The 60,948-nt window shown below is 38.6% G+C and overlaps 1 long non-coding RNA gene across 1 annotated transcript; it reads right to left on the bottom strand.

Moving 5' to 3' along the window:
* Positions 1-8,532: 8,532 nt before the first annotated feature.
* LOC147600613 (uncharacterized) lies at positions 8,533-38,966 on the bottom strand. The gene is made up of 3 exons (XR_015258646.1): positions 38,832-38,966; positions 37,566-37,714; positions 8,533-8,603 (listed from the first exon to the last, which is right to left on the bottom strand). It is a non-coding gene; the product is annotated as an uncharacterized LOC147600613 (long non-coding RNA).
* Positions 38,967-60,948: the final 21,982 nt, after the last annotated feature.

The raw sequence follows: 60,948 nt of genomic DNA, 5'->3' as shown, positions 1-60,948 counted from the left end.
CTTCTCCTTTTTCTTTTCCAAAATCCACAGCAATTGTCAACAGCCACAACAGTAACAAAGTAAAGATTAGAGGTGTTTGTTCTTTTACTTTCAAGACCGCAAACGGAAGGGGGGCTTCCACAATCATTCGCTTAAAACGGGGAGGAAAAAAAGAAAAACAGAAGAAAAGGAAAACACTCCAAATAACTTGGAATAATCGAGCTGACAGAAAATAAAAGCTCCTAAGAGGCCTCTAAGACCAAGTACTGTCCTACATATTTTAAAAGAGGTAATTTTGACTCTGGCCAACCTGCGGTTATGCATGGCAACTAGGCAGGTTTTTCTTTGTTGTTGAAAACAATGAGAAGGGTCCCCAGTATTGCCAGACAGAAATCCACTAGGATGGATTGTCCTGTTTAGAAGCATGGCAAATTACGAAAAACCAACCTGAAAAAGGACTAAAAGGTGTAAGTTTTTTTCCAAATTTCATATTAGACCTTTCAGTCTGATTTTTTTTTTACTATTGCCATTTTCTCTTTGAAGAGAAGTAAGCGCTGTGAACCACCAAAGGAAAATTCCTGTTTCAGACAAAATGGCCCACAGATGAGTCGTCTCCTCACCAAATCAAAGCAACATTTCCAGGGCATCTTTGCCTGGAATGGAGTCCGAGGCCATAGTTTCACAAATATTTTTAGGTGGCTTACTCTGACGCAGCTGTAAAATGAGCAATCCAGCATTCAGCCCACTTACCCCGCTTCTGTCCCTTCACTAACCCCTCGTGTGAGAACAGGGAACCCCACCACAGAAACCCAGCCAGTTAGCGCCAGTGAAAAGCAGTCTGGTTTGGTCTGGGTCAGTCTCCTCATTCAATGCACATCGTAACTGCACAAATGCTTCTGCTGGAACAAGGCAGGGAGTGAGATGAGCAACTGGGGACACAAAGAGAGCAGGATAGCTTCATTGGTACCGCTGCCAGCTTAAACGTAAAAACACGGGGTGGGGAGGTGAGGAGGAGGAACCTGCTGCATCCCTTCTCTGCAGTTGCAGCAGAAGCACTTTTTCTGTATTTGTGTCCTCATACCACACCTACAGCCCCCAGAACTGCAAAACTGAGCTTCTAGCACAGAGGGAGAAAAAGGATAGAAGCCTGAGTAGGTGATTGAACTGAGAATTAGAAAGCTCAAAGACCTCTCTGGTACCTTGCATGGTGAGAGGCAAATCACACGCTACCCCAGTGTCTCAGTGTCCTAGTAGTGAAATAAGCATTTACCAAATTCACTAGTCCTCATATAAAGCAAGGCAGATGGTGTGAAATTTAGCAGTACTTGGGTTTTGCCCATATGAATCCAGAGTGGGACCTGATTCTAAGGTCATATCTTTTCCGCAATGCTAAATGTTCAGCAACAACACCAAGCTGTAATACAGTCATCAGGAGCACCGTTTTTAATACAAGACTTGACAAACCCTGAAACATTTCCTGTGAAGAGCACATAACAAAACTCTTTGTTTTTACAAACTGCTTATTTTCTGTTTCCCCAAGAACAGTATACTTTCCAAAGATGTACCTACTTTTAGAAACGTGCTGGCCCTGGACTTGCCAAGAGAAGGAAAAAATATTTTTCTTAAATTGATTAAAGAGTTTTCTCAGGAAGAGAGTTGCATTTTGTTGCCTTTCTTCTCTAATTCACAAGAGCAGCATCAAAATGCAAGTCCGTAAGTACAGAAGAACGTCTTTATTTTGGCTGGAATGTGTATTTATTAATACACACTTGACAAGAGGATCTCAGAGATAAATTTGAAAACTTTAAAAGTAAACAGGCTGTTTATTGTGAGTGTCACAGGACTGATTTTTCTAGTTGGGCAAAATTCAAAACAGTGAACAAGCAGCTTTTGTTTACTTTAATACTTCCTATTTGTAATGTTAATAGTGTGTGTTATACATGAAACCTTAGTCATGTTCAGCGTTTGCTCTGGATTTTGTTTTTTTCACTTTTGCAAATGCAAAGTGAGTACCATCAAGTGTAAAGATGCAGCAGATGCATGTTAAAAATTATAAAACACTAGTATATCAGGAAAAGCATACAGATTCTTCAAGATCTATTATGTCATCTCTAATATACTTCATAGGTACCACTGTCTCCAGTTTCTGTCAAGCACAAGAAAGAGCTAACAACTTCTGAAACACACGCACAGTAGTCCAGAGTGAACCATGGACAGCCATCTCTCTTTGCTCTTTTCTTTGGGAAAAATTTTCCCTAAGTATCTGTGAAGCAATACAAGAAGTCCACCCCTGAGAACTCACTCCTTAAATAAGATTTTTTGAGTGATCTTTTACCCAGAAAGGAAGTTAAAAAACCCCTAAAACCCTTTCAAACTGTATATCATTACATTGGTCTGTGGTTACAGTACAGTCCCAACATGGATCCTCCCTGGTCAGGATGTTCTACGTCACATGGTGCCTTACTGTGCTCCACAATTTGCTGCATTGCCCCCCTATGCAGTGCAGGACCAAGACTGGCCCAGGGTACGCTACCGTTTCAGAAAAAGTTAGGCCAGTGTTTCACACTATCTTTAAGTCTGGACACAGTATCACAGGGGTTTGGTTGTTTTAATATATGTATTTCCTGTCTTTTTAGCAATTTTACAACTAGAGCATCAAGAATTATCATTTGTACTGCAGAGAGAAATCAGTTCCAGTCTGCAGAGACTGGGGCATGCTGGTACGCTAGTAAATTACCTGCAGTACTAGAGGATGCATATTTTGATGTGTAAACATTTTAAGAACGTAGAGTTTGATCCAGTGGACATCCACTGGTAGCAGCCTACACTGAAAGTCGCTGGACTCACCATGTTTCAGTATAGACCACTGTGATTATGCCAAAAACTATCTAAACAGGCTTGTGTCCTCATTAAAGTAGAAATTCTTCAGTAACTCTGGAACAGAAGATGACTGACAGAAAATTGTGTTAGTTTAGCCTTCATGTCCCACTGAGCAGATACTACATTCCAAATTTGCAGGATATAGTTGGATAGATTACAAGCTCTCCATTGCTCTCTTCCTCCATTTGAAGCCCGTAAGTCACAGAGTGTTTGGTGTGCATGCTGGCCAACAACATGAAAACAAGAGATAAACATAGTAAAGATATGAGAAATAAACAAATAAAGATATGAGAGATAAACAAAGAAAGAAAGAAAGAAAAAAAAACCAACCCAGGACTCACATTCTGAAGATACAGTTTTTTAGCTCTTAGAGCTTCTTTCCCTTAAGAAAATCACAGACTGAAACTAGCAGCTAATTAAATCATAAAACCTGAATTTAAATAAAAATGCCTCTTGGCTTTTGATTTTTGTGATCTCTGCCATTATGAATTTTTATCTGACATTTTCTCTCACAAACACTGGCCTGTACACTAACTTGTTCAACACTCCAGCAAACACTACATCTTCAGGAAGAGTTTATGGCCTCTCCAAAGAAGAGCATCAGCTTTTTGAGGAAAAGGACAATTCTTGAAAGGAAGTAAACTTGAGCCTTCTGTCAGAATCTTCAGACAGCGAGGAGCACATCATTATAATGCTGACAGAGCATCAGGTAAGACTATTGAAGGAAATATCACTAGTTGTCCTCTGGGCATTCTTTTTATATTCGATGGACCAGAACATTGTCACAGGATAATGGTTGTCTGCTGCCTTGCCCCTATTAAATTAAATTAAATATTTGATTGGAACTTTCCTACTTGCTCTCTGTAGAAATAAAAAATGATGCAAAAAAGCTGTAGGTGAATCATTTGCCTTTCTAGAAACTCCCAGTGTAACTGCTCATCAAGAAACCTAGAGAAGAAACCATTCTTTTTTAAAAAAATTGTTATTGTTGTTGTTTTGAATATTCCACCAAATATTCTTTTTTTTTTCAAAACTGAGAAGGATGTATGCATGATTTATTCCTTCATAATAGAGCAGGCAGTGACTTCAGTTTTGTATGTATGTAAAGATGCAAGTACTGTTTGATGCACAGCAGTTATTGCAAAGACATTTCTGCAGGAACTCCCAGATACTGAGGGCTCAGGGCAGAAAAGGCTTTTGGTGGTCACCTTCTGCACCTTCTGGTCAATGAACTGTGGCAGGGAATACAGAACTGTGGAAGTAATGTGAGGTGTTCAGAGATTCTATTTATTGCATATCAGTTTACCTGTTTAGCAGAAGGCTGGATGCCTTTTTCCTCAAGTGATCATTTTATCACTTAATTGCCTACAATGCATTGAGTCAAAGCCAATGCATGAGAAAACCTTCAGTTTAATTCAGCTGCAGTTCAGGCACTCAAAGGTCATTGTACCAAATAATTCCAAAACTTAAAGTTCTGTCAGGAAACAGGCATCGAGTACTACAGTAAAGAGTATTACAAACCTCTCTCCTCCTTGACCTTTAACTTATTCAACAACTCCCCTCCCTCTTCATCACATAGATTATCTCATCCTGTGGCAGACACTGTCCATGCTGCATTTCTGCTCCTGGATGTAAGATGAACCGTGTCCCCAGGAGTTTTGAGAAGTCATAGTGATATCAGACAGCTTCCTGTCTATGCTCTCCCTCTACTGATGTCCTTTTGACTTTAGACAGAAGATTCCATCAAGTGGGTTTATATCGCATTGAGTGCATTCTGCAAATGACAGACTCCACAAACTGAAAATCCTGCAGACAGAGAAAAATTCTTCTCTCTGTTCCTGAGGGAAAGTCAGGACTGAAAGTAATGTATGAAATTCTCAACATCAGTCAAAATTACGCATGGAAAGCAAATTGCAAAACTGAACTAGACCTTAGCTCACAGTGCACGTAAAGCAATTTACATGGTGGTGCAGAGGAGAGAATATTACTCCTGTGCTAACTTGAAGATTTTTTCGAAGGCTACAGATTTAACGGCAAATTCATCTGATGATGATGACTATTGTCAACAGTTACTCAGAATTAACCTCTTTACATCTAAACAAAGATGTAAAGAGCTTCACTTCATGCTTGCATAATTAACTGTATGCTTTCGACAAACATTAAGAACCATGGTCTCCAGCACATCTACATCTAGTTTCAGTTTATGGACTCCAAATTACCTTTGGGTCAGGAGTGTGGTCCCTTTATAGAAAATTGTAGGGAACTGTAGGATGAAAATAATGGAAAGCCTTTAAAGGGGTCGGGCATTCCAACAGGCAGATCTTTCCAATTTGAGTATGAAGTTAAGAACAAGACTCCCTAAAGAAAGGAAAAGACTTTCACAGTGATTCTCAGGAGTCTTGTCACTTTTATTGTCCCCAGTAACGTTGCTGATCATGTAAACCTAGAGCCTGAAGCAGAAATCTTTATTAGATGTTAACTATCACAATTATCAAACTGTGGTGTACAGAAAATACAGTTCAGGATGTTTATGAATCCTCCCATTCTGTGGTGAAAGAGCAAAGCTTGACATCACATGCAGTGCTCTCTAACGTAAGATAGGCTTCTGGAAAGAAATGGATAAGATCTTATGGTATAATCTCTGGTTAATGTTAATTTTTATCCCTTGATTTGATGTTTTAAAATCAATATTCCGTAGCAGTTAATGTCTAGATTTTTAATGCATCCAGGCTGAAAACACTTGCTAAGAACTGAAAGATTCTACAGTCTTTGTCTCAGACATCCCAGGAAAAAAAAAAATCCTGTATTCCAGTTATTGTCTAGCATTTGAGTTCAGTGTTGGCAAACTGGTCCCTGCATGTCTTTGAGGCATATGGAAATTGATGATGAAAGTGTCTAGTATAACTAGAAGTATAATTTGATGAAAACTGAAGCAGTGAACTGTAAGAAACTGCTAAATCAGTGTCATCAAACTCTGCTTGAAAAATAATGAAACAGAAATACCACTAGGGCACGAGAAATGCAGGGCGAGGACTGTGACACCAGAGAGCAAATACAAAAATTAAGGAAACATACAAGATATTATTTTAATTGTTATTTTTGAAACACATGCCCAAAATACAATACAACATTCCTGTCCAAATTCACTTAACGGAGACGGTGACATCATGTCTCCTCCAAATCGTTCAAGCCCAAACCTTGGCACAAGCTCTTCCAATAGAATACCACGTTTGGCCCTGGCACTCTCGCTTGTCTACCCGTAACCATGTGCAGAGTAAGAACAGCGCTGTGGCCAATGCAAATCCTAGTTATAGCTCAAGTCCCTTGGGGCAATAGAAAAAGACCAAAATAGAAAACATATTACAGTTTTAAAGCAATAATATTGCCAAGGAAAATAAAACAAACGTAACCTTAGAAGTAAGATGACATTTATTGCCTAAAAGTTAACAATTCCTGAAGCTGTAAAAGTACTCTATAAATAAGACCTGAAGATGGCAGTGGAAAGATCCTGATATTGCTTTATTCATACATTTTGAATGAAAACAAAACAAACTTACAGAGAAATCTGAGAGCAAGAGGACAAAGGAAGACGATATTGTATGTTTTAAGAATTTAATGATTCTATTCAGTTGTACCTGTGCTTTGAGATAGCAACATGTGTATGCATGCTCGAGAAAGGGATATAAGCTTGCATATTCGAAGACTTGCCAGAAAATTTGTACAAAATGATCACAGGGAGAAAAAGACAGCTGGAAAAATTGGAGCAGGGGCTCCAATTTTCATGCCAGTGTTACACCTAATGCAAAGGGAATGCAGATGATGGACTGTAAGCTATATGTTATTCCTCCTGCCACTTAGCAGTGTGCTTGTCGAGCTGAACAAGAACCGGGAAGTGAAAAAAAAAACCAAAACCAAACAACAAAACTAAACAAAAAGACCCAGAAATGATCAAAAGTGTGCTATTGTAAATGAAAATATTTATGTCAGGATATTTATTACAGTCACATCAACATTTTCATGTACAAAAAGCAATTATCAAGACCAAGCAGTGGGTATCAAGCACTTATTTCTTTAAAGTGTAGTCTGATTTGGAAATTTAAATTGTTTCTACTCACAATCTCACCACAGCATGCACACAGCAGAAATCATGAAATGGAAAATATCTATAAACAAACATCTCTTGAAGGTCCTATATCATGCTTTAAAAGAAGGATAATGAGAGGTTTCTGCACATGCATTTATCCAGATTAATTATCAATAAGCCTAATTAGAAAGCTGTGCTAACAAATAAGTAGAAGACTTTTTTTTTTTTCTATTAGGGAATACACAGATAGGAAGCTTAGTAGAAAAAGGGTAAGTGGAATCTTGAGAGGATTTTCTGGTAATACATTCACTTTTCTAAACTAATCTAGGCATGATTTCCATGCATTTTGATACCATCTTTTCCCATGAGGTGATCTGAAAACCTATGTGTTAAAAAGTCATTTACTCTGTCAGTAACTGTTAACCCAAACTATCCACTTGAGGAGCTGCCTTCTAACAGTGTTTCCCCCCTCCCCGAGACCTACTGACCACAATTCCGTCTTTTGTGATATTATTACTGCAAATTCAAAACCATGACCTTATTGTGAAAAATACCTCCTAAAAGAAAACTAGTTTATAAAATCAGCTTATAAATCTCAGTTAGAATTTAACCAGAGTACCTTTCTGGTACACAGGGTTCCTGTCGATTCCTGTTGTGCGTTCAGGTTTGCACACAGCATAGCCTTCAACAGTAGCTGAGAGAAGCAGGGTCACAGTGTCTGTTTGTAGCACCCTCATTGTCACAGTGAACCATCCATGGAGATGTCTCACCTCTGGAAAGGAGAAGTGAAAAGGGAAAAAATTAGAAATACAAAAGTGGCAATGCAAAAGACAAAGGAAAAAGTAGGGGTTCAGATACCAACTTTCTACAAGCCCAGTGGCATAGTCAGTATGGGGCTAAGCCTACAAAGCTCTATAGCTTCTAAAACAAATCCAGACACAAAACTTCACCAGATTAGCTGATGTCTCTACACAGATGCAAGATAAACTAAAAGTCTGACAGTGACTCCTTCCCAGGTAGAATGAGCTATTAACCTTAAGAAAGTCAAAATCTAGGCTAAACTTGGACAAATGTATATTTAAGCTTCTGCCCAAGCTTCAGACTAAAGGCAATACTTTATGTTGTTGGGTCAGAGAGCAGAAGCTACAGAATCACCTTCATCCCACTGAAATCCTTGGCTTCACTACTAGCTAAATTGATAAAATTGAAAGGAACAGATATTCTGTTCTGCCTTGAGATCAGACCCTTATAATTGAGATGAGACATTAGCTGTTGATATAAAAGCTTTTTAATTTAAGTCTACATTGTTTTTAGCCAGCTATTTCATATGCAAAAATTATCAAACTATACTATTTCATCCAGTGTTCTTTATTTCTTTCTATTCTTTCAAGTTTAGCCTGTCAGAAAGCACATATGGGAGTTCCGCAATCAATAACTTATTCCTTCATATCTGGAGGTCTCTATTAAAATGAGTAGCGTGAGCCAATGAACAGTAATCACCACTGTCAGCCCACACTTTAGCACTTTTGGTTCAGAAGCTGACTAACTATGCACACACTGTTACTTTCAACCATTCACTTACCTTCTGATGGATTTTCATCAGCGTGCTCTTTTCCCCGTATTTGTCAGATCAGAAAGCTGCAGTTACCTACGTTCAATACTGTCAAATTAACAAAGCAAAAATCAATGATTAAAGCCCACAAGCCACAAGATTGCCGTAGTCTGCAAGCTGCTTAATTTCCTTTTATTTTTCTAATACTTTGTTCTTGTTACATTGTTGTAAGAGTCCCTGTGCTGTTATTCCATATGTACATTAGAACGTGTGTACGTACAGCGTGTGCACTTACAGAAACCTTCTGTGGCATTGCTGCTGAACGAGCCCTTGGCTCCCAGAGATCAGTGTGACCTGAACGCTGCACCCACAGGGAGCTCCACTGACTTCTGATGTGTGTCTTTCGATAACAGGTGTTAGAGCCTCTGATGGAAGAGAACTCCAAGGTTTTGGACTCTGGATTCCACACATGTTGTAATCAAAAATTTCTTTCTTTGCGTGACTCATAGCAAAAAGAGTCAGGCTTTCAGGATTTTAGAAGTCTGGGTTTAAAAATGTAAACAACAGGAAAATATGCTCCTAAACTGTCCAAGAACTGATCCAACAGCCACTGTCTTAAAATACCTCTGGCCATACCGATACTAATTTATTACTATTGTTTTGTACTTCCCTAAGAGGAGTGACAGGATGAGAGTCATCCGATGACACAGTCTGACTTACCAAATGGCAATGTTTTGTAATAATAAACTGTAGTTACAGAATATGAGGAGTTGGAAGGGCTCAAAAGATAGTATCAACTAAATACACCCTCCATAGACTAAAACTTCTCTTTGAAACACAGGGCAGAAGCACAGGCTTCTGGAAGAGCCAAAGGCTCCATCCAGGCCTAGCACAAGCACACTTTTTCAGTTCTCCTGAGTAGGACTGGAACAGGGTTTTGAGAAAGATGAATTTGATTCATGTCTGATGCTTAAAAAGCATCCCTACCAGCATCAGCATCATCCCATCACAAACCAGAGCTTAATCTTAGATTTCTTTCCTCCTACCAAATCCCACAATTTTCAGAGACAATTTGGGATTCACAAGGAACACAGAATCAGTTTCCTTTCAGATACTAACTAAATATTTAAAAGTCGATCTTGCTCCTGCTGAAAGAGGTATGAGTTTTACCATCAGTTTAAACAGAAGAGAGATCAAGTTGCAGAGTTACAAACCTGCAGCTGTTAGGCTTCCTTTTTAGCTTGGAATTTTATGTACAAAAAGGTCACTTCAAAAGCAAACCCAAATGTAATGTATTTGCAATTTAAGACTCCCTAACACTGACAGACCAGAATCAAGGTGTCACGCTGTAACAGATGATGTTGAAATGGTGTAATCTATGCCACACAAATCTATACAGATTCTCTTTTAAACAGCAGCTGCTGCTAAATTCAAAGTTCTTATTTGTGGGTTAGAAACCGACTCCACCAGCACTCAGTGGTTTATGCTGCCCACTCCAGAAGCCATGCAGCTTCAGGGAACGTTTTTTTTTGGTTAAACGCCTCTTCACACACCAGTTTGAAAGTCTCATCCAACAGATACCAAGGGAATCCCAGCCAGAAGTTCATCGCTACACAGCCTCCTTTACAAGCCAGGACTTGCATTTTCTGTTTCGAGAACAAGACAATTGTGCAGTAGTGACCTAGACATATTTTCTTACAAAAGTCTCCATGTTCAATAACCCACTTGTCACTATTCTTAATTTTGTCTCTCATAGCATTATTTGGTACAGAAGGATGCTACATGCTGCATTTTACATATCTACACTAAAAATGAATACTGGAAAATCCTATACTGTATTTTACCAGTCAGAGGTCACCAGAAGCTGTATTTCAAGAAAACTGAAGGCATTAGATGTAGTTTGCCCAGTAGATTAATACTGAGCTGTGAACTTTCATCCTCTGCAGCAAGATTTCCATCCAACTGACATAGAACTGACATGCAGTAACACTTACAACCAGGGGGATCCAATTTAGACAGAGTTCAAATGGTTTCAAGCTACTCATAGGTCACAGAGGTAAAGTATGCATAAGAGAGCTGGCTTTAATCAGAAGGTTTGCAGTAATGTCACACCAGAAGTGATAGGCCACACTGAAAAGGAACTGGATGTTAGGCTTGAGAATTAAATGACCAAATATATTTAAATATTCTGAATATATTCTTCAAGACTTTGTCACAAGCCCAAAACGGTTTGGGGTTTTTTTTTCAAAACAATAGAAAAAGACACGGAATTTTGCATGAGCACAAAAAAACCCCTTCTTTCCCATGTGGCATCATATCTGTAATGTCTATCTTTGGAAGCTTTTGGGGAAGAAACATGATCCAAACCAAAACCAAAACAACTCCATTGTGGGTGATAGTTCAGAAATAATCTGAAAAAAGACTCAACACTTTCTTCATCATGGAGCATTAGAACATAGGAAAATTGAGAGGGACAGGGAGGATTACAGTGAGAGAGAGGATTTAGGAAAGGCCAATTTTAATGCAGTTATCAAATGCTGACCTACTTGTGGAACAGGCAGGTGAAATCTCCATTTAACATTTCATACTAAAGAACAATGTGAAAATGAGAGGACTCAGCGAAAGACATGTCATTGAAAGACAATGTGTTATTCTCTTGAGATTTTAAAGGCTATATCCCACCTAGAAACTCCTGAATCTGTCAGGTGTTCTTATTTCAAGTTTCCCTGAACACTTTAGCTGTATCCAAATCAGCCCTGTGCCCTCCTTTTCATGTAGACAGGCTGGGAGCTTTGTCTCTGTGCCGTCAGAGATGCCAGGAAGGAAACTGGGAAACAGCTCAGTAGTACAATGGAAAGCATCACACCTTTTGTACAGTCACTCCTACTGGTTTGTGCTCTGTTTACGAACCGCTTCTCAGCAGAAATTAAAAAGCAACTACTGCACAAAGCCCAGCAGACAAGGTATGTTGAGTTTCTGAAGATTTTAACTGAGTTTTGTTATGAGAAGGATTAAAAATCCTTACTGCTGTGCCTGTCTACGATATCCTCTCTGCAAAATTTCAAGTCAATGCCATAAAGAGAAGGGGGAGCTTGAGAAAGTCTGTCTCTAGAAATACAGTGCTGGATCTCATGTCATATCACAAGCAGCGTGTCTCAGCTCAGAGCAGCAAAGCAGAAGCAAGGAACCTGGCAGGGGAGATCCAGGGTTTTCTTACTGAATACTCACCCAGAAGCAGCATCACAACCAACAAAATTACACCTTCATAACCCATTAATCCTGCATTGATGATTTAAAATGTAAAAGCAGGAAAGAAAACCCGACAAATTCAAACGAGTCTTTTCTTAAACAGGATAAATTAGGGCTTGTTGAGCTCCTTATTGTTAGAAACCAGACTGTTTCCAGTACCTGGCTTGCTCATTTACCTCTATTTCAGGTAGCTCTTTACAGAACTCTGGAGTAGCTAAAATGTCCCCATCTAGGTTAGTAAAATAAATATTTATTTTTCCCCCACAAACAAGGAAGCTTTTAAAGACCAATCCATCACTGTTCTCTAAGTCCATATCCATTTTTCTCCCATGTACTGAATGAAGAAGTGGTTTATCACAGCCAGAAAATCATACATCGTATGACGTTGTGTCTTTCATTTGTTGCTCTCACTCACTGGCCAGACCAGTATCACAAAATTAGATGTGCTGTTCCTCAATTCCAATTACACTGCACAGCTCAATTTCTAACATGTTCTCAACTTTGTAGGAAAAATAGCTGTACTGCATGAGTAGTCCAAAGAAGCCGAAGATTTTTTCTTTTCTTTCAGCCTACTGGGTCATATAATTCTTAAATTATGAAAAAGTAATTTTTCTTACTTGTCATTGCCAACTTGTCTTAACAAAATAAGTTTCTTAAATAACAAGAACTAGCACATGTCCAATACTCTCCAAATCCTCCACATAACCCATTCAGCCCTTCCTATATTCACCCTGTATAACTCTGAAGCCTTTGATTACCTGTGCTTCCATTTCTACAGATAATTGCACAATTCTAAGCTGATGGACTTAAGAGCACAGGGACTGCACCTAAGCAGAAGTGTGGCATACTCCTGTAATTAAAACATTTTACAATTAAGCGAGATGCAGCTTTCTTTCTTCATTTTTTTTTTGCTGGAAAACCATACTACGCTGCTTTTTGCCTTTTAACACATCCTAATGACTCATGGCATTTAAAATTGAGTTAAATATTTTTCTTAACACAGATGTATATGTTTTATTTCATACTTTTGCCAAGATTCCTCATGTACTTTTCCAATTATTACAGTCTTCCTTTCATGTTTTTAATTTTTATTTTCCATAGTGCCATAAAATATAAGTTGCTGAATGATCTCTAAGCTCATGGCTGGAAGTATGTCTTTATTCCACCCCATAGCTACATAGAACCTTGGACAGACTTTAACACCCACCTTTCTGGGCTTCTTTTCAGCAGCTGGCCATTAAAGTCTAGCCCCAGGTCTCCTCCTTGCTTCCCTGAAGCACTCCATCATTAAAGCACCATCCAAGGTTCTCTTATCTTCTTCCACTAATCATGAGTTTTATTAGCTCTCTCCTTAGAAGTGCAAAAATCCCACAGCAGCTGGAGAATTTAGCAGATTAGCATGTCTTCCTACCAGAGAACAGTTGGTGCATCAGAGCTTTTCATCCTCCTTGAAGGACTGTATTTATTTTTACATAGTGAAATAGAGAAAAATAATACATTGCTAGGATGCCTCTCAGATCAATTGAATGTGAAATGGGAAACATGTTTAGCTGTACTCTTGAAATCCTCACTAGCAGAATGCCCTTACGCGGCAATGGATGGGACTTCCTTCAGTCTGCCGCTAAGTGACTCCATCCTATCCTACTTGCTAATGATCTGGCTTCAGTTATTCATCTCTATTACCAGTGCAACACATCTGGCATGAAGGCTTTCATGCTAAAGAAAATCCAGTTAGCGCAGAATGCTTCAGTACATCCCTTCGAGAACGCAAAATATCATGCTTTCACCATCATATCCTCTGCTCTCTACACTGGAAAGCCCGTGAATCCTGAAGCTTTGCAATGAACTACTCACTCCTCCAGCAAAAGAGATTCTTAAGCAAGAAGGCAGGGCTCATCTGAAAGGGAAGCAAGCACTTCCATGAAGGCTGATCTAAAACTGTGGAATGAACCGCCCTATGAAAAAAAGGGAGCGTCGCAAATCTTCCTCACCATCTGCTCCAACTGCAAGGCACATTTTAGGAACTCGCTTTAAATTTAACATTAAAAAGGAATCCACATGCATATTTAAAAAAAAACCAAAACAAATACAAACATAAAGAGAAAATTAAAACAAACTCTACCAAAACAAATAGCCTACAGAGCAGATTCCTCCATTGGGGATCTTCAAAAATAAAACACATTCCCACACCCCCAACTGCTACGGAAGAGGTGCTAGAACATGGACAGAAGATAAAGAGTTTCTAGCCCTTCCAAAGGGCTGCTTTGAGTGCCATTTATGGAGTCAAGCACTGAATAGCACAGAGCAGTAATTTTGTTGTAGAAATAAAGATGAGAGAATGGAAACAACTATACCTTAACATCAACATTTTACCCACACCAAGCATTGCTCAGATTTCTCCTCACACTGCTTTTCATTCATTGTCTTCCCAGGTTCTACTCAGAGCTTGCACTTCTCTCCAATGAATTACCCACATTATTTTGTATCAGCTGAAAAAAAACCCTCATACCAATTAAAAATAATGTTTTCCTCGCTGAATTAAAAAAATTATACAATACCCATTCCCATTAAACTGACATTGGATAGTGAAGCTACATAGGACTTGAGAAGTTTCATGTTTTTCAAGTGATTAGCATCAAAATCTCTCTCTAAAAATAAAATAGTGACAATTACAACAGTTAAGCTATCTCCTCTGTGTGGCTGCACACCACCTTTAAAAAAATCAGCTGGGGCTGCTTATTTTAGTTCCAAATATGATTTATCTGTTGATTCTTCAGCATTCATATTTCAACAGCCTCCAAACCATTAAGCTATCCCATGAGACGCATATCCAAAAACATCCTTAACCGTCTCCATTTCCAGAACAGAGTATGTGTATCTGAACATTCTAGTTAGCTGGCTCAGAGTGACCACAGGGTCAATCACCTGGGAAATTACAGGAACTGTAAGGGTTAATCTGTGGGCTACCTCAAAACTCATTCATGTTCTTTGCAATAACACACCAAACTTAATGACCATCAAATAATGGTTGCATGATCTGAGATTTGGAAAACCCAGACACATTCAATTGCTTTCTCTGATTAGGTCTGTACTTATTTGGCATTACCAGAGATATCTCAATCCCTAAATAATTAACCTACAACCAATACATATGAAATTGCCTCACTAAGCTCACTATCCAGGACTGTTTGCTGTTAAATTAGTAGAATAAATAATTTACACCAAAAAAGTGTGCACAAGATCGTGCCAATAAACCTGGGGGAACTTGTTCATTATTTGCAAGAAAATTGGATGAAACACAATTCCCCAAGTACAAGCCATTCTGTAGAGTAAGAGGTGTGTTAGTGTTATGGCAGCATGTAGGGAACAAATGAAGTCTCACGACTGTTCTCTTCAGAGTATGCTCTCTTCATTAGCCTTTTCTCCAGAGCTAAAAATACACGCAATATACTGTACATATGAGAACACAGCAATACATTTCTTACAGAAAAAAAAATCATAAAAGTATTGTAGATCATTACTGAATAACCAAGGAACTAAAATAATATTTAATACTGAAATGGCAGCTCTGTATCATTTGGAAAATCCACAAATCATTTTTTTCCAGTGGCAAAAGTTACTCTTGCTAACTCTAAATGCTCAAGAAAATTGCTCTGTAAATTTGTAATTCATAAGATTTTTATAATTTTAAGATAATAGCAAAATGAACTACTGATATAACTTATCTCTTGCAAAGTTCTGCACAGTTACTCACACAGCCCTTGCTGCAGCACACAACAAACCAGTCAGTGTCTTTGCGCTAATGTCACTGGGAGCTGAAACAGGCCCTGCCAGCAAAGAAAAACAATACTGACTCTTGTTAAAATGTCAGAAATAGTTTAAAAATAGTTATTCTAAAAGCACATTCAGAATTTCCAACTAAAAATTCACTTTTAGAAATAAATAAACAAAATTCACTGAGAACAATTTGGCACAGAAACTAGTGCTGAGACCAAAACAGGGTTTATGACTTTGGCGTGGGCCCATCTCCCATTAGGTCTTCTGAAAACCGCAAGGTCCTGTCCTCAAATTGTACCTCAAAGGTACAACTTTCCCTGCACAGCAAGGGACAAGGAAGAGATTCTCTCTGTCCACTGTGGCTTGAGCTTTTGTTGCAGAAGCACCGCTTCCCTGCTCTCCCTGGACTACACAACCCCAAGAGATGCCCAGGCAGGGAATGACCTGACCTAAAGAACCAGCTCCAAGCGCTGTCTGCTCTTCAAGCTATGCTTTTCCTACAAAGAGAGATGGTCACCAGTCTTATGTACTTATTACAGCCCAGGGACAGAGCTGCAGACACACCGCCACATCCTGGGAAGATGCAGCAGAGTCCCTGGCTGGATCCAGCCTCTTGGGTAAGTTTGAACGAAATCCTAGATCTCAGCCTGATTTGTGGCAGTTTGTTGGTTTTTATTATTTGTTAGCAAGTATCCTGGGACATGTTTCCTGACCTCGCCCACGCTGAAAAGACAACAATCTTTTTTATAAAAAAATAGACATTTCTCCTTAGATTATGAATCACGTAGTTGCATGACCTGGGCCCCAATGCTTCCTGCAATCTATCTTATTTAATACTGAAAAAAATCATAGATGTGAATGCCAGCTTACCTGTTCTTCTAGAAAACAATACTGAGGATACCAATTTCACTCATTTCGCTCATCTTTATCCCCAAAAAAACCAGCAACAGCAAAAAAAAGGTTAGCCTGTGGAGTAAAAGGTGTCCCAATGTCGCTGTTACATGCAAGGATCAGATAAGCACCTGGTTTGTTCTGTCTGTGAAGACAGCTTTATCCAAATAAAGCATAGAGCATTTTATCATTCTGTAATGGAAAAGACCTGTCACTCTTTGAATATCATCATATGGTCGGTGGCCGGCAGATAATGGACTGTTAAGTGTCAAGGTGACTGGCTTTGAATGTGCACAAAACTAAAAATTATAGACCTGTCATTCCATAGGCAGGCCACAATTAGCTGTCTATGCAACTTGAAATTTCCATTTTGCCAGCTGAATAATCAATTGGCTGCAGTTTCTCAATGTAGATGCATTTTTAGGTTCTTTGCACTCAGGATTTTATCTTTTTTATAAGGTTTTTCAAATAACTGTGCCTGCACTTAGGCAGATGGGGTTAGGAGAGAATTGCGCAGTTATCTCCTCCCCAAACACATACACAAATACGTTCACCAGTATTTTATAATCAACACTTTTTACATTGATTTCCTCTAGCCATGCTCTACCCTATAATGTTTCTGCCAGGAATGTGGTGCTAAGGAACACAAGCTACACAAAATTCACAGCTTCAGACTTCACAGCTGTTTGTTTCTGTTAACAACATTCTTTTTCTACATTTTGCTATCAGTTTTGCTCACCCTGATATGAGTTAATAATACAAAACAACTTAGAAAAAAATGTTTTCAATGGTTAACTTCAAAAAGGGAAAGTATTTTCTTTTTGGATTTTTTTTTTCTGCATCACTTACTAACAAAATTTTAAGGTGGTTGGGGCAGAGACGTTATTTTATGCTGCTAAAACAGCAGCGACAAATACAGTGATGTATCAACAATGGCTCTTACACTCCGCTTTGAAACTAAACAAGCAATGCAATCAAAAAGATTTAGAATCTCGTGACATATATTAATGTATGTACTGTAGCCCTTTTCGTCCCGGACAACTAGCAATCATTTGCTGTCTTACAGGCTGTCGGTATTTGAGAAAGAAATGGCTTAACATTGTGCTTGAATGTGAGAATAGGTTTACAAAATGGGAGCTCCAGGTTTATAAACAACACAATATCACGACAAATGCTGCCTCAATGTCTTTGATATGAAAAAGTCCTTTAAATATATGTTACTGCAAATGTCCTTTTTAAAAAAAAAAAATCTCAGCCTGATTTGTAGCACACAGTGGGCAGAATTCCTCCCATCTGATGTGGAAATGCTACACACAGATTCTGGCCAAAGCCACTTGGAATAACAGAAAGACATACGAGATTGTCACTGGACTCTGCATCAGGCTGCAATATGTAGCCTTCCGTTTTTATAGTACTTCATATATTGATAAAACCTTCACATGCAGTCCTGCGAGGTACACAGCGATGCTTTGGTAATCTGAAAAGGGCTGCTGATCACCAGAGTCTGTAATTATATGGCACATGGGCTTTAGTGCTGCCTGACTCAAGTGATAATGGCTGGAGGAGCTCCTGGGCTTCCCTCATAGACCCACGTTCATTTCCTTTCCCATAGCACAATTTACTCTTCCCTCATTTGTCCTATTTAAGTGCTCCCCTCATCCTTTTTTGATGATGACTTTTAACAGCAGTTATTTGAACAGTATAATTTACAGCGAGTCACAGAGGTAGTTGTATGTACAAAGCTGAGGACATGGCAAATTACAGCACGAGCGCAGGAAAAAGAGGCTGGAGGGAGCAGAGGGGAAAGTTCTTAAATTCACATTGCAGAACTACACTGCTAGCCTGAATTTCCTCTCTACTTCTTCTCCTCTCTCCCTCTAGAAATAGAAGGTTAGGCCATTAGAGAATTCAATTGGTTCCAGATGGACCCTTAACCCAGCTCTTCTAATAAAAACATTTTCCTGTTAAACAACCTGTGTCACATGGAATAGATGAAATTCATCTTTAGTATACCGCCACTGAAGCCTGGAAAGACAAACCTGAAGCACGAGTATCTGTATATCAAATATAAAAGGGTAACACAACAATGATTTAGCTCACAATTAGGCAGTGGTAATTAAAAAAGTAATACTGTAGCAGACATAAAATACAAGCTTCTAAGACAAATTATTAAAAAATATAGCTGTCTTTTTTTAAAAGGCCGCATTCCACTTGTATGTTTTCTATTAAATTCTTCAGAAAAAGCAAAATATAATACTTGACAGTATGACTCCTAAATAATCTCTTTCATGGGCTACTGCCATTGCTTAACAAATGTTGCTTTGCTTTACTTTACTTCTATTTTTAAATACATAAATGAAAAAGTCAGTTTTGCTTGTACAGAAATCATTGACAAAAATCTCCAAGTTTTTTCATCAGACCAAGGCCAATTCTTTTTGCACGTTAGAACAAAACCTTTACTGTTCTAGATTAACATTTAAGGTACTTGGAAAACAAGAATAGACTGTGATTTTGCATTTGGCAGCAGGCTGCTTAAGTGGCTCGCATCCTCCTTCCTCCCAGCCTTCGTTCCGCCCCACGTGCCAACCAGTGTTTTGGCTGGCACAGACGTTTGTGTTGCCATGTAGTCAGCATATATTTTATCTTTTACCAGCTGGATCCATTCCTTGATCAAGTTCACTGTGCCGCTGTGCAAACAGTTGTGGCAACAAACGCAAGAGCTGCGAAGTACCCGACAGGAGGGGGGATAGATGCCCGAGCTGCTTAAGCTGTGACTGCTGGTGAATAAATGCTCTCGGGACCACAGCCTAGGGAGCCTGTCTGTCTATCCCAGGTCCTTAGAGAGCTTCTATTTTCTTCCAGTTTCTTTCAAATATATTTATTCACACATCACCTTTGCAAGAAGTGCTGCAATTCCCAACTTACTGCTATGGAACTGAACTGCAGCAACGTTTTCAAAAATATCTTTCAGAGAGACTTAAATTCTGAGTGCCTACAATGCTTTCAAAATGAGCTTTTAATTGACCTAGATGCTTTTGAATTATTTTTGCTTTAAAAAGCAACAAAGAAATGGGTTCTAGGCTAGCATCCTAACCAGCAAGCTGGCCCAGCACTCATGCTTTGTGCGTTTCCTTCCATTTTCCCACCAGGGATGGCTGTGATATAATTTATTATGATCATGAAACTGATTATGCATTCTGAAGTCAGCAGATTTACCTTAAAATAACACAGTGCCTCAGTGAAAACCATTACATGTTCACAGTGGAATCTGTCTGGGCAAAAGAAAAAAAATAAAATGCTTCTTGCCTCAGATTCCACCCGCCCTCCCCCAACACACACACACACATACTCACTGTTTTATTCTGTTACTATTTGAAATGAGAAAAAAAAAATAGTGGTTTTGCCTATTCTAGAAACTAAAACTTTTACAGAGTCAGAGTTTGTGGATTTTCCCTCCCTGTTTCCAGAGGGACCTGCACTCAGGATGGTTCGTGGTCTATTTGATCTTTCAGTGCTTCGCTTTGAGAAAAGGGAAGAGCTTTTGCGCTGCAGTTAAGAGCATTTGTGCAGCGCCTCAGTCTATACAAGCACCCTGCACACTTCGCTATATGCAAGCAGAGCTTTGAAAGAAATAAAATCGCACCTCCACCTTTTTCTTTCTAATATCTCTTCATCTCAGAAGACTGTTGTGTTGCCAAACCATCTACAGAAGGGTGAAATAACTCCCGACTAAACTGGCCTTTGGTCAGGCCAGAGTCACACATACGTGGTTATCTGCTGCCTTGTAGAAACACAACGTATTTTCATCACACAATGCATTCATATGGAAGTTTCTTAGCCTTAAGTCAGTAGAGCCCTACGGCCCTGTAATTCCTGTTCAGAGCAAATGAAAACACCTTGGATCTTCAGTTATACAGAAACTTAGGAAAAGGGAAAATCAGGGTAACTGGCAAAATGAAGACAGGGCATTTGCACAGAGGGCTAGGTTATCTAACGCAGAACTGAGCACGCTCCCCCCACCCTTTTTTTTGCTTCTTTGAGTAATGCTGCTTCTGTAGCACTGTTTATGATCCTTTTTCCTGTTTGTACTGGTAGCCCTTTCTGATCAGAAGGGGCAATACCGTGATGCAAGGCATTCACCAGGCTAACTGCTGCTCTTCTCAGCAGAATGGCAAGGAAAAGAATCGCATCAGCATCCCCCCGCTGCTCTCTGAGGTGCTCTGAGATGCATTGCCTCTAGCAGCACGGGAATTTATGTACAGCTGTACTGATCGTGGGAGAAGTTACCATGACATCAAATCACCCCCTCCCTCCATTTCACTACATGGCATTTACATCTCCCTTTGAGGTGAAAACAGATGAAGCAACAAATACAGCATGAAATAAGCCTGGACCTACCCCTGCTCCACCTGGAGCTCGGCCATTGGCTTCGCTGGAGCAGGGACAAGCCCTTTACCTGCACCAAGATCAATACAACTTTGAACAAAAACAAAAGAGTATCTGTTGACTCTTGGCCGCTGCGCACACCTTACGGTTGAAGTTCGGCCAATTAAACTCTCAAAGCAGTAATGCTGTCAAGACATCCAGCTGCTAAATGAGGTGTGGGCAAAAGATTTTGCTCAATTTCTGAGAACGAGAAAATATTTGCTAAAAACTACCGCACTCTAAATTCTGCTGCTATTTCACCTCAAAAGCATTAGGTCTCCAAAAGCTGACTGCTAAAGGAACACAGTTTGCTTTCTTAAAGCGGAGGGTGCATTAAAACAACCATGAATAATATAGTGACTGCATGTGTCAAGTTGATATTAAAAACAGGGGCTGCGTGATGCATACGAAGTAGCGACGTTCTCCATCTACGTAACAAAACACCGGTGGGTTTCGCCCTGGGAAATTCACCCCAGGAGTGGTGAATTCACCCAGGAGGGGCGAATTTGTTTCGGGAGGGGAGCAATTGAAGACTTGCTCCCAAAAACGACTGTGTCAGGCTGACCAGCAACCAGCCTACGGAGACAGCCAGGGGTCTGGGTACCTGGGGCCTGTGTTGGCTTCGCAGCCCTTGTGCCTGCCCGCGCCGCGGTGCTGCAACCACAACCCGGGGCCAGCACGCTGACAGACTCCATTAGCATTAATGCTGCTCTCTTATCTCCCGGTGGCCGGCCCGGTGACGGCCGCCTGCCACCGCCGACAAGGCCGACACCGCCAATCGGCTCCGGCTCGGCAAGGTCACCGCGGCGGCTGGGCTCGGGATTGGCTCCGGCGCCGCGGCGTGTTATTACTGTCTGATTTGATCGGAGGCAGGGGGTGGTCTCCAATCAAACAGAGAAAAGGTCCTGGAGAAGGTAATTAAATCCTGTCAGAGGCAATTATCGGTTCCAGGGCCATGACTCTGGCACTGAATGCAGATGATCTGAAGCTCTATTCTTGTAGAAATTCAAGAGGGCTTCTGGCACGGATCAGTTAGACATAAAGGAAACAGCAGGCTTTTTGCAAACAATGCGGCGCTGTATTTTGAAGCTTTCTGCACATCTTTTTTCCTCCCTGTTCTCAGAGTTTGGTTACCGCTGATCAAAAATATTTCCTTCTCCCTGCATTCTCATTAATTTAATAGATAAGATTTACTTACGTATTATACACATAATGACCAAGCTACGTAAGAGAAATTCTGTTCTGAAACACTGCCCACTTAAAATGTCTTTCATCAAGACAAAACCGCTTTAGACAATAGAAACATATCAAATTATTGATGTTTTACTGGAAAAAACGAAAGCATCAGAATTGGATTATGTATCCAGAAGGGCAATGTCTCATCTCTAAATCCTATGGATGCCAAAAGGGAATAAATAAATGACTTCCTCCTACCGGAATATATCGATGCCAGCACAAGTGCATCAGAAGTGCCCTGACACGTTGCAAAAGGCACGCATTTCACTTACACAAACAACACAGTTTACATTTAGCTCCCCAAAGCCCAAAGTATTATTTACTATATATTCTTTTTATTTTACTCTGATGTGACAAACTGATCTGAGAAAAAAAAAAATTACTAGAGATTAAGAAAACCAAACCAAAATTAACAAAAAAAAATCTCACAGTACTTCTTTAACAAAAGCATTTTCCTGATTTTACATAAGACTTTTTTTTTCCCTCAAGCATGGATCAATTTATTATTTTACAGCCAGATTACAAGCACAGTTGTGCCACAGTAAATCAGGGCTGACACCATTAAACTACATGGAAGTACTTTAGCTTTTACAGAGAGCAGCAGCGGGGCCTCTGCCTGCCGCAGCCCAGGCCGCAATCACTTCGTGCGTCCAGGCATAGGGAGTGGAAGGGAATAAAGAGCTGGCGTGTGTGAAAGGCTGTGTGGGGAAACACACCCACAGACTAACTGCAACTGTGGGTCTTCCTGAAGCCTTCCTTCACTGGTAACGCATTCCGTTCCAAATCAGTTTTAATTGTCTCAAAATATCATGCCTTCAATAAAAAATAAATTTTTACTACACTTTTCCTTTCACCGAGTTTTGATTTGCTGGACTGACTTTGTAAACTGCTGTTCAAATATAAATATTGCTACTGCTGCTGAAACATTTGACACAGTGTAAGTTCTCCGTCATTTCTGTGAGGGCATGGGGTTTTTGTCTGATTGGTTCCCTGCATTTCCTCCCCAGCCCCGCAGAGGCCATGCACTTGCATAGCATCATTTCATTTCATGTGAATGCACACCTGGAGAGAGGGGATTATACCCACAGTGTGACATTTCCTCACACAGATAAGACATACGGCTGCTTGAAATAAATGCATTTAAGCTCTTCTTCAACATTTCAGTCACCTCATAGTACAGGAAGAAGGTGCATGTGTGCTGGGTCCTATAATTACCAAGGAGGCAGCAGATTATTTCACCTCAGAGTAAGCATAGCAGAGGGAAAGACCTTTCTCCTTTGGACCACAGCTGGAGGCATGGCCTTCTGTCAGCCTGACCCACAGCTCACTTGGCGTCCTTCTCCTGCAACCACATGCAGTCTCATGAATTGTCTCCTTTTGGCCAGTAAGCCCACATTAAGAAAACACAAGAGAATTGCAGAGAGGCATAAAGGGGGAGACTCTTCCATAAGCCTTATAGAAGTAAGGCTCAAATTCCATGAGTCTTTACAAATCCATATGGACGCTTTCAGGTGTAGAGAGGAGGGCCACTACAACTAAGTCTCTATAATTCATTCATTCTTGAATTTCAGTGCGAAATTACTGAAAAAGGCATTGGTGACAACTACCACAGCAGTTTCTGAAACCCAAGGCATTTGTCAACTAAGAGCTGAATAATGCATGAACTTGGTTTACACAGCTACCAAACAGCCCTCAGAGAATGACTACTTCAGTGGCTACCAGCTTCCAGCTGTTTCTACCCAGTGACACATTGCCTACCACCAACCAGTCAGGCCTACCCCTCCATGTCCCCATCAATATTGATCAGTTGGTATTAGTAAATTTTTCCTGTGAATCTTTTTGGAAAAGGGAAATTTCACTTCTGACTAGTGACTGTGAAGGAAAGGACTGCTACTCCTAGTTTTCAAGAGTAATTTTTGAGCATAAAACAGCAAAAAAAACAAGCATCAGATAATATTGTCTTCAGGTTTACAGTGCCATCTCTGTCACTGCGCTGCGATGACACAGACCCCCATCCACCTCACTTTAGATTCTTAGCCTTGGCAACATAAACATATGCATACTCGTGGATCATTTTATAAAGGCAATAGAAATCCGAAAGAAATAGAATAGAAAGAAATAGAATCCGAAAGAAATTCTAAAATTTACTGATGGTTTATACAGAATTGAGCAATATTATTGAGAGACCGAGTTGTCTTACAGAAGCTCATTTGCACTATCATTATCGCATAGTCTAGTATTCTCTACAAAGGCACATCAAAACGAAAAGATTGAGGTAGCTCCCTGTGCTACAGCTGTCAAAGCTGACTTCAGGATTCCATACATTTCTTGTGAAGCTGATATGATCCTGATTATGCAAATGCTTGGCTATTAGAAGATAAGCACAATGCCTTAAATTCGTATCTGTATGTTGAAACATGCTCATTCATCATTTGACTCTCCTCATGTATAAATCTGTGTGTGAGAGAGAGAATGTATGTCTGTATGTTCCTTTGTACTTGAACATTACATACTTTAGCCTTGTGAAGGTTATCGAGCAGTAATTAGGAGAAATAGCATTAGTCTTTCTTTCTCCAAAATATTTGATTTTTGATTCACAGGCAGGGCATGGGACTAGTTCTTATTTGTATAAAAGTGAATCTTAATCATCTAAGTAAACCAAATATTTTGTTTCTGATGCAAAGAGTGTTTTGCTTCATGGATGGTCTACAACATTCAGCTCGAATCTACTATTTCACTTACTAGGAAATTTGAGCAGGCATGGTAATAAAACTTGAAAAAAGCAGAAACAGTGAATATCAAGTTGATTACAAATAAATACTCCTTGAGCTTTTTTGCAGTATTTGTTTATGTGTCATTAATATTAATACTCTTTAAAACATAAAAACAGAAAGGTCAATAAAATAGTTGATTCTATCAACCATGAAGGGTTAGATTCTTTTAGACAATCCACAGTCATCACGTTACATACGTAAATTTCAAGGAGCCAATATCCAATTTTCTGTGGTTTCTTTCTTCCCACACATGTCACACTTCAAATTCGTTTTGACAACTAAACAATGTTTCCTTTATTTCATTATAATTCCCTTATCTAGAGTCAAAGCTTCATGACAATTTCGTAGAAGGAAACGTGAAAAGACTTTCTGGTAGATAGGTTCCTTATTTTAATGATTTCTTACAAAGATTCATTGGTAAGCAATCCAGCTGCATGGGGTTTTGCAGGCAATATCTAACTGCAACCCTACCTCTCAAATCCCACTGTAGATCCAATTCTCATTATTAATGTTTGACCTCCTAAAAAACCACACACCCCCCAGCCCCTTAGATTATTCTTTGTATCTCATTTCTGCATGTTTGTTTTTTTTTCTTGAGGCCGAAGCATCTGTGTTAATACTCTACTACCAGCATATACACTTTTAATTTACTAAATGCAATTAAAAAAAAAAATCAGTTGTCATTTGTGTAAGATATATTCACTCACACTTTTTTCAGTTTATGTATAAATGTAATTTAATTCATTAAAGCATATATATTTCAGAACAGGGATGCAGTCACTGCTTACTACTGCACAACAACAAAGTGAATTAATGCTTAGCCAGTTTCTTATCATCCAGTGATGGCAGAAAAACTGAAGGCTTACTAGAACAAAACTGTGAAAAGGAATTGGCAACACAACAGCTTTTTGATTCTGGGACCAGTTTTCATGCCAGACTTGAGTTTGAGCATGTCCCAGAGGGAGCCACAGCACTGCTCAGCTCTGGTTCCCAAAAGGGATGCCCCATCTTGCACCTTAGTCATTGCCCTCTGACTCCCACATCCACTCCTGCTGTGCCAGCGGTGTTTGGAGGGTTGTGGGATACAACCCTATAAGCTGAACAGAGTCAGGCAATTCAGACCTACTCCTCAGCTGAGGAAGCCTGGTTTCTTCCTTGCCCTTCAGTGCTCTTGAAGGAAAGCTGGAATTGGCCAAATATTCTGATCTATTATTGGTACAGCAAAACTGCAAGAGACAGAAGATAGGTATAAAACCAGCAAATTAGCAACGTCATAAGCAGTAAGAAAGAACTCAAGCAAAAAGTTATAGCATCTTTAACAATCTCAACTGGTATATCCCCTGTTTTTATGGCACAGTTGAAAATGACATCATCGGTGTTCCTTCAGTGCCATGCCATCACATTCAACATGCACTCTGAGGCAGGTGGGAAGAGCATTTAATGAATCGCAAACACAGGGCAGGAAGGAACCTCCTAAATCAAAATTAATTGCCTGCTATCACAAGCCACATCATCATACAATCTGGTTTATAAATTAATCATACTTCATCTTAACAGTACCTTGGCATCTCTCTCCCATTTCTACTGTCAGATAGCATTTCTGGCATCTCCCTTCTCCAGTACTTAGAGATCTCCTCATTTCCAGCCCACATGTATGCATCCAAGACCAGGCAATACACCATTTGGTCTTGTGCCAATATTTCCCCTTCTCTTAAGCAGCTGTTTTGTCTGGTGTTCACTTTCTTTAACATACCTGTAAAGAGCATGCAAGCTCTTTTACAGCTTCACTTTGCTAGGCTAAACAAGCCAAGCTACTCGGGTCTCCTCTCAGCGAGAGGGTCTCCATCCCATTGATAATCCTTGCAGCCTTTTCCTACACCTCTTTTAATTGGAACAATATTACTGAAACCGGGGTGAGAACAGCATGGAGTAATTTAAATGACATGTAGCACTGTCACAAACACAGCAGTTTGCTGTCCCTTTCGGGAATACTTCTCCAGGGGTGTTAAACTATTGTTTTTTCGAACCACCCACATCACAATGGTAGCTCACCCTCCTCCTGTAATCTGCTAATCATAGAATCATAGAATGGTTAGGGTTGGAAGAGACCTTCAAAGGTCATCTAGTTCAACCCCCCCTGCAAGCACCAGGGACATCCCTGACTAGGTCAGGTTGCTCAGAGCCTCATCCAGCCTGGCCTTGAACGTTTCCAGGGATGGGGCCTCCACCACCTTTCTGGGCAACCTGTTCCAGTGTTCTATAACTTGCATTGTAAAACATTTTTTCATAATTTCTAATCTAAATCTACCCCCCTCTATTTTAAAACCATATATTCAGGTTCTTCTTTTTGTTGTAATTTCCAATTGATTAGCTCAGATCTTGCAAAAGAAATCCTTATGACTAGTTTTTAAAAGCATAGCATCATTCTTTTTAGTATTAAATGCCTTCCCATTTCCATTATCCTCAGTCACCAAATCCTTCCTTTATGAAGTTCATTTTTTAGTAACAATGACTTCATAATTTGGGGCTTTGCAATTACTTAATTATGCTGTACCTGCTTTTTATTCCAGTGTTACTATACAACAATGACTCAAAAGTGACCTTAAAAAAAACCAACTCCATTCAATCTACTTCCAATCAAAATTGTCTACTTTTAGAACAGATTTATGTAGAATTCTTCAGTTACCTTACTGTTTTTCCCTTATTTCCATTTACCCCATCCTTCATAGTTTTTCCCACATGACCCAGACAGAATGGTTTATTGAAGTCAGGATTAAACACCCAAATCCTTTACAGGAAGAATTTAATTTATCAAAGAGAGATGTGGTATAATTTATCTTTGGTAAATTCAGTCTGTGTTATCTGTTGTTATCTCATTTTAAATCAATCTCCAGAACTTTTTGTTTATTTATTCATATCTTCTTTTAACAACTTCTCTAAAGCTCTGAACACTATTAAGGCTAGAACAACAGAGAGTTACCTCGGACCAACCTCACCACCATGCATACACTTCTTAAACAAAACTTTTATTCCCCTGGGTTTTGGCACCACATACAAATTTACCGATCTTTTAAAAATAAAAAGGAACTACAGGAACCATAGTTTCACATACCATTTTTAAAAGAGTTATTCAGGTTTCTTTTTTTCTCTCCTACTTTCTTCTTGCCAAATTTGTAAATTATGCTTTCCAAATTTTAATTTTATTTTGGCTTTACTAAGTTGTATTTTCATACTTTCTATTCTCATTAGGAACTGCGTTGCTTCCTTGACAACCCCACCACCACCACTCAACTCCAACTAGTTTGGCCAAAATGAAATTATCCTCAGTCTACACCTCATGTACATTAAATGCAAATCCTGCTTTCTCTCACCACCTTCTTTTCTTTAAAAAATATACATAAGGAACTATTTACCATTGATTTACATTCAGTTTCTTTCCCAAGTCTAAGACATCTTGACGTTGGCACTTGTCACGTCCTACTTACCAGACAGTTTTGCTACCTACTCTTCCTCTGTTCATTGGCTTCTTTTCTAAATTCTAGTGGGATTTTTATTCTTAATAATCTCTTAGATTGTTATCCAGATTAACATCACAAAACTAGAGCTCCAAAACCTTTCTCACAAGGTTAAGATACGAATTTCAAACATTTTTTAAACCAAAAGTCTAGAGCAATTCCAGGTCCTGAGTTCTACAGTCCAAGTGAGTCCACTGAATAGCTCTTTTTTTTTTTATTTCTTTAAGGAATTTCTTCAAGAACAGTCTGAGATATATTTCTGTTTAATTTTAAATTAATCAAAGGATTGACCAAGCCAAGGCTTTTCTCTGTGAACAGCTTATTATTATGTACTCATTGTTTACCATAGCATAGTATTACCTTTTAGTTCTTCTGTAGCAACTTGATAAAGAAACTCATCATTCTCACACTGAATTAAAATTGGATCCTACCACCAATTTTCTCTGGTTTTCACCCATTTTTATTGGAACGGTAAACCTTTTCACCACAACACAATTCTCACAGTGCTCTGTCAAACCATGTAACAAGGTTCTTTACTCACAACCAAAACTCAGCCTGGTGGGATAGAGCTCAATGGTGATAGCTTTCCATTAGGTCATTGTTCAGCCAACACTGAAGCATTTTCATTCCCCCTTGTTTTAGCCACTCTGTTCTTTCGTATTACTTTACAGAGCCATTAGTACAGAAAATCACCTATTATTTCAATTTCTCTCTTTCCTAAACAAAGCATACCCTTCAATAGTCCTGTTTCAGGCACCACAGCTTACCCACCTTGCTTTTAGACTCCTCTAGTGTCTGGTGTCCATCCCATGCTAGGTATTTCTATTCATTTTACTGTCAAGATCGTTGGAATTGCTTAGCCTATAAACGTTTCAGATGTTCCTCATGGCATCTGCCAGTTTTCTAATTAGATAGTTCTCTCAATTACCCTTCCACGTACCTGACTATTGTTATCACCACCATTATGCCTTTCCGGATTCATGTTTATAACAAGTACCACAAGGCTACAGTGAGCTAGGGAAATTGTCACAAATTCTTCAGAAGTTTCATTTTCTTTTAATGATAGATTAGTATACTTTTCATCTCCTTAGTTTTCATTTAAAGGGTAAAATCATTTTACACAATTATCAATAGTTCTTTATATCTATATTAACACACTCAGGTAAGCTGCCATAGTTGTCACAGAGATTTTTATTTTCATTATATCATTTCCCTTTTTATAAAATAGCTTCTATAATTGTCACACCCATGCTTGAAAAGCAAGCAGACGATGTGGCTGGCAATGATTAGATCAGAGCATGAGCACTGACAGCAGTGCGGCCAATCCCTACTCATGGCAACAGGTTCAAGATTTCATTCCTACCAGTGGTACCGTTAGGCATTAGACCTACTGTAAGGTTTGATGTTTGACATCAAACACAGTATTATTAGTTTAGTTGGCATCTGGTGGATCCTAATAATTGCACTATTAAGTCCACCTTTGCAAATTCCCTTGGTATTATGGGTATTACAGAAATCCCAAGTACTATCTCATAAAATTGATTTGGGAAGAAGAGACTGGACCAAAGAACAGTGTACGGAAAAAGCAATTAGATCAGTTTTGTTATGGACCTTACACTAATCATCTTTCCCAATGCAGACTTTAAAAAAGAAGAGAACTGGCGAGCAATTTTATATCTGTTCCCTATTCGACACTGGTTTATTACTATATGACAGAAATATTTCATTTTGAAGCACGGTGTTTCTTCTTCAGAAGTAAAAGTATAGTTATAGCAAAGGTTAAGGTGTGGGGTTTTTGAAGGAGTCTCCTTTTTCTGTGATGTTTTATGACCCTTTTACCTTGAAGGACCCCATCAAATGACTCAGGCTGTCAAGAGTATGTTAGAAAGTTTGATTCTTCCACAAAAAAAATAAAAGTAAAGAAAAGAAGTTAATTGCAGGCTGCATGCCTTTCAGGAAGCTGTTATATCTCTGGATTAAAAAAAAAAAGTCTGCTACTTTAGGACTAGTGTTTCTGGAGATGAGCAAAGGTGTTAAAAGGAAGTCTCATTAGAAAGACATAGTCCTCTTATCATTGAACTTCTCAAACAAAATAACATATTTGAAACCATCCAGGCTTAAGAGAGAAAATTCTGCAATATTTACAGTTCTGCCATGTGACAGGTGTTCATCCTCACGTACAAAAGCTACAGACAAGAAAAGTATGGGAGGTGACACAGCTAGCTTTCTCCTTTGTTCTGTTCTGACACCTCTGTATTTCTGCCTGACCCAAACCTATATCAAAAAGGCTATCTGACAAAAATTAAGGTAATATTTGACAAGTAATTAAAAGAAGAGAATGAAATTAAAAGTAATTAAAAATTCTGCAGTATTTCAAAGGTTGATTTTAAATTATCAGTTCTGTTTTTATAAAGAGCCTTCTGTCTCTACTGATCGCAAAATATACACTTTCAACAGCATACAGATAGCATCTCACTCATTGCTCATAATTACTGCAGCTTAGAAGAGGAATTGTTTTATAAACAACTCTTTGAAACTGTAGAGAGAAATGAAAAAGAATTTAGTTGTCTAAAAATGAAATTAAGCAATAAGGAAAGAATATAGCTCAGGACTTAAAGCTCTGGTCAGCCTTAAGCCTTATTCATAAGGCAATACCCTGAGTGTAAAATATTCCCATTGCACTACAGTGAAAAATACGCTCAATCCTGACCATCGACAGAGACTGCCTGGTGGGTCATACAAGAACACAGTACATGTAAATGCAATTAGGGAGCAGAAACCACCTGGCAATAAGGGGAAAAAAAAAATCAAAACATCAGAGGGTCTGAAATGCTAGCCAAAGCCCTGGTAATACTGACTCAGTGTGATTATACATGGAGACGTATCCCATCTGCAAGCACTTGCAAATCTTCCTACCTATTCTGCATTTAATGTCATGTCATGTCTCATGTTAGTTGTACAGCACTAACATGCCGTCAAGTGAAACCACCACTGCAAGTCTGTAGCAAATAAAATATGCTGAAGAAATAAGGTTGCTGCCTCCCCAAAATATTCTATTAAAATGCTTTGCTGTCCTCTCACTTCCCAGGCAGTGTAAGGGATTATTTTTCCATCAGGAAGAGTCAGGTTCCGGAATGCATTCCTAAAATTCATTGTATTGTGCTAAATGGCCAGAAGATTGCTTACACTACCATGTTTAGCACATATTGCTGGGTTTGTTATATCTCAGAAAAGTTTTGTTTTAGTCTGATCATAAATGCCTACCACTGTCATTTTTAGGGTACTGACAGATTTTCTGACAACGTTATCCCAGTGAAGCAGCATCATGCTGCAGCCCCAAAGTTTGACTGGTAAAACAGAGATGTCTTTCTTATAAGAAAAGGTCACATATGTGAAGGAATTGGGTGTTTTAGACTTCCCTCTGTGTGAATCCCCTTCGAGCATCCCAAACCTTTGAGAAGAAACTGCATTGCAGAGAAATAACGTCACGTATATCTTTGGTTTCTACACTCTATGACCCTTTCACTTAAGGATATAAAACTTTTTTCCTTCTCAACAGAAAAACTATGAACTTCTGATAAATATTTTGTACACATAGAAAATAAACTAAAAATTACAGCTTGAAATATAAGTTTTTTTCAAGTTATTTCAATCAAATAATATTAAAATACTTATTTTAATTATAATATGCTCCATCTTTAATGGCCATATTTGCAAATACAAAAATTGACCACAAAGAAACTCAAACTGACTGAGGACAGTCAACTTTTTTATTGAACATCCACTGATGTTAGCTTATTTTCTATTATTCTTCATCTGAGAGCTGTTTGAGAGTTAAAGAAGCTTGAGTCCAAGAGAGTTACTGCAATTTATACAAGGATAATATTGATGTCATTTTTCAGTAACAAATTTTTAAGGAAAACAGGAAGAAATTTTTATTTGTCTGTCGATAGTCATCATAGTTAACATCTTGTCAGAATGAGAAAGAAGCACTGAGCAGAAAAGGTTTTTGCAACAATCTGCACTGCTACTTTCCATTTAGAAGAATACCTGTACTGAGCAAACAAATGCAAGGCAAACGTTCCACCCCTGGGGGCTGAGGGGGCACCGTCATAAAACCTGTGGGCAGAGAAAAGAGGAAACTCTTCAAAACATGCATGAAAACTCCCAGAATGTGTTCTTCAAATGAAATGTTGCTTTAACTCTATATTATATCAAGTGTCATCAGTTATTAGTCTTCCAAAATATGAAAGCATTTGAGATGAATATCTAAATCCAGATGGTATTGAAGACTTAGGTTGTCACCTATTTATACAATCCAGAATAGCATTGCCATCCCCTGCACGTACTGATCTGAAGAGGTGTAAACTCCTAACACAGCTTTGATCAAAAACTTTAGATAAGATGAAACAAGTATTTAATGAACTAATTCCACACAGTTTGTGTGATTTTAGGTGCTTTCTCTGGCAGTACAGTTTTGTTCTTGGTTAAATGCAGTTAAACATGCATAATAAACAAAAGCATCAATCTGAAAAATGCATAAGAATCCCAACTAGAACTGTTGCAGACAGTACTGTTGCAGTAAGTTGTTGAAACATGACATAAAACAAACCAAAGTTTCTTTTACGTAGTTTTTTTCATACTCATGGTGTTAGAAAGCCATTAAATACTTGTAATAGCAGCAGTACCCAGGTGGACGATAGCTCACACACAGCTTAGGCAATCAGAAGCTGTTTTATTGGGAAAGAATACATTAATATTGGCCAGGACAGCATAAGGATAAGTCATGGTGTTACTTGTGTGAGTCTGACTGTGATAAGGAGATTATACGAGCTTGGCAATGTGATAAGCCTCTGTGGACTGAATCATTTCAGGAGCTTGGGAAGACTGAAAGCATTTCTGCTGTACTGAGTAGCATAGAATGCAAAGATCCCTGAACCAGGGCTGAGGATGCTGCCGGGAGAACCCGGAGCAGAATAGTCACATCAGTGTAATGCTGCACCACGGTTAATTACCCATTTTTGCAGTTCCCTGTAATCATTCAGAAGGGGAGATGCTGTGGAATAATGAACATAATCAACAAGCAAGGGAAAATAAATAATAAGAATCAAATGTGCTGAAACCCCTGCCCAGAACACCCACCTTGATCATTCAGTAATAATTTATCTGAAAATTCTTCCTGCACGCTTGCAACTTTACCTGATTTATTCAACTTTGTGAACAGCATAAAAGACTGGTAAGGCAGACACACCAGGATATTATTTTAGAAAGCCATGTACAAATGGCAGAATCAACATCAGTGATTTGTGACTACTATTGAAGAAATTAGAAATAATTGCAACCTTTCATTACAAAACCTGTCATTTGGTATCTGCAAGCAATTTGGTGTAAAACTAATCTTGACGACTAAGTCATTGCCAAACCTAATAATTTGCTGCATAAACTTTAAACCATATAATTGCTCAAGGTGAATGAAAGAATCTATAACATTAACTGTTACTATATCAAGACCCAATCATACAGTTCTTGATTCAAAGAAATTGGGACTTTAGAATCAGGCTCTTAATTAGTTTTTCTCTTTGAACATAATGTGGGTTAATACAAACTTAAATTTCATGAAAAAAAATCCAACAGTGAAAGACATAAAAATATTTCCATTTAGCAAGCTTATTTAAGCTTTTTATTTTATTTATTTTAATGTTGTTATTATTAGCAAGCAACACTGGCACAGGTTGCCCAGAGAGGTGGTGGATACCCCATCCCTGGAAACATTCAAGGCCAGGCTGGATGCGGCTCTGAGCAACCTGATCTGGTTGGAGATGTCCTTGCTCCTTGCAGAGGGGTTGGACTAGATGACCTTTACAGGTCACTTCAACCTAAACTACTCTATGATTCTACGATTTTGAATTACTCACATGAATTGCTGAATTCACAGACATTGCTTGACTGTGTTTCAGAATTTTACAAACTTATACACAAACTGCTTCAGTAAAAACAACAACAAACATAACTGCACAAAGTGAAAAATCCATTAGTATTTATTACAAATCAGATTAAACCAAATAGATTTTTTTCAACACGCAGACTGTGGATTAAGCATCCTCACCACACCACGCGTAATAGCTATGCCCATATTCTACATCCTACTTCCATTTCTAACCAGTTGGCTAGCCCAACATTTCTCTTTGCTATACAAAACTCTACCTCTTATTTGATTATATTTTTCCCCTAGAAGAGCTCCTATCTGGTTTGCAATTTAAAAAAATTCTTTTTTTTTTATCATTTTGTAAACATTATTTAATGCCAGAAAGCATCATTGATCTGCCCCTGCACCATCTGAACTTTCACCAGTTTCTTGTAAACCTGATGTAAAATAAGCATTTGCTATTACTGTCTGCCCTGGAAATTGTCAGAAATTTCCATGTGCAGCCTATTTTGTTTTGTTACTTACCATTGCTATAAAATAATTACCATATATAGGTATTTGTGGCATACCTATATGTACACGATGTTTTTTTTGTTAATTTTGGTTCAAGGATTTGGAGAGAAAGGTGGATTGGCAAGGGATTTCAGATGCTCCCACAATATGTGAAAATAAAGTTCAAGTCACAGCATGGTGCAAAGCATTATTGGAAGAGAAAAAGAAAGAACTCTGTCCTACAATGTGTTGAAAGCTACCCAAATGGTGAGAGTTATTTCAGAAAGTTTATTTTAGGTAAAAGAAAGCTTTTTCAAGGAAGCGGTAACACAGGATTACACGTTACAAAAGGTTGCTTTCCAAAGCAAAGTGGAATTATTTCACTTCTCTTTTCAACATAACCTACTTCTCTAGGAAGAAGATACTAGAAAATGTCACCTGGTTGACAGCACATAGGTATGCACATGTGGAGATTTTATTTTTTAGCAAAACCCAAAGCTAGAAACTCGTTCCTTTAAACCATAAAATTATTAAATGAAAAAATCTCTCCTTATGTTAAGTCCTGAGTAAAAAAAATAGTAGGTTTGCATACAACAAATATAAAGATTCCTTAGAATACTATTTTTTTTTTTCTGCATTTCAAGGGGCCTTGAAAGATGAAATACTAAAAATTCATTCTACAAATTCTACCCTGAATCAAGTAACTTCATCCTGAGGACCAAATATGTCCTGTGAACTTAAGCTTTAATATCGTGAGATCTCAGAAGCTAAATAGATTTCCTCCTTCTCCTCTCCCATACCTCTGCTTGAGCATAGCTCCAAATTCTGAAACCAGCCTTCACCAGAGGCGTGGCTGAAACCTGAGCATGGGCACGTATGTCTGTGGTGGAGAGAGAAGTTTTAGACGCAGCCTTCTCTTTAACATTTCCTAGCATGTGCCTTCTGAGCATCCCAAAGCTCAGCACAGTGCCTGCTATCGGTCCCAAATGAGACACCTAACTCTACCACAAGTTCAACAATGACCCAGGATTTCCAGGCCATACAGTGCTGCCCATTACCATGGCTGACTCCCAGACTTTTGGCACTGCACTGCACAATGCACACGTCCTTTGCCTTTATGCAGTTCATGTCAAAAGAGATTGTCCTCCAAAAGGGTTGCACACACTGCCAGTGTTGTCTATATATATTTGAACCTACATCTGCTTGATGGATAATCATCACTTCTGTTGCATCTTTCACTAGAGATGGGGAGAACAAGGGAAGAGAAGAAAGAGGAGAGAGAAAGTAACCCTCTCTTTAACAGATGCCAGTACAACTTGGAAGCTCACCAGCAGGTAGAGTCAGCTAACAAGGACAGTGAACTCCCCTGAGCGTTAACTGCGAGATCTTTTACAATGAACCTGCACTATGTTACTGTAGAAGATTTGTGCTGATGCAGCAATGAAGCCACCCGTTAGTCCAAAAGATAAAATGTACAAAGTGTTTCTGAATGAATAATTGAGAAATAAATTTGACTGTGATGTGAAGCAAAATTTACGAGACAAATATAATGCTTTTTTTTTTGCAGTGAGCTTAAAAATAAAATTAAATCTAGTTTCTTTTTTTTTTAATTATTACTCTTACAAACCTCACAGAGACTATAAATAACAGAGCTCTACTAGCTACAATTAAGAACTAAGTCCCTGGAGGGAAAATGAGTAATTTTTTACATATTGAAGTTGTCCCTAGATTCAACCAAAGCTGGTAAAAGATTTGATTTCTCTCATGCATTTCCAGTGCAAGTGACCTCTGTATATAGCCAGGTATATACTATATCAAGTGTAAAGTTAGCCCTGTTAATGCAAACAAGTTCTTTATTGATCTACTATAGTGAAGACTTCAGCCTGCACAGTAAAGTAACAAGGGGGAAAATCCATGTACAATTAAGAAAAAGGATTTTTTGGTTTGTTTCAGTGTTTGTTAGAGCTCACAGCCATCAAAAGCTACTTGAATAAATTTCACATAAAAGTGGAAATCTTCAACCACTTTTCCCTTTATCATGGTAGTCCAAGTATTCCAAGGTACAAATGACTGAAACAACAAAGAAAACAGACCATAGTTTTATCTCATTAAATCTATTCAAAGAAATTATTCCCCCCTTGAACACAATGGTGTGAATATAACAAACAGGCACAGTGTGGAAGGTCTGGGTCATGTGGGTAGTAATAAGCCCTTGCTTCTTTACGAGACAAGAAGAAAATACATATAAAGCTAAAAAGGGAATCTTTACAAGGAAAATCAGTAAATGCAAAATCGATTTTTCCCATTTATTCCCCTAATCTCATCATGCTGTAATTGAGTTTCAAGTTTAGTTAGATTTTTCCTGCCCCTTCATCTAGAATTTAGGCAAGCCGTGTGTTAAATCAGTGCAAATGGACTCTGGCTTTCTAGACCCCAAGAGAGTATGGCTGTTCACTAACGTATATGTAAAAGTAGTTTCATTTTGGGCAAAGCTCCCCTTTGTGCTCCTGAAGACTAAATGGTGAATAGATTTTGGACAGTCAATCACAGTGAGATGAATTTTACTTCAGTCAGAATTGGCAAGTGTCCACACTGCAATTCAATGAAAGAAATCAAAGTTTTCTTCCTTTCACTCTGAACAATGTCATTACCCAATAATTCATTTAATTGTATAAAGCATGAAAACCTGTAGAATATCACATCAAATATTTTCTTAACTGTTACTAAGTAAGAAGGATGAAAAACTTGAGAAGGCTTCTGCATAAGTATGAAGAAAGATAAATACTTGCAAAGAGGAAGGTGGTCTTCTATACTCAAAATAGCTGCTACGGTTCCTCTTACAAAGGTTCTCTTTCACCAATGAACATTGCACTTCAGTTGCCAGTGCCAGTATACACAGAAATAGGCTTCAAAGTTTGTATGGAACTTCAGAACCTGAAAAAAAAAAAAAAAGGAGAGAGAAAAACCATGTTTTTGCAAGATTATATTTGCATAGATTAAGATTCTGTGCATAAAGCATACAAAAAGCAAGTCTAGTTAGTGAAAGGATTCTCAAAATATGTTATACAAATATTATTCAATCCAAACTCCTGGAAGTCCACTATAATTGCTTCTTTTATATCTGGCATTGCACTTCAACTGCTGAATTCCTTAGCTTCCAAGAGCAGACTTACGGAGATGCTGTACTGTTTGATTTGGCACTATTCACAAGCCTTGGCAGATGATCAAATAGAGGGCACAGAAGAGCAGGAAAAGCCTTAAGAAACTGTCTGGGCTGCTGTCATTACTGCCTCCACAGGGAGAAAACTTACTAGTAAGCACAAAGTAGCTGTGTGTATTCCTCTTGTTTAATTTTATACTGCTTTTTTTACATATCTTGACAAAATAAACATCAGCATTTCTTCAACAGATGCTGATTTGCATCCAGCTCAACCTACATCTTTTCACCCTCCAACAGGTAGAAATGTTATTTTTTCCTCTTTGCAATATTTTGGGATATATGAGTCACTAATATTGCACACTAACTGAAAACTCAAGGCAAAACTGTCTGCAAAAGCAGCAGGAAGGAAACAGACAATTTAAAAGGTACTTTAAAAAATAACAAATTATAATATCATTAAACCTCTAAAATTAAAACATGTCTATAAATATCCAAGGGACATAAAACTGATTTTTCAAGAGAGTTCAGATTCAGAGCAGCGTTTTGAACTTCAAGAGGACTTGGTAGTAAGCTGCGGAGTCCTGAAAAGCTGCCAAGAAAATCCTGCTCATGTAGAATAGCAGGGGGACAGCTGGGGGAGGATGTCCAAATCACCTAGAGGCAAAAGAAAGTAATCCCAAGGTCCTTACACATGACTGGAAATTCACGGAAAAGCCTTCCATGTAAACAGGAATCACCAAATAGCAATACAGTCACAAAAGCTTTTCCATGCAGTGTTTAACTCCTCATAAGATCAGGCTATGGCAAGTGACGGGGCCCAGGGAAGACAGAAAGCATCGCTTCCCAACATCCCAGTCTTCCTCTTCATTACAGCAGGCAGCCGACACTCACGACAAACCGCACTGGGTAGCGACATCTTCCCTGCTCCTGCTGGCAGCTTGAACCCTCCAAAACCTGCATAGGTGCAGGATCCTTCCACTTCTACTGAGCACTGCTCCAGCGGGAGCAGGGAGAGAAAGAGAAGGCTCGTGACTCTATGGGGAATTAATGCTTCGAGCAGTTTAACTCCTATTCAGCTTTGGCCTGGAGAGCTGCCAGGTTACCAGGGAAGCCAGTCATACAGAGCAGCTGTTGCCCAGTCAGAATCTTCTCTCTCCCCAGACTTCCTCCACATGCATGCAGAAGATCCTTGTTGAAAAGCTGGGGCGTTTTAAGGCCCCCACAGCAGAGAGAAAGAGCCAGAGCTCTTTGCCTGGCTACAGCTTTGGCTATATTTCCTCCTCAACTCTGCACTGTAAGTGGAGAAAAGCAAATTACGCTTTGTGCTGTATGGCAATGCTAAGGGTGATGCCCGTAGGGGAATGGGCAGTGGGGATGAAACTCAAAGTAAACTTTTCCATTTTGTGCAGGAAATACAAAGCCTCCTTTAGCTCAACAGTTACAGGAGTCAGATGACTCAACCTATGGTCCAGCAAGCAGCGGACACAGAGACACCCTTTGTAAACATGGCATCACACTCTGCTACAAAGCTTAATATGACTTTTATGCACATGGAATTAAGCCTCACAGAGGATTACATAAAAGCCATCCCACAATCCTCCTCCTTTTCCTAGATTTTGAGATTACTTCCCCTTTCCTCCTCATCTGCCATCCCTTCATAAACCATGCTCGAGGACATTGCCAGCATGAACGCAGAAAGTGTCTTCTCCTGATGACATTTTCATCTCCTTATTCCAAGACTTTAAAGTATTTTATGGCCAACTGTGCTCAGATTTGCCATATAACAGAAACTGAAGAGAAGCTTCTTAAAATTGGATGTTTTGTCTCATGTCCCTTTTGAAAGCAAGTATGAAGGCTCTGCTGCTAAATACTCTGCTTGCATACGTACCTGTACCAGTGCATTGAACTGAAAGTCTCAGTTTCTAGAAAGTGTGCATTTGTTAAATGTTCAACTGCTTTATTATGCTACTTTGTCAAGTATTCTTGTGACAGTTCAAAAAAAATAATACATTCCCTACAGACAAACACTTACTGATTTACTTCAAATTTGCTTGCGGAGTGCACTGTATGATTACTGGGTTTATTTCCTAAAGCAGAACTACGCAAGTGAGCAGCATCCAAGAGCAATACATGTCTGTACAGTTGCTTTGGAGGAAAAAAAATTAATCTAGTGGCCAAATTCCAGTTGCAGTTATGGTCCCTTAACGAAATTACATCTTAATAGAATTGACCTACTTATATATCAAGACTACTGTATCTAAAATATAACATAGATGGAAACATATTCTTTGTCATTTTAGCTGCAATTTGCGATATTGATTTTAACCCCGGATCAGACCTTGATCTAACTAAGTGCACTGTGAATCCAAAAATCCTGACCTCCAGACCAAACATTTGTTCTTTATTATAAGTGCAAGCAGACCACCTCACATTTGGGTGACAGATGTGACCCCAGTCTCTCAGTTAACACTGGTTCAAAGAGTAATCCTGTCGCACTCAACTTTATTGTTATGAAAGCTATACAAGAGCGCTCACTGGCACAAGGTAATGACTCCTAGTCCTCACACCAAGAACCACCAGGATATTTTCTTGTGAAACAGGGAAAAAAGCAAACCCAAAAGTTAGGGTGCTAGCTTGCAAATAGAAAAATACATCTTTGATTCCTTTATACCAGTGAAAGTTCGGGGGGAAAGAGTGCTTTAATTTTCTTTTAAAACATACTGAAGCATTCAACCTCCCATCATAAGGCCCTCCTGCCCTGTTGAGACATTCTTGAAAGATTTATCCACTGCAAATAGAAGCATAGGAAACCTCCAGAGATGTGTAATACCTATGTGATCCTCCCTATAGTGAGCGAAACCTAGATATTCCACAGGTGTTTAGATGCCCATTGCCTATTGGTTTAACTGGGCACCTAAATGCCTTTAAGCCTATTTATGCTTCACCACCCCTCTTCCTTCCAGTAAGTGAAGGTAATACTGTCTCCCTGTTTCAAAGAAGGTTCATGAGACTGAACTACTAACATCACTGAGGCATTTAAATTCTATTTAGTCACCAAAATAACTTGGAAGACTTGGGCCTCAGGCTCTCTAGAAACATAGGCACAGAGCAGCACCATATGGTGCTACCTGTAGCGAATGAGAGTTTGAAAAGTAACTTAATCACAACAACAGGATTTTTAAAAAAGGAAATTGTGATTCTAATTCTCCTACTAGTACAGGGAACAGGTTCTCTAATTCTGTGCCATTCAAAGAATCTCTCTAAGGAATTATTAGACTTTTAATGACTGAACTACCCCCTCTTTACAAAGTTGACTCCACATCTGAACCACTGAGCAAATCCAGTGTAGAGGACCCTTTTAATCCAAGAGAGCATCTCTACATGACTAGACAGAAAGACTCTCTTTAAATTAATCTATTTCATTTCATAGCCACTTAGAAACGTACATCACTCTTTCCTTCTTGCAGACATGAAGAAGGGAGCACTACTGTCTCTATACACTGTACACCATTTTATATTAAATCTTTAGAAAGAAGTAGCACATAGGAAAAACAACAGGAAGCAGAGGCAAGTGTTCCACAGTACTACAATTACTATAATCTTCATTTATAAAGAAGGAAATCCATAGGAAAATTTTAAAAACTAACCCAAAATATAATCAAACTCACATTTACCAGTGGTTTAACTGATCTACTCAAATGGAAGCAGTGTGGTCTGCAAGGAACTGGGATTAAGACTATATTCGTTGAACTGCCAGTATTTCCAAACTGTAAATGAACATACAAAGCATCACGACTGCAGAAAACTTAAGAGCATTATCCAAGACATTAACAACTGTAGAGGACATAAACATGTAGGAGACATGAAATTAATTCATTGGATGTCCCTAGACTCTATAGAACAGCAGTAAACTTAACAGAAACGTGAAAGACCACAATCATTTCTGACTTAGCATACGACCTTCAATCAGTCATTTTCCCTTGGCCCATCATTTCTGGGTTAGGTATACTCACAGATCACAGTGTTGCATGGACTTAACATGGGTTATGTGGTTCAGTGCTGGAAGTAACTCAATGCTCATTATGGATAAGAGTGCTTTCTTTGCTTTGGGCGTCTGATCTCAGGAGATGGTGCTAGAAAAAGAAACTACTTTATCTTCACCACTACAAAAGATAGTAATAGTGCAAAATCCTAAACACTTCAACTGTTTTTGCATGCCTCAGTAAGTCTTCAGGATAAGATTCTAGAATAAAGACAACATTTTTATTTAGTAAGTTATTTCAAAATGCTAAAGAATGACAAAGAGAATGGCACAAAAGAGAAAAGTAAGGATGAGGGGGTGGAGGAAGGAAAATATTATAATCTCAGAAAAAAAAAAAAGTGTGCTTTTCACATAGTAATTTTCCCTACTCTGTAAGAGTTTATTTTATGCCTACATAATGCCTTTATTTTTGAACAGGATGACACAGCAGTTCTTGGGAAGATACCCCTTCACAACTCTGATATTCTGAACTCTAATAACACAAAACATAACCTTCCGACCCGATGACAATCAAGAAGATTTTAAAAGATCTAAAACATCATCAACCATATAAGCAACCACAAACAAATCACCAAAAACTTTTTCCAAAAAGCAGTCAGTAAACGCAAGATCGCATCCCTACCAGTGCACAGAAGCAAAAGAACTTTCTCTTCTGTTTTCATGGAAATATTTACAAATGAGAAAGCTCAAACAAGAAAGCCTGCATTTTCATAGATGCCCCAGATGCCAAGAAAAAGCATTATTTTTTGGACAGTAGCTATCTCATCGTGACTGTGCTCCATAAGGTCTCCTGTACATAGCTCCAGAACCCATTCAGTTACCACCTTTCCCAACAGCTTCTCTGGAAACCACAAATCTACAGGGAAGACAACATTTAAAATATTAAAGGAAGTCTGTGAGAGGAAGCAGCAAAAAAATACACCACAGTGTACTTCAGATATTTCAGAAGCATATATTACATTTGCCCTTCAGGTCAGCACAGTGGTAGCCTTATATACAACAGGCAACTCTCCAGTGATATACTGAAGTCCTCCTTTTCCTCAAAACTTCCTTACGAAACAAAAAAGCTGCTGTATGGAACAAAGTATTTGTACCTCAATGTCATCTCATATTCTAAGCAAGTATTGCTGGAAATTATTTTACTAACACAATAGATTATTTCTTCTTAAATCTGTTATCTGTCCATAGACTGAGGGTCCTGTAAGGCACAGACAGGAGCATTTTTGGAAGTATACCAGTGCCTCCATCAAAATAATGACTTTTCCTTAATGAGAATTAATTCCATTATAATAAAGCACACCAAACAACAGAGATGCTCTGGCTTGATTTTACAGAGACGAGTTGCAGTGAAACTCTGAAATAAATGATAATGCCAAAGGAAAAATTCTTCACTGTTGTCAAAGTGTTCGGAAAGCGTTAACATGGTTCATTCATTTTCAGCTGCAATACCACGTTGAAAACATACTTTTGCTGGTCTGCAGTTGATTGATGTACATTACTCATATCAGACTAATGGCACTTTATTTTCCAACAGTAGCAAGTAATGAGTGACCTTGAGTGCATATTGTTTTGCTGAAAGGTTTTGTTGCTCCGTGTACTCTACGAGCACCCCCAAGGAAATGAGGGCCCTGTATTGGTGTTTTTCAGCAAACCTCATTTCTTTCATGGCTTTCTGTAAAAGAATTTGATACAGGGATAGAAGCTAACCTCAGTGAGTAAATGAAATATTGATCCACACTACTCTGGCCTTGCCTTCACCTTGTCCCAGGGCTGTGAGTTACTGACTTTTCCGTTTTGGCTGTAATAGGAATTATTACAACAGGCCTGTGCGAGTAATTACTTGGCATGGCAAAAAGGAGGGTCCATCATATATTTCTGTAGAGACATTAGTTTCCATCAGCCCAGCAGTCTGCTTTTTTGGCCCTGCCTTTCCTACTCTTGATTCAATTCTTTTAACCGTCATTAATCAAGTTCCTTGTCAGTAGAAGTTTATCAAAAGTATTAAGTGAGCAAGGTTGCATGGCCTCCTTTAAAAAAAAAAAAAGGCAAGAAAAAAAAAGCCAAGAAAAAGAAGCACCAATGCAGGGCAGTAAATTTCAAAATATGGAAGGCTGGTTCCATGATATATATGTGTCTCTTCAGCTGGAATGAGCAGTTTGTTTTAGTGATAGATAGTGTAGTTTGAGCCGTGATAGAATCCTTCTCAAGTTTATATGTCATAGACTATCGTTTATGAGAGACCATGTGTTTCTAAATGGTGAAGGTCATGGCTGATGGCAAAAGTAAAAGCAGTGGTGATTCATTAAAAATAGTTAATAGGGCCTGCTGTTGACAGGGATAAATAGCAACACGCTGCTTTTTCAACCCACAAGCAACTAGTTTAGGCAATGTTTCTTCAGTGTTTTCCACCACTCCTGATTGCCAGACAGCTGTGAACATACATAGAGACACAAGCAAGATTGCTTACACCCTGTTAATAATAGATGCAGGATGGGTTTCCAGCGTGAATGACTTCTCTAGATACAGATTTTCCAACCAACAACTTTGGCAGATTGACTAAACACTCAGCTTGCAGTGATTTGTTAGCTAATAATCAAGTTTACACTGTAGACTGACTTCTTAGGGACCAAACACATTTGCTAAGTGTACTGCTGGGATCCCATCCTTCAGTGTGAACATCAACTAACATCCCAGTAGAGCCCACATAACATCAATGGAAGCTTTGCTTGCAAAGGACACTAAGATGGGACCTCACGGCACTGGAATGGCTAAAATACTAATTATCTTTATTGTATCCTCAATCAGAAAAATGTAATTTCCTTAAGCTATTTTCATGCTACTCAGAAAATGAACTCTTAAAATCCAGTTAGAAATAAAGAATTTTAATTGGTTGTTGTGCTGTTCCTTTTTTTTGTTTTGTTTTTACTTTATTTTTTAAATGCAAACAAACAACAATAATAATTAAAACAGAGATTTAGTCCATCAGAAAAATTTAGAAATAGATTTTACCAAACAGATTTGGGGCTGCATTTGAAAAAAGCGTTTGGAGAATGTTCTCTCATGGACACAGCTCTACAGTACATACAAATGATAGCCCATGGATCGCCTATGGTTTTGTTTGGTTTCAAACACAGATGGCTATGCTGCTAATATCTAGTCATCATTGATTAAAAAAAAAAAAAAAAAAGCAGAGCAATGATTCATAACTTCCAGAGATAACGTGAAATCCATCTAATTTATCACACCTGAGTGTTTTGAATTAGTGGAAAAACTGGACAGAACCCGACACTGTTTTACCATAGGATCCAGATTATCTTTAGTGTAAACTGATGCAATTGCACTGAAGTCAATGGACGTAAACTGTTAAAACAAAAGGACAGCTCCTGGCCCTTTAGCTTCATCAAACACACAAGCTTTAGCCCTGACAGATTCTCATCCTGAACAGAGCAGAGGCAGGTCAAATATCTCTTACCAACTTCATTGCAACAATTATACATTGCAATAAGGTTTGTTGTATTCATTTTTAGTGACTGATCAGACAGATGGGAAAGATGGAGAAAGAGGGGGTTCACATTTAATTTCTGATTTTCCTCTGCTAACTGAACGTTTTGTTCTGTCTCTCATGGTGCTTCCCTACCTTTCTACCTAGCTAACACACCAGCTACCATGAACACGGGGACAGATTGTCATTTACTGTAGGAGAAAATGATGTTTATCTGCTCAAGTGGTTTCCTCCATGATCTTTGTCTCAACCATTTAGAGAGTTCCATTTCTTAGTTGATCTTGAGGCACTGTCAAAATGAATATGATTGATGACTTCCCTAGGAGCTGATTGTGCTCTGCTTGGTGGACATTGGAACACTAACAGCAGCAAATAAAAAAAAAAGGAAAAAGAAAAAAAAAGGAAGTCTACTGGTTAACTAAAAATAGTAACAAAGAGAGCAAATGAGAGTGAAGCCATTAAGGCTTGGTTAATTCCGCCATCTCCAGTCCTTTGTCCTTCATAAGATACATATGCTTTGCAGCTGCCCAGATCGGAGCTGAAATCCTGTATTTAATAGATGCTCCCTCGCTTTCCTTCCTCTTGCTTCATTGTCAAAAGAGAAGTTTGATTTTTCCTTACTTGCTAACCTAATATAAATGCTTTTTTTTTTAGGCAAGCTGGGAGATAGGTCCACGTTGTCTAGCTGATAACCCTTCTTAAATGTAGTTTTGTCTCAAATGTTTTTACTTTTTTTAAGGCACTGCTTAAATGCTACTTCCCTGCAGAAATACCAGCCTCTAAATTAGGGAGGCAGACAGTGAAAAATATTTGACTATTAAGTAGAAAGGTAAATGAGACATCTGTTGTGATTACCTTAATGCTTATAGTTTGGTACTTCCATAGAAGGATCAGTTACTCTAATATAGTCATCTTGAGAAAGACAGTCTGCAGCAGTTACAAATTGACTTTTTATGGAGAAAATAAGACTGTTCCTAACCTATTGCACCGATATTATATTTTGTTAATATTTTATGAAATAAAATTCCTCCCATTAAGGGTGGCAAATTGCTTTATAATTATAGCACTTCGCACACTAGAATGACTACTTCATTTTATGGAAAAAAGCTCAAAATACCATTTCATTATTATCCAGTGTCTTTTCATCCTTCTGAAGGTTTCAGCAGAAAGCACTGTTATATGCATCTCAAATCTCTCCTTTTTCAAATATTAGTTCAATTAAAAAAAAAGAAAATTATGACTCCCATTCCATGCTGCTCACTGATGATGAAATAGTTGTGTACAGTGAACTTTTGTACATAGATCTAGATGAATCAAATGAACAAAGTGAACAACTATAAAATATGGACCTTTTATCTTCTACATCTAAAGGTTGATTTATATACAGTATGAACAGTGAGTTAACTGAAGTGGTTTAGAAACAGATTTAGTTAAATCTGCTCAACTCCCTGGTGCAGTCTCTCTTAAATCAGTTTAAAAGAACTTTAAATCGATTTAGCCTTATGTGGTTTACAGACCTGAATCAGTTTCTAGACCAATTTAGTTAAAATTGGCATGCTAGTTGTAATCAGACAGCCTCCAGGTCAATCGCACTGATCTTGGTCTGAATCAGTACAGTTTTGCACTTCTCAGATGAGTGCAAAATGGTAGCACTAAAGATTTTTTTTTTAATCTTTCCTCTTTGAACACTTTGATAGAACAATCAAATTCTTCTGCTGGAAAGCATCAGCACTTTGGCTTATGTATAACCATCTCTCCCATCTGAACACACCAGTGACAGTTTTGGTGCCTAGGACTGCAAACTCAACATTTCTAGTGGCATGCTTTGTCTGATAGAACATCATCAGTGCAACACTATCGATATTACCCTACGGATACTGCAAATGAAAATTCAGCTGATTTGTAATACTGGGAAATGGTGTCACTAAAATATTCTGATTCTAAAGGCATTAATTTTAAAATACCCTAATTTAATCAGACAAGATGCAGAAATAGCTATCAATCATATAAACAACAACAACAACAAACAAACAAGCCCCCTTCCCTCAACTGCAAGAACTTTGTGGAATGATCTCTAGAGAAAATATTGACTCCACACTCACAAACAAAGCAACAGTAAAACAGAAAATCAGCAAACACTCAACCCCAAATACAGATGCTTTTCACTGGTCACCTGAATGGCAAATAAGTCTGACATGTAGCCTTTGAACGCTGAAGATTTGAGCCAAGTTAAATGTCAAAATTGGAATGAACTGATTGCCCTTACACAAACCTAAGACTTAAGGACAGGACAAAGATCAAGAAACTCCAATTCTTCTTTATTGTGAACCCTTTACAAACACTACATGATACACAAAACTTTCTTAATATATAAACCTTTATATATATAAGGTTTAGCTTCCCGCCACACACCCCTCCCCCCCCCCCCCCGGAGGCATACAGAGCAAACCTTTTGGTTTTACTCTTTTTTTTTTTTTTTTCTTTTCTCCTTTTAATCGCTGCCGTGGCATCTTGTCCTAGGGTTTCTTGTTTTCAGGTTTAACTGCTGACCAGTGAAGTTCAGTGCCTGGGGAAGGTGCAGGATGCATCTTCTGCATCTGCACGATAAATGCCATTTCCTCCATATGCGCAGCATTGTCCCTGCATCACATGTATTTAATAAAATCTGGTATTTATTTGCCAAGAAGATGCAAAAATAAGTTGCCTTTAACTCTTCCACTACAATTACGCGTTATGAATTTCAGCCCTTCGGAGCTAGTCCATTGCACAGAAATACCCAGTTTGTTTAAAAACGTAAAATCTCCCTGTGGCACAACTTGTAAGGTCAGAGACTGAAGAAAACATGTCATTATTTCTGCTATGAAAATTGGTCTACCTAATAGATTTTCATTTAAATATTTGAGAGTTAAAATTATTAGAAACCAATAGAATCTTAAACAGTGGACTAAGGCCATTAAAAACTAAAACCTTTCTATTTCCTCTGTCCCTCTCTGTAGATAAAAAGTAGCAAAGTTTTTCTTTTAAAATAAGTAAACTACATATTACTCAGGATTTTCTGAGGTTATTCTTCTGTGATAATCTTTATATGATTATATATTCATCCAAAGGCACAAGTAAAAAATATTCTAGGGTGAAATTATTCATGTCCGAAGTTTTTGCCTAATGTAGTTTGGGTTGATGCTGTCAGTCTCCATTTTAAGGGGCCTTACAGCAGAAGCATGAGAGGTGTTGAAAGAGCAACCAAGACACTGAGTCGGCAGATGAAGCTGAGACAGCATACAGACATTTGTAAGAAACTTGCCCTTGTGCGTGCCTGAAATGAGTTATGCAAGTCTCACTTATCTTAAATGGTTTCTGACTGTCAGGGACAGATTTCAGTGGGTTTTTGATACTTATTAGAACTTCAGGATCCTTGCCTACTGAGCGTGGAAGGGATATTAATGAAGGAAGACATCCTTACCCATTCAGACTTGTAGAATCCAAACCAAATTACTATTTTGGTCTAAATACCTCCCTACACAACACACTTGCACATCTCATTCTTTGTTGCATTTAAAGACCCGAAAAAGAATGGCTTCAGATTTCAGTTACAGTGTGGAGGAAGAGAAGGGTGTGAGCCATCACGGTAACAGTTGAAAAGAAAAAGAGCAGGGCGGGATTTTCTTTCCTGTCTTGTTCTGGCTTGAGGCCCCCCTCTCACACGGTATCCGAGCTCCAGGATGACATCACTGCAACATGAACCCAGACTTTCCCTCATTCCCAAATCCTATTACGTATTACAATTTTTACACATAAGGACCTTTCAATTGTTTCTGCACTGGCTCTGTACCAATATAAGCACTGGCAAAAATTCAAAATGTTTTTCAAGGGAATGATTAATTGTATAAGTGTTCTAAGATATTAAAAAAATATTCCCTCATTTGAATTACCCTCTCAGGCTCTTACTAGCTGGGAAGACATTGCAAAAGTTTATAGAACATCTTGACTGATTTCAAACAAAAATTGCAGGCGCGTACACACTAGCCAACAGTCAGAGGCAGGTTAAACAGACATTTTTCTCTTTGCCTTCCCTTATATGACTTCGAACATTTATTTTTCTGTAAGTAAAAATATTTTTGCAGGTAGTTTGTAAGGCTTCATCAAGTTTAACATAATGTGGTGCAATAAGTTTTGCGGCACGTATGCTTTCCGCCCCCAGGGAGCAGCAAAACGGCTGGGTGGTACAGGAGGCACTGCCCCAGCTCACACCCAAAGGCGCCTGCCTGCTACTCCTCCGGCCAGTCCTCATTCTTTCCCCACTTACACGGCCTTTTATGAGTAACTTACGCAGACCCAGGCTTTAATCTGACACGAAGGACTTTGTGATTCATTCATTAGTATATATGTACCACAAAAGCTAAGAATGAGTCTTTACTTTCTGTATTTTTGGGAAGATGATCATTCAGCCGTGTATACCCTGTACGCTTTTACAGTACTTGTGTCTGAGATTACAACACACCTCATAAAAATGGCTGATGCATTAGAGGGAAGGCACAGACTTCTTATCCAAACACAAGTCTTTTTTTAATTTAGTCTTATTACTTACCTAGCTTATGCTCCCCAGCATGTTAAATCTGAATTGCTTTGGTACTGGTCAAAGAAACCAAGGTACAGATAACCGAAATCGATAGACACTGCTGTAGTTTCGTAAGTGGATCCACCTGGGAGACATCAGCCAATGTTGTCTGTTTCTTTGACTTTTTTTTTATTTTTTATTTTCATTCTAATGAGATAGCTTTTGCCGCTATAAACAAAAAGGTGATACAAATGCATATTGAATTGTAGCACATTACATTTCCCAGTTCCTCTCAATGGCACAGTATTTCAACAAACTGTCAGAACGGTTAAAAACAGCTCCTGTTGAGAGTCTCCCGTTTCCAGTAGTACAAAGAACAGGAGCAGCTTATGTCATTTAACTCAAAGTCTTACTTTACCCTTATGTTCTGCTTTATTTATATTCCATGATAAAAAACTTGGGCACTTCTTTAAAGATTATTTTGTGGAAAGAATATATATCTATATACACTGTCACATTCCAAAGTAAATATTTGTACTTTTTTGGTAGCTAAGGGTGCATCAGAGCCTACAGGGTTTTTTCTCCCCCTTCTCTTTCCTGTTCTCATTAAAATATTTTTTAATGAAAATGTCATTGGCATGTCACATCATTTCACCCACAGTCAACTCTCAGAAGTTCATTATGCTTATTCTTGAGACAAATGTTGGACTAAGAACAAAAAATGTTTTTCCCCTTAGGAGAAATAGGATAGTATGAAAAAATAGAATATAAACCACTCATCAGCAAACTCCATTTGCTTCAGAACATTGTTTCAAGTGTTCTAGTATTAATTAAATACCTTAGAATAGCAACATTTACTCCATTCTAAATGTTATCTTAATTTTTGTCAGTATGCATTTGTATTTGGAAAGCAACCTTTATTTAATAAACAGAACAAGACCAGGGAATTCTAAAAGCAAAGGGTTAGAAATGAGAGAAAGTTTGATTAAAGCTTAATTAGAGTTAGATGCAGAAAAATGGAGATTCACAGACCAAAAGTACATGTAAGAAATCAAAGGCCTGGAAATCTAATGCTGCTAGCCAATGCTCTCAACCCAACTGGTTAATTAATATTGTTCAAATCATCTTTATTCCTGAATGAATCTCCACAGCAATTATTAATCCCTAGATAAAATGATTAGCACGTATACATTTGTGTGTATTCGTTCTAATCAAGAGTCACACAATTGAGAATTGAAAGCATGGAATGACAAACACCAGGAGCAGGTTGAATTCTTGGAACATTAAGGCCTTGCATCCAAATTTCACCAGTCAGAGAAAACCCAACTAAGCCTTGAAATAAAAATGTAAGTTGCTTCTGCCACCCACAAGTAAGGAAGCGTTACTGTAAAACTTATTTACAAAATGTTTGAGGTGTCTTAGGGTGTCCCCACTGGATAAGAAACTTGAATCATAGCAATGAGTTGTAGGCTTTGTGGGTGACCTGAATCATTTTTCAGACAGCGAAAAGACTGCTATTACCGTCAGCGGACACATTTATTTGAACATGAAACTTGCACAGTTTGAGACAGAACTTTCATTATATTAGTTTTAAATTACTCTCATTTATAAAAACCTTTGACTTCAAAAAGTGCAGTAAATACAGTTTTTTCTTTGAGTTCACTCGTCAAGATCACAAACTTGGATCCTGTCCTAACATACACAGTTTTGAGGAGAGAGTATGTTTTTACATTTTTGTCAGGAGCTCATTTCTGACATGCACGTGTTGGGAAATAAGAAAGAATCTCTTTTCTGCCATTAATATTCACAGCAAGAAAAACATTCAAATGCTACCTTAAAATTGGCAGGTTATTTAAATTACTGTCTTGTGTAAGTTTATCAAGGGGAAAACAGAAAGTCAAATACAGCTTTTAAAGTCTGTAAATTTAAACCTTTATTTTCAGAGGGCCCAAACCAAAATAAAGGTGTAGGTAATAATGAAATAGAAACTTCAATTCAGATTCCATTTTTCTGATCCACAAAGTCAATTTTTTCCCTAGCACTTTCCTTTCAGTCAAGTAATTAGTGCTTTATCAGAGATCCTAATAGTGAAACTGAAGCTACATCTGTGACTATTTATACAAATCAGTGTGCAAAGGACAAAGATGTACTGTATGTATTGCATATTCCTATATTTTCTTGGTATGATGCTTTTATGAGCTGTATTTTGTTGACAGACTGAAAAGGAGGAAGTATTGCCAAGAAGTAGCTGTAAATTACCACCAAAATTAAAGTAACCTTCTAAGACCATTTTGTTCATACCTATTTAAATACCAATTTATCAGGCTTTCCCTTACAACCTTCTTAAGATAGGTAAACAATATTTTTAACCTATGAAAGAGGCAGAGTGCCTACAGACACAAATACATAAAGAAAGCAAACATTTCTTTTCCCTCCCTAAAAGTTTTCGGAAGCTTGATTTTGAAACATTGGGGAAAACAAAAAAGAAACTTTTAGGTAAAATACTGTTGTCTTGTAACAAATAAAACTTGTTTATGAGCCTTGAAGCCAACGGCAAATATGCAAGCCAGGGTAGAAACTGAGGAAGAGGATGAAGTTTCTCAGGCCTCAGGCTGCAGTCATCCCCCTCCCCACCCCAAAAAGCAAGGTTTTTGTCTTCTCAGCATCCTTCAAGGCTTGTTTAACCAGTGCAAGCCTTCCCAAGAAGAGAAGCACCTCAGAAAGCTGTGTAAGCACAGGGGGACAAAAATTATCAGCCTGGCCTGGAAGTCACTCAAGGCAGCCCAACTGCCAATGGCAATGAATTGTAAAACTGCATCCCTAAGATTTTCAGATTTTAGTTACAGAAGTTATAATAGAAAGCTCGAATGGTGCTATCGCACTTTTCAGATTATGTAAGTACGCTCACTTTTAAAAGCTGGGATATTCTTATATCCACACAGATCAGTTTCATACACCTTGATGATAACAGAGAAATGCAGCTAGAGCTTCTTACACAGAGAGTTTAGCTGATCATTTAAAGTTTGGATGTAAAGGCAAAGTGCTGTTAATTCTACAATTCTACACTTAACTATACTTTAGTTAATGCCAGTATGGCAGACATCTTCATACCCCAAGAACTTTTGGTACCTAAAAAAGCAGCACTGTTTGGTTTTAAATTAGGAGCATGTTTGTCACAGGTAAGTAAATAATGTATAGTTTCTAAAATAATATGTATCTAGCCATATTCTCTACAGGGTTTTAAATGAGTAAACAAAAATTCAGTTTTAACATGCGAACAGATGCTGTGACTACTTCCCCATGGCTCCCACCTCCATTTTGGTGCCCATGGGACCTTTGTCCTTCCCAGAACATTCCCTGTCCACAAACAGGCCAATGACTATCACATAGCAATATAGAAATTACGCCATTTTTTACCAAGATCATACTTGAAGATCAAAGAATTTTAAACAAAAGGCAGCAAGAAAAAGCTCAGTATTCCCAAAGCACTGCCTTTTCCCTCCCCAGGTGCACTAAGTCAACAAGGGGTGATGGGGACATGGGGGCTGCCAGGTGCCTGGCCAGTGGGATGGGACCGGTGCCCCGGCTCTCAAGGTGAGCTCCCTTGATTTCCACAGAGCTTTAGAAAGTAACAGTGTCACCCATACCTGCAAAAAAGTATGCTGACTGAAAAGCAGAGAAGGGGGCAGAGCCAGCCTCCCTGCGCAACGCGACAGGGAAGCAGAAGATGCAGCCATGTTCTCTGACAGCCTTCTTCCTCACACCTACCTCTGCCAGTCCCTCCACAGGCCCACAAGAGTCATTAGACAGCATAAGCTCCATTTAAATTACAGATCTTGCTCAGTTGCAGGTGATTTACTGTTATAGTTTGATTTTTAGTCCTTGCAGCATCCCTGGCCAGCCCTGGGACGTTTCACCTCTTCTGTGACAGGGCCTGATTTCCACCCTCATAACTGTGCCTTCCAGGGGAGCAGCTTCAAGCCTGCACACAACAAGCAGTCGAGATCAGGGCCGTGATTATGGGGCATTTTCTCTCCTTTGCCTCACTTCTATGGAGCTGGCATACCACACCCTCCCCTGGCACAGTTTGGGCATCTCTTAGGGAGGGAGAAGTCTTGATAGCATCTACAAGGCAGCTGCTGCACGGGGACTTCCCGGTCCCCCAGGGAAGCTCCCCAGGTACAGACTGCAGCTCTGGGGCTGCGAGAAACCCTGCAATGTTGCAATACACTCCAAGGTTGCCATCTTTCTGATGTGCCTAACCTTAACTATTGAATGGATCGCATGAATGGTTATTTTTCGGCATCGTATTCCAGAGTCCCAGATCTCAAAAGGCTGCTCATACATCATGCAGGATAAAAGCTAATACAATTTCAGAGGGTGTAGTACATGGCCAAGGTCAGGAACATTTTCTCTCTACTGGCACTTTCTGAGCACTTAACAAAAGCTTGTCTTAAACAATAGGTTTGTTATGATAAAGACAAAAGAAACTATGTTCCTGACAAGGAATGATACTGTATTTATTACAGTATATTATATTTTATTTCAACCATTTCAGACAATGATATTTAAGAATTGAGAAATCCAAGGTAATGCACAATTAAGGGTCTGATTTGCATGGTTATTTGTCTCTCTCACACACACAGCAAGTGCTGCTTATGAATGGCTTGCTATATATCCACTTGTAAATCCAGATACAGGATTTGTACATGCCAGATACTATGCCTTGTTTGACTGCACAGCTACAATCCCAAAACATTAGGAAATCATGAATATGTGGAAAATAGAATGCAAGTATTTCAATAATTCAGAACTACAGCATTCAAATCCAAAGTTCTGCTTTATTTATTCTTAAAAAAAATACACCCAAGATAAAGGTCTTCTATTAAAATGAAGCTCTAGAAAGAAAAATCTTGTAATTACAAATCTTCTATTCCCAAATAATATTATTTTTTCTAACTAAATATTTGCAAATCAAGGAAAATGTTATTTTAATATTGGCAATCACTATTAGCAATATATTTACAAATGCTACTTGAGAAACAGTGGAACATAATTAAAAGCAATATTACCAAGTAAAAATGTTGTTGAGGCATCTGATTGTTAGCCTTCCTCATGAAATGAATTTAAAAAAAATAAATAAATAAAACATACAGTACTTTGCCCACACTGTAATTTGTCAACTGTTGAGGAAATTGGCATGTCTTTTCTGCTGATTTATTGGTTAATCCCAACAATTCATTGCAGAAAAGGCCAACAATGAATTACAATGTGAGGAAAAATTAAGCAGTGCATTTAAAAAGTGTTTAACTATACAGCCCTTTTAAAGCAAATTTCAAAGTTCTCAGACCTAGCTAAAATATTTTGGGTACTAGTGTATATAATAATTTAATAGTTTCAAATGTTCTCTCTCTTCTAATGTTATATCCTGTATAGTAGCTCTGCTAATATTGTTTCTTAGATTTTATTTCAAATATGTTTGAAAACTATATAACCTCTGTATTCCCAAAATATAAAACATGAAGAGGGCAATAGATACATTATGCTGATTTCTCAAGCACTGGACTCTGGACATTTCTCTGTACTAAGCAAATTACTTAATTTAAGCTAATGACTAATCCTGCTTATTGTAATGAGACTACTTCTTGCTCAGCATTAAACAGGTTTTGAAATTTAAAAAAAATACACGTATGACTACACACTTGTAGACTTACCTTATCTTCACATAAAATAACCTGCACACCTTTAAAATACTGTTCATTTAAAGTAAGTTTTCAGATAGGTGTTACAAAAGTCAGACGTACAGAGTTTCTTGAATGCTGAAGAGGAAGCAAGTTAAGACACTCAGGAATCCAGGACTCAGGTCCCCCTTTCCCTGTTCACTCCCCACACAGCCTTCATAGGACTGAACTGTCAGAGTCAAGTTTGATACCGGTTTTCAGATTGTGTTTCTATGCCTGTTTTCTTCCCCTCTTTTAAAAAATATCAGCTGCAAGTGATACACCTAAGATATTGATAATCAGACTTTTCTTTCTCTTAGGCTTTACCGTGCAGGAACTGGAGAACAAAGAGCACCTTCAGCTGAGGTACTAGGAGCTATGCAAGTTAAACCCCACTTGCTGCTCTGGGACATGATTCAAAGCCTATTTATAGTCAATGGGAGTCTTGAAAAAGTACAGTAGGTTTGTAACAAACACATCTTGAAGGTCAACCTACACTCCACAATACAGTATTGTGCAGAAAAATAGCAGAGGCAGCTTACAGATCATATCTGGTTTACCCCCTCAGCTTACACCCTGTTTTTCAGTAACACATGTAAACAGTGCATTGGGCTCCATTTAGGTCTTCTGTCTCCTGACGCTTCTTTTGCAGAGCTGTGTCAGAATCTCAATAGATAGTTTTCAACCTGAATTTATTCCAAACAAAATTCTGCACTTTTGTTCTCCCACCAGACCTGCATTAGCTTAATTATAGTTTTGGGGTACACAATGAACATGATTGTTTATGGGTTGCATCCCTTAATTTTAGCCCTAAATTACCTCTGTAGTAACTGTACCCGATGCTCTGTAATTAGGTCCTTGGTTGCAAACTTCACACTTGGAATGTCTTTAAATTGAAGTTCCAGAGCACTTTTCAATTCCCCAAATTCTTCAGTCCAGTTCATTTAATTGATATGTTTCTCAAATTCTTCCCTTCTGAAATTACTTTGGTGTTTATGTACATCCTTCCATGTAATTTAAACTGAATCACTTATGATCAACTATTTCAATGTTATCATCTCCACATTCCTCATAACTTACTAAAATTAAATCTAAAGTATCATCATCATCATGTGAAACAATTTTGTCAACTTAAGAAGAGAAGCTTTCCAAGATAGAATTCACTGCTTTTGCCTCTTCTCAGGCACAAAGCAGCATCTTTATCCTCCTACCAAAAGTAAGCAAGCAAATCTTGTCTTTGCCATGGCCACCTACTCTTCAAAGCAGTGAACTCACCAGGAACTGAGTCAAGAGCAGGAGCCTGCTTAGCTGTGAAACGTGAGCGCCAGGTCACCTTGCTCAGCAATGCTATCTTGTCATCCCATTTTCCACTCCCACGCTTTGCTCAGCAGCAGTAAGAAGAACAAATACAATGTGGAGGCATGCACAGGCTGAGTTCATAGAGTACAGCAGTCCTGTGCTACTGCCTAGACAACAGCCATCCCTGCATGGTTACCTGGGCACTGCGCACAAAACTGAACAATGCATGGCAGAGAGCAGTACGACACAAAATACATTTGGGCTTTTAGGAAAATGGTAGTTCCGTTGACTAACTAGCACTTTATCTCTATTTAACATTTAGCCATTTAATTGGGTAATAATTCTATACTATGTATTCGTTTCAGAGAACAGGCACTCTTATTTTTAAAATAACAATAATAAACATATATCAACAAAACTAAAACCAAATCCAGACAATAAATTCTGCAGTCTGCAAATTATTTGTCTTCACTCTGGTTATTATTTCAGTAAATTTCAAAGTATTTGCCTTGCAACCAGCCAGGCTATAACTGAACCAGAGAACCTAGCAAAGAACACATGCCTAAAATAACAAGGCATTATTTAGAGTAAATATTCCAAAATAATGAATAGTTGTTCAATTAGCTTTCAAAATTAACTTTCCACCCTTACAAGACAGACTAATGTGCTAAATCTGGAAATATCTGAGCAATGAGAATACAAGATAAAAGCCATTAAAACAAAAGAGCTACTTAAAAAAAAAAGAGGAAATCTGGGGCTTGGGTTGGGTTTTTTGGTTTGGCTTTTGGAGGCTTGTTCATTTTTTTTCCACGCATTTTTTTTTTTTTCTTCACAAACTTAGATACCAGTTTTGGGTCCCACCTAACCAAGAGTAGTTGACATGAACCAGTAGCCCCCACCACCTTTCAAGAAGGGAGAAACAGGCTTGTGCCCATTGTCCCATGCGGGCAGACTCCCCTTGCTGTTCTAGCAAAGACTGATAGGAAAAGCTGATAAGAAGCTTTCAAAGTTGCTACTCCCATACTCTGTATTCCAGCAGGATATATAGTATTCACTGACCCATCCTCCATCATTGTCAGATCACATCTGCCACTTGGATGGCACGAGATTTTAAAAAGAGGCACTTCGCCACAAACCACTTCAGTCAAAGGACTTCTACTATTTTTGTGACAGGAGTGCAGACCTGAAGGCCCTGCACTTCCTGCATCAGAGCAGATATTGAACATCCCAAGAACCATGAGTTCACTAATGAAGTCTCAGAACTTTATCCAAATTGAGCCACTGAGTCTTCCTGTCAGGGTACTGGTTACAGACCCATGGCACATAGCTACCTGGAGGGGCTGGTGGTGCCTGCGTTACAGAGGTATATGTGTACCAGGGACAGGCTGAAGGCAGAAAGCAAATACTTGGAGCAGTTCTGGTGAAAATACTGAACATCTAGAAGACTGTGACCTGCCTCATTTATGCAAAACTCTTCCTGTCTCCTAGAAGGAGTCTTCCTGTGCAAAGAAAAGAAGAATCAATTACAGGCTCAATTACAGTCATATCTGACTACTGACAAGTACTTAAATGGACAAAAACCAATTGTAAGTAGAATTCTACCACTCCAAAATTTTCCATGTTACCTAAGACCAATAAGCATGTAAAGGGCTTTGCTGTGTTACAAATTTTAGTGAAAGCAAGCAGATCTCTTGTTTGATTTGCTATAGATACAGTAGTTTGGTTGCAAAAATAAAAACTCAAGTTTGGTGAGCCTGCGTGCAAAAGCATGCAGCAGTCATACACTAGAGCAGCTTTTCTATGAAGTCTTAGAGGCTTTTTAGGTGCTTCCGCAGTTCAGTCATGAAACCAGTACACCTTGATCAGCCAGGAAAACACCCTGTGGAAAACCTAGCAGATTAGACTTCTTATTATACAGCACAAAGCACATTCACCAGCATCAGCGACTGTTGCAATTCTGAAAGTAAATAGCATTTTTATCCGTTGAGTCTTTAACACACTTGCAAACTGCAAAATTTGTCAAAACATCACTTTAACCACATATTTTTGCCTGTTGCTGAAGAGGACTGTCATGCAGACAATGCTCTTTAAAAAAACCCCAAAACAAACAAACAACAAAACCCAAGCAAGTACACATATGCAAAATTGAAAATATCATCCAAGTTATTTTCAGAAGGTTTAATTTGGGCCACCCCAAGACTACATGGGCCAAAACTAATAGGAAATTTGTGAGAAACCCATTGAAACAGGCTTGGAGAGTGAATAAACATTTATGAAGATCAATTTTCTAACTTGTCAGTGAAGTTGTCAGCAGCATTGTCCAGTACAGCAACACAAGGCCAGGTTCAATATATTTCTCTGCTTAGGAAAATCTGAACCTTAATTTCTCACTCCACAAGCCAAAACCATACACAGCCTCTATCCATGTGCTCTCAGCTTCTGCTGTTGATACTCCTTCAATTAGTACAAAATAAGTAAATATTTATGGAGACAAAACCAAATCAAACACCCAGCATATGAAAGACAGTGACTCTGTTGCCTGGCCTTGCAGTCAATTTTCTGAGACACGCAAATTCAAGCTCTTGTGGGAAAAGTAGTGAAGCAGCAGTCTTCTTTTTTGTTCATTTAAGTCTGAATGATATGCTTTGTTCAATTTTCCCCTCTTTCACTACGACAGATGAGAAAATAAATGGCTCAGATTTGCTGCAAATCAAAGTAAATTTTCTGACAGATTTTTTTCCCTCAGCAGCTGACCTAAAGATGCTATTAAAAAAAAAAAATCAATTATTTCCAGATACTTGATTGTGATTGCAATCTGGAACCAACAGGATTACCAAGAAGAAGAGGTACATGTATGAGGACCATCTGTTCGCTGATATTGTCTAGAAACTAGATGGGATCTATCCTATCCCACCAACAAATTACATGCCAAGAAATCACACCAGAGCACATAGCATCTGACAGGTTATTATTGGGAAACCTATTGACAGCTTATCAGCAGGAAATACTAATACTGCCTCAGGGGAACGATGCTGTACTAACTCAGGAAACCCAGAGAGCTTGCTCTGAAACAAAGAGATGACACAGTAGATGAGAAACACTGAGCACAGCAAGAGTTGGTAGCATGATAACCTACCTCACTAGGGTATGACTCTCACCAGAGGATGAACTGAAAAGATGCACCTGAGAACTGTATGAAGGCACAAAGTAGCACTCTGAAAGAAGTCTTTGGCTGCACCAGCACCAAAACACAAAACTATCGCTCACAGCAAAACTATCAGCAATTTCAAAAATAAATTTTGTATCAGAATATATGACACCAGAGCGTACGCTGCAAAGCTTTTGTGTGTGTGACAAAATAATCTGATTTCACTTGCCAAACTGTATTTGATAGTCCAGCGTCTGTCTTGTACACGTGCACAGATTTGGCTTTTAAACAAAGCGATGTCATTTATGTTATGCTTATATGCTCTGCTGTCATTTCATAGAAATCACATATTTGTGTGACATTATTAATTTGGATAACTACAAATGTATCTATTCAGTAAAAACAAAAGCTGTCTTACCTCCTTTCCACATTACTTGAACTCCTCAGCTGCTTTTTACTTCGTACATTGAGAATTCTATCATCATTCCAAATCTGAGATTAATGATCACTGTGCATTGAAATATGAACATTGGTCGTTTCCTCGGTCCTTATTCTGCTGTTCCAAGGGAGTTTATGTGACCTAAAGCTCTGTTATTCCAAGGGAATTTATGGGAACTAAAGCTCTGCTATAGGGGCAGCTGGAAGAACCCCAACCATGGGGACAATGCTTCCTGGGCCAAGTCAGCCAATTATGTGCTACACTTCAAACTTCTGCAAGAATACTGGTGTCCAACAGCATGAG

This window comes from Chlamydotis macqueenii, chromosome 5, assembly GCF_036417535.1.
Source record: "Chlamydotis macqueenii isolate bChlMac1 chromosome 5, bChlMac1.mat, whole genome shotgun sequence".
NCBI lineage: Eukaryota > Metazoa > Chordata > Aves > Otidiformes > Otididae > Chlamydotis > Chlamydotis macqueenii.
Note: the sequence above shows the minus strand (reverse complement) of the source record. Positions and strands in the feature narration are given on the sequence as shown.